General features: G+C 58.1%; 1 protein-coding gene across 1 annotated transcript; it reads left to right on the top strand.

Moving 5' to 3' along the window:
* Positions 1-35600: 35600 nt before the first annotated feature.
* RTN4RL2 (reticulon 4 receptor like 2) lies at positions 35601-42454 on the top strand. The gene is made up of 3 exons (XM_074996061.1): positions 35601-36567; positions 39760-40247; positions 41018-42454. The coding sequence occupies exons 1-3, from the start codon at positions 36537-36539 to the stop codon at positions 41792-41794; spliced, it is 1296 nt and encodes a 431-aa protein (XP_074852162.1). The 5' UTR covers positions 35601-36536; the 3' UTR covers positions 41795-42454.
* Positions 42455-53005: the final 10551 nt, after the last annotated feature.

Raw genomic sequence — 53005 nt, 5'->3', positions numbered from 1 at the left:
AAGGACTTCCTAGCAGATAACGCCACATGGCTTCGACTGCCAGCTTGGCAGCCTCTTTTTTTTGATTATTGAATTTCATTTCTGGGGTGGGGCGGGAAATAACTTCCTGGTTAAGTAACACATGGAGCACACCTCCCCATCCCGCCTCTGGGATAGCGCCGCCTGTGGGACCCACCTCCGAGATGTCGGTCTGGAATATAAATCATCTGGAGGAGTCCAGATGGCACAAGGGTTCCCCGACCCTGTTGAACTTCAGGAGCTCTTCACTCTTGTCCCACCACTGTATTTTCCACAGCCAGGATTTCTTTGGGACATCCGTAAGGGACACAGCCAGGGTGAGGCTAATGTCCCACGAAGCACCTATGGTAGGAACTGCCTCACCTGCTTCTCAGTCATAGGGGCCAGAAGGTGTCTCAGGATTTGGTTCCACTGAGTACTGTAGGTACCTCACGTCCCTTTGCCTTAGATAATATCTAGCCAGGTTCATGGTGAGCCTGGCTTCCCCGAGTGTTTGCAGCACTGTGGTGAGGTAGCACAGATGATCTGCCCAGCTACGACAGCAAATGACAATGCCAACAACATAAACCACCACATACTCATTATGAGGTCACAGCAGCAGGTCCATTAGCTGCTGAAAAGTTGCTGTGGCCCCCTTTAGTTCAAACGGCATGGTACTAGGCATCCTTCGATCCCGAGGGATCATGGGTTTGTGCCCCATATGGACTGATTCGAGCAGCATCTCCTGTGGCTGTGCAATCCAATGCAGGAGTGGCAGTCCCTTCCGCCCTGTGAGCAGCAGGAGGCAGATGTCGCTCTGGTATCATGGGCACGGGTCTTCCTGAGGGCTCTCCTGTCTTCCGCTTCCTTCACCAAGGTAGTTTCATACATAGCAAGAGCTTCCTTCACTCCCTGTTTCCAGGCGTGCCTGTCTAAGGCGAGCGAATGCCAGGTGTTCACACTGATAGAGAGTGTGCTGAGGTTATGCTTGCATGTGTCCTTGTAGCGCAATTTAGGTCGCCTTTTTGGCCTCTTTCCAGACGCCAGTTTGCCGAAGAGGACGTCCTTCGGTATTCAGCCATCCGTCGTGCGTGAGACATGGCCCAGCCAGCGCATACGCCTCTGTTTGGGAATGGTATTAAAAGGAAAAAGGCACGGCACCGGGTCAGGGGAATTTGCCAGTAGTCCTCAGTCCAGTCCAATGTGGATGTAAACCTCCTGGACATCTGGGCAGCTCATCTACTCGGGGCATCAGGTAAGCATGGAAGCATGAGACAGCTCTGACTTTCCAAAAGTCGACGCAGAATCTCCTTGACAGGTTGAGCCTTTGGATAAGGACATTGGGCCCCTCCGCTCCCTCTGAGATGCTTTCAGGCCCAGTATTGCTTTGAGTTCCTCTCAGACAAATCCTCATGTGATCTGGGGTAGTGACAGATGACGGCTTTGGACCCTCCACCCCAGGCTGGTGCCTATGTGATGGTGGGTTAGGTTCATGCAGGGTAGGATGATCACGTGGCTGGAAAGGACTAGACCAGTGATTGCAGCTACTGCTCCGGCTCGTCCCCAGGAGCTCATGTCCGATTGACATGGGAGTTGTATCTGATGGGCTTAACACGAGCAACCCCAGTTCTGATTTGGAGAGAAGAGGGATGAGCAAGAAGGCCTTCAAGAAGTTAGCAGGATACACTTGGGTCTCTGGTCACTGCAACCAGACTTCATAGTTTACCAGCCGCACCCTTCAGGTCACTTCTCATGGTCCTAACGACTTGGACTTGGACAAGGGCTGTAATAATGGGACGCAGCCCCTGGTTTGAAGGCCTGTAGTTTGGTCCCATGGCTGTATCCATGCTCCTGGGTCTGCTGGGCTCAGAATAGTTTCTCCCAGGCAAATCCCCTGAGCTTCTCAAGGAACTTCTCAAAGGTGTAAGATGTACAGAACTGACCTCCTGGCTCGGGCTTCCTGGGTCCTCCCAGGTCATACAGAGGAAGTCCACAGTTCTCCTGGGCTGCGTCCCATAGAATGGTGTGAATGGGGAGAATCCCACAAAGGCCTGGCTCTCCTCTTGTGCAGTGAACAGTAATGCGGTAATAGTTTATCCCAGTGTCACAAATCTTTGCCAACGAACTACCTGAGCCTTAAACTTCAGGGTCCTGTTAAGCCCTTCTTCTAGGCCTTCTTCTTATGGGACGACAGATACATGTCTCAAAGGAATGGGTGTCCAATAGGCTGCTCAATTCTGCCATGAACTGGGAAGAAAAGATAGTCGTCTGCCATTGGTACCTCTGTCCGTGTCCCCACCCAAGTTCTGCCACTACCACAGATGCTGTAGTCATTGGCCACAGGATAGCTTTGGTGTACCAGGCTAAAACCCCAACCTGCTTCTTTCCAGGGGCCCACTAGATGTGCTGATCCTTTCACAGGGCTCTCCAACCACAAGGAAGGGGATGGGAGCCTTGGAGATTCCCTTAGGGACCAGTATGTTCCCATGTTGAGCAAGAGCTGCAAAAATCATTCACCTTCTCATGAGTGCCAGGCCAGAAGAACCTGTTACCCACTGTGAAGTCTTCTGTCACCCACCATATCCAGCTCAGGGCAGAGAGTGAGCGAGATGCAGCAGATTCGGTCTGAATCTCTGGGGCACCGGCAGCTGTTGGTGCATCTTTTGGGTTTGCGGGTTCCTGGTTACATAGTATAATTGGTTGTTGTGGACCTCAAAGTGGAGCTGTGGTATAGCTGACCAGTGGTGTTCCCCTCATCCTGGAGGTCAGTCTCTTGTTCCCAGACACCCCATAATGTCGGGTCTGCCTTCTGCTCCCTCAAAAAGTCCCCATCGGCCACTAGATTATCTCTTTCTTGTTGGGAGGTGGCTCGGGATCTTCCAGCTGGCCGTAGGAGTTCTCCCTCCATTCCTTCATCTCCTGCTTGCCCAAAGCCCTCCTCAGACATGGGCTCAGATTTGTTTCTACCACCAGTCGGCTTCCCCATTCACACAAAGCCTCTTCAAACCATCTCCAGTTGCGTCCCAGGACCATAGGTACCCAAGTGCCACGCCCAAGCCAACCTGGCACATTTCCTTATGATGTCCTTCCTCCAGCTGCACCCTGGTGGCTGAATGGTGTCTGAGGTCCCCACAGAAGTTAGAAATATGAAGTGTGGATCTGTTTATAATTCTAAATGTGCTAATGGGGCCCATTATTGATACTCCAGAAACATAATGGTCAGGTGCTCAAGGTAACAACCTGTGAATGGTTTTGGTTTTCTTGTGATCCTGGTTGGGGTTGGTCCTGCCAGGACATGTGACGAGGCCACCTGATGCTGGAACCCATTTTGGATCTGGTACTTTTCCACTCAAGGTGAGAAGAAATTGAACTGAGCAAAAAGAAATCCCACCTTGGCAAAAAGGATGTTAAAGGGGAAACAAACCCTCCACACTCAGCCTTTGCTGCCCATCTCAGGCCCAGCTTCCCCATCCCCCCTCCTCTGTCAAATCCCCGACCGCATGGCCCCATCCTGCCCTCTCTGCCAGGCTCACCCACCTGCCCTGGCACTGTCCTCCTTGCCTCAGCTAAACCACTACCTGATCCCCTTGCCACCTCCACCCCTGAGAGCCCACCTCTGCAGGTCCCTGTCCTTGGTATCAGCCTGGCCATCACTCCCCGCACACACACCCACATGCACTCCTGTTTGCTCTGCTGTCCCCCGACCTGCCCACGACTGTGGGAATCCACAGTGACGTGCCCCTGCTCAGCATCTCCAAGGGGTAATCCCCCTCTCTCCCCAGTCCCGCTGTCTGGTGGGGCCCTGATCAGCTACCCCAGAAAGGGACCTTCCTCATTCTCATGCCATCAGAGAAGCCATGTAGCCTAGTGGACATAGCACTGGACTGGGACGTGCATGACCTGGGTCTGCTGTGCCAGTGCCTCACTCCTGCCCCATGCCTCAGTTTCCCTGCCTGCAGGGCTAATGGCAGTGCCCATTGCAAGGCATTCAGAGGTATGCGGATGGAAGCACTGCAGAGGAGCTGTGGAGTCTTACAACCTACCTACGTATCTGCCCCCTCCCACACACTCCCCTAGCTCCATTTTCATGCTGTGCCCCTCCCCAGGGCTTCCGGGTACTGCGGCCCCTAGAAGTTGCATCCCTGAAGATTCTCCCAGGCTCAGAACCTCCCCTCCACCACCCATTGCTTGGGGTAGCTGGCACTTCCCAAGGCCAATGTCGGTGGTGCTCCCCATCAGGTCGAGACTAGCTGGCTGCCCCCTTCTCCCAGGTCACCGCTCCCCATCTGTGCCCTGAGAGCAGAGTGCAGCCCTGCTGCCCGCTGTTAGGCAAGAGCTGAAATCCTGGGCAAGCTTCTGGACCTCAGCCCATGTGTATTTCTGCCCATTAACAACCCTCCGTGAGGGCTCCTTTCCTCTGGGGTTGGAATACGGCCAATCATCAGCATCCCCAGGGTGCTGGGAGCTGCCAGATATGTGCTCCTGCCAGAAGCCTGCAAGCTTTTGAGATGGGTAGAGAATAGCACCGTCTACGGCTCATGGGCCTGCAGCAACCCTGGAGAGAAGCGTATCTTTTTATATCAGAGGGGTAGCCAGGTTAGTCTTTACCTTCAAAAACAACTAGAGTCCTGTGGCACTTTATAGCACATTTGGGAGCTTAAGCTTTCATGGGCAAAGACCCGCTTCATCAGATGCATGAGTGGGGAGTGTCAGAGGAAGGTTTAAATTTATAGGCTGATGAAAAAGGAGTCCCAGACAAAAGAAAGGCCAGAGCTGACAAGGTCAATTCAGTGACAGAGGATGTGGCCCATTATCAGCAGCTAATGTGGAGGGGTGAACACCAAGAGAGGAGAAACTGCTATTGTAATTGGCCAGCCATTCCCTGGCTCTGTTCAGTCCTTGGTTGATGGTGTCGAATTTGCGAATGGATTGTGGCTCTGCAGTTTCCCTTGGAAGGTTGTTTTTGAAGGTTTTTTTGTTGTAGGACTGCTACTTTTAAATCTGTTCCTGAGGGTCCAGGGAGACTGAAGTGCTGTCCTACAGCTTTTTGTATGTTATCATTCCTGATGTCTGATTTATGTCCATTTATTCTTTTACATAGAGACTGTCCAGTGTGGCCAATGTAAATTGCAGTGGGGCATTGATGGCACATGATGGCATATATTATTTTCGTAGATGTGCAGGTGAAGAGGCCCTAATGGTATGGTTGGTGTTAGGTCGTGTGAAGATGTCGCTGGTGTAGATATGTGAGCAGAGTTGGCAGCGAGGTTAGTTGCAGGGATTGGTTCCAGGTTTAGAGTGACTGTGGTGTGGTCTGTAGTGGCCGGTGAGGATTTGTTTAAGGTTGGCAGGCTGTCTGTAGGCGAGGACAGACCTGCCTCCCAAGGTCTGTGAGAGTGAAGGATCATTGTCCAGGATGGGTTGTACATCACTGATGATGCGCTGGAGAGGCTTTAGCTGGGGGCTGTGTGTGATGGTCAGTGGTGTTCTCTTGTTTTCCTTGTTGGACCTGTCTTGTAGCAGGTGGCTTCTGAGTACCCGTCTGGCTCTGCCAATCTGTTTCTTCGCTTCCTTAGCTGGGTATTGTAGTTTCAGGAGATCTCGGTAAAGGTCTTGTAGGTGTTTGTCTGAGGGATTGGAGAAAATGTGGTTGTACCTAAGTGCTTGGCTGCATTCAATGGATCATGTGGTGCACCCTGGGTGGAAGCTGGACACATGTGGGTAAGCGTAGAAACTTTGTATTACCCTGTGTCTTTTGATAGGAGCTTCGTACTACTTTTCCCCCTTGCATTCCGCTTTACATTGTTATTTTGTACTACTTCGCACCTTTGTACTATTCTTTATATTTGTTATTTTGGATTCCTAGACACTTTGTATCTGACTCCATATGGCATCTAAGACTCCATCTTGAGGGATATATTCTGCTGTGTCAGCCTGGTGCTGTCTCTGTGTGAGGTTGGGTGTGTGTGAGATCCATCGGGAAGTGTACATGTGGATGTGTACTGCGGTAGCCTCTGGAGCCAGCCTGTCTGGACAACAAAGACTTGATGGCTGAAGGACAAGGGGAACTGGATCCTATAGCAATGACCCACCCAGAGAGGAAGTCCCATCTGTAGGTGAGGAGTCACACAGAATCCTGGAGCAGTGGGGTACGACCAACCCCATCTGCTGTTGACTAGTGACTCAAGGGCTGGGTCTACACAAGCCCCTTCCCTTCAAAAGGGGCGCGTTAATGAGCGGGTTCGAAAGATGCTAATGAGGTGCTGCAATGAATATGCAGCGCCTCATTAGCATAATGGCAGCCGCAGCCATTGGAAAGTGCGGCTTTTCGAATCACACGCCGCCCGTGGAGACGGGACCCTCTGAAAGGACCTCCCAGTTTTCAAAAGCCCGTCTTCTAATCACCAGATAGGAAGAAGGGCTTTCAAAAACTGGGGGGGTCCTTTTGGAAGGTCCCATCTTCACAGGCGGCAGGCGATTCGAAAAGCCGCACTTTCGAATGGCCGGGGCCGCCATTATGCTAATGAGGCGCTGCATGTTCATTGCAGCACCTCATTAGCATCTTTCAAACCCGCTCATTAACACGCCCCTTTCGAACAGAAGGGACTCGTGTAGACCCAGCCATGGTGCCTGCCTGGGGCAGTGGGACAGAACCAGAACTATGGTCTAAACCATGTAAAGGATTACAGAGTTGGGTCCTTTTCACCTTGTCAGCATCAGAGGATTGCTCCAGATCAACAGAACCTGGCTCCACAGTCCGGTCTAATCCCTCTGGCCAGTGGATTAGAGTAAGCAACTTTTGGTAACTATAAGCAACCACAAGATGTGTGTGTGTGTGTGTTTAGTTAGTGTTATTTAGTTTACAGAAGAGAAGACTGAGGGGCGATTTGATAGCATCCTTCAACTTCCTGAAGGGGGGCTTTAAAGAGGATGGAGAGAGGCTGTTCTCAGGGGTGACGCATGGCAGAACAAGGTCTGAAGTTACAGAGGGAGAGGTGTAGGTTGCATATTAGGAAAAACTATTTCCCCAGGAGGGTGGTGAAGCACTGGAATGTGTCACTGAGAGAGGTGGTGGAATCTCCATCCCTAGGGGTTTTTAAGTCCCAGCTTGACAAAGCCCTGGCTGGGATGATTTAGTTGGGGTTGATCCTGCTTTGGGCAGGAGGCTGGACTAGATGACCTCCTGAGATCCCTTCCAGCCCTGGGTTTCTATGATTCTGTGCCTCTGGCTGTGTCTAGACTAGCTCCCAACTTCGAAGGGGGCCTGCTAATTAGGGTGATGGGAGATTACTGATGAAGTGCTGAGGTGCACGTGCAGCTTTAGGCTAAATCTCCCCCACGGCAACTTCAAAGTGTGAAGCTTCAAAGTGCCGGCGTAAAGGGACTTTGGAGTAGCACAGGCACTTTGAAGTACCCGCGGCTACACACAAGCCGGCACTTTGAAGCTTCACACATCAGATTTAGCCGAATGAAATGCTGCATATGCGCTGCAGCACTTCATTAGTAATCTCCCGTCACCCTAATTACCAGGCCCCCTTCGAAGCTGGGGGTTAGTCTAGACACAGCCGAGGATATAATATGACGGTGTCGTAGTCTCAATGAATACAGCGTTCTTGCCTTATCCCTCCAAAAGATCCCACAGTGCTTCTTCTCAGCATAACAGGCCCCAGCCCCTCCTGTTTTCAGGCAGCTCAGCAGGGGACACAGAGACACCAGCCATATGCCAGAGTGAAAGCGGCTGCTGGAAGTAATTGGGACTCAGGCTGTGAGAGAGACAAGAGGCGGTAGCTAAAGAGGAAAGAGGGCCATTTCCGCTCCCAAAGAGAGGCCGTGTGGCCCAGTGAGTAGGGTGGTGGGCTCTGACTCCAAACCTGTGGCCATAATCCTCTTCTCCCAGTGAGCAAGTCGCTACCCCGGCTGTGTGCCTCAGTTTCCCCAGCTGCACTTTGGAAAGTGCAGTGAGATGGAGGTTTGATGCTTGTACAGAGGGTAGCGACTCCAGGCCCTTGCAGGGGCTGAGCTCGGTGAGTAACAGCCTCGGCCTGGCTAGTGTCAGCATGCTGGCATGGGCCTGCCTTACCCCGGCTGGGAGGGGACTTCCCACTGCAGCCCTTGGACGGCGATGCAATGGGTTTGGTTACAGAGAAGGTCCCTATGGAGTCACACTGTGTCCCTTTTCCTCCTCCGGAGGGATAGTCCTGAGCCAAGCTGGTCTCAGAGTAACTCCCCTCTTGCTAACGAGGGCTGGTTTGTCCCTGCAGCCTCTGGGTTGGATCCTGTGTCACACACGTGCTATCCCAGGAGGCATCACTAGAAAGTTCCCATCCCTGCCCCGCCCCCCCCAGACCAGCCCCTTGGGACTCTGCAGAGCCTGGATCCCTGGCCAGGACCCGGCTGCCATCTGCCCTCCCCACCTGCTGCGCCCCCCACCCCGACCCCAGACCGAGGCTTGCAGCCCTCTTCCCTCGCAGCCAAACCCTTCCAGCCTGCCTTGCCTGGGGTGCTTTGTGGAGCCTGCTCTGGAGGGGGCTGAAGCCCGGCAGAGTGGCCGGGGAGATGGGCAGTACACCAGAGCAGGCTGCAGAGTTGCTCCAGCTCCTGTCACTGTGTGGAGTGCAGGAGAACTGCCCCCTGCTGCCACCCGGCTGGGTCCCCCGTTACTTGCTCGTCTTGCTTTGTTCGGGGAGGGGGCCTTGGACAAGGCGCGCAAGGGGGTGGGGCAGAGCGGGGGTGGGGCTGCAGCAGAAGGGGTTGCCCCAGGCCCCCTAGGAATGGCCATGTCTGTATGTGTGCATTTGGGGCTGTAAAGGCACGTCCATTGTATACACCCATCTCCCCCTGGCCCTGACCCACTGAACCCAGGGGAAAGGTTCCTCCTGACATCACCCCGGTCCCTAGCCACCCGCCTCTCCTCCAGCCACCAGCCTGGGACTGACGCCCCTCCAGCACCACAGCGTCCGAGCGCCTCCCTGCTCTCCCGGACTGACCATCCCAAGGCCCTGGGGGGCCGGGCAGGGCTGCAGTCACGGCCATCCTACCGATATGCAGAATATGCCACCACACCGGGTAGCACGCTCCAGCACGCCCCTGCCCTGCTCCTGCCCCCTTCTGAGCAGACCCCCCCACTCACCAGGGCACCAAGAGTGCTGGGGGTGGAGCTGGCCTGATCCCCTTTGCACGGAGGGGGAACTGAGGCCATGCAACTTGCCAGGGTCCCACAGGCCATCTGGGGGACAGCAGGGAATGGAACAGGTCCCAGGCAAGAGCCCACAGGACTATCCTGTGTATCAAAACGTAACACGCACACATCTCACCAAGGTTCCCCTCTAGAGCTTCAGCTCTCATTCTCGGTGGGCCAGACCCCAGCTGGTGTCAATCGGCTGTAGCTCCCTTGCGATCTGTCACTGAGACCAACTGTCACCAGCGGAGATGCTCTTTCAGTGCCGTGCGTGACATCATGAGAACAAGCGGCTGTTGTCTGGGCTGTGAGCCCAGAGAAGCACTGACGCCTGAGATGCCTCGTTTATCAATTAGCCCTTTGATGCCTACGGGACACATGCATGTCTCTCGCTGTAGGATGTCAAGTTTCTGGGTCACCAAGCCACTGCTCTCACACACAAAGCGCTCGCTGTTCTGCAGTGCATCGTCCCCTGAAGCCTCGTCCATCAGCAGGCTCCCCCCCCAGAGATCCCCTCCTCAAGGGGGTTCGGCTCACAGCTCCCCACTCCCACCCCCACCGATCCTGCTCTCTGGAGTAGCGCCGCCCACCTGTCTCAGCTCCAGCCACTTCCATTTAAGCATCTTTGCCCCCAGTTCATGCATTTAGGCTCCTGCAAGTGGAGATCTGTCCGCTCACCCATCCAAGCTGGCCTGGCCCAGCCAAGCTGTGCCTGTGCCACTGAGGCTGGGATTAAAGGAAGACATTGACCAAGCAGGATTCAGCTCCCACTGCGGATGCTCTGTGTTATGCTTATAAGAAGCACAGGGGATCTTTTCAGAGGCACAAAGCAAGAACACCATGTTTATTGAGAACACAGCACCATTATATTATATGCATATAATATACATAGTCTGCTCAGTGGCATAACAACACACACAGACACACACACACAGACACACATGCACACGCAGCCCCCTGCACACACCGTCTTGTGGTTGCTCATAGTTGTCAAAGGTTGCTCACTCTAATCCCTTGGCCAGCTGGATTAGAGGTGAGGGTGGAGCCAGGTTCTGTTGATTCGAATCAAGGCTCCAGTGTTGACAAGATGAGAAGAGGAACCCAATTCTGTAGAGATGCACACATCTTTTAGAGCTCTTAGTCCACAGTCCTGGTTCTGTCCCACTGCCCCAGGCACCACGAGTCACCAGTCAATGGCAGATAGCTTTGACCCTTTCCCACTGCCTCAGGTTTCTGTGCAACTCATCCCCTACAGATGGGACTTAATCTTCCTCCCTGGGTGGGTCACTGCTGTAGACTCCGGTTCTTATTGTTCTTCAGCCTCTAAGTCTTTGTTGTCCACACAGGCTGGCTCCAGAGGGTAACTCTCTAAGCATCCACATTCACACTGCCGGGTGGCTCTCACACACCCCCATTCTCACACAGAGACAGCACAAGGTTTACTGGCTAATGCAGAAGAGCATATCTCTTAAAATGGCATCTTAGGTACAATCTGGAGTTAGATACAAAGTGGTACAAACCTCCTATTAAAAGATACGGGATAATACAGGGAAACACCAAGATACATGGTAACGCAAAGGTCCTATTAAAATCCCCTATTTACTTAGGGTTGCTACGTGTGTCCCAGAATCCATGTTCCAGGTTATTTTCTCCTCTTCCTGAGCAAAGTCTCTTTTCTTCTGGGCTCGGGAGTCCAGACTGGGGCAGGTTCTCCGGCACAGCTCACACTGCTTCACTTCCCCCGGAGAAATGGCTGCAGTGAAGGATGCTATCAAGTCACATTGTTCCATTTTCACTCCTCCAGTGGGAAATTCCTGAGCCAAGCTCATCCCTGGGGCAACACCCCTATTATTAACAAGGGATGGTTTGCCCCTGCGGGCCTGATTCTGTCCCACACACACACATGCTGTTCCATGAGTCATCACTAGAAAGCCCCAGTGCTCCCGAGCCAGGCCCTTGGGACTCTGGAGAGCCCGGACACACAGCTAGGACCCAACCCCCACCCATTGTCCCACCTGCTCCACACCCACCCCTGTCCCAGACCAAGGACTGCAGCCGTCTGCCCTCTTAGCCGAATTCCTCCAGCCCTCCTTGCCCTGGGGTCTTTGTGGAGCCCGCTCTGGAGAAAGGCTCCATCCACCGATAGGCCAGGTGGACATCCAGCCTCATCCAGGGCAGAGCACTGCTTGGCTTCACTCGGCAGCGGATTGATAGGGAATAACCCAGAGCTCCTGGGAGAAGGGACTCGAGCCAGAGGGGATACTGCCCGGGATGGGCTTCTCATTGGCGGAGGAGCTGACTGGAAGTGTGAGGACAGTGGGGAAGGCAGGCGTCTGCCAGGTGCAACAGAGAGCGGTCGACCACCTCTGTGTTAAAACCCAGCAGAGGGGATGGGGCAGGCTGGGGGGACAGAGGTGGTGAGGGGGAGCTCTAGACCCAGGCTCCAGGGATCTTTGAAGCCAGGGTCAGAGCAGGCCCTGGGGGGGAGCTGAGTGGTGGCTGGGGGCCCTGCACAGGGCTGAACTCCAGTGAGATGATCAGGCCTTGTAGCAGGCCTGTAGGGGACTGATAAGGGCAGCAGAGATAAGAGCGGGTGTAAGAACCAAGGTCCACAGGGGGTCAAGGCAAGTGTCACTTCCTCAGCACTCCCAGGGGGGCCAGGCTGGCCGTCCCCCAAGACAAATGGAGAGGCTCAGGCCCACCCCAACAGGCATGAGTGACAGCCCTCTGCAAGTCTCTCATTGGCTGCCACTCCACACTTAAGCCAATCGCAGGAGTCCGGCCTTAGTCCCACACTGGCCTGGAGCCCTGGTGTCCTGCTTTTGGCGGCCCGGCCTGGACGCCCTCACGCCACTTGGCTGTGGCAGATCTCTGACCTTCAGCACCCCCACTGCTGCAGGCTGGCCCCGCCCCAGCACCGCTCGCAGCCATGTTGATTATTTCTAGTAGCATCGGGTCCCAGATCCCCAGCCATGGGCCAAGACCTGGCTGTGCCAGGCGCAGGGGCACCACAATGGAGGGAGTGGGCCTTGGACCCTTCACTTTTTGTCTGCCTTAAGGGGGAGCGATGGGGGAGGGAGCAGAGAGGAGCAAGCAGTGGGCGGGGCCTCAGGGGAGGGGGTGTGGTGAGGGCGGAACCTCAGAGGAAGAGGGGGAGGGGCCTGAGAGGAAGAAGCAGAGTGGGGGTGTGACCTGTGAGGGAAGAGGCAGTGTGGGGGTGGGGCTTCAGAAAGAGGGGGAGGGGCCTGAGAGGAAGAAGCGGAGTGGGGGTGTGACCTGTGAGGGAAGAGGCAGTGTGGGGGTGGGGCTTCAGAAAGAGGGGGAGGGGCCTGAGAGGAAGAAGCGGAGTGGGGGTGTGACCTGTGAGGGAAGAGGCAGTGTGGGGGTGGGGCTTCAGAAAGAGGGGGAGGGGCCTGAGAGGAAGAAGCAGGATTGGGGGTGGGGCCTGAGAGGCAAGAGGCAGTGTGGGGGCAGGGCCTCAGGAAGAGCGGGAGGGGCCGGAGAGGAAGAAGCAGAATTGGGGGCAGGGTTTCAGGCACTAGAGGTGGGCATGGGGTGAAGTGGAGCAAGGTGGGGCCATCGTCTGTCACCCATGCCCCCACCCCCCCCACCGCACTTCTAAGGTGCTTCCGACACTCCTGGTGAGGCACTGGACGGACACAGAACCGCAGGCTGGGCCCTGCCCCAGAAGCTCACGGTCCAGCAGAAGACGAGAGACAACAGTGGGACGCGGACGGACGGACACGGACCGCGGCCAAGGAGAGTTTCCCGGGGAGAGCTGAAGGTGGAGAATGAGAAAACCTGAGGGTGAGTCTTTGCAAATGGAACAAATGGGCAGTGGAGGCTGGCCCCACAGGCCAACCCGAGGTGAGCATCAACAGCTTGCCAGCGAATGAGAGGTGACAGGCTGGGTGGGGACAGATCACAAGGGGCTTAAAACGTCAAGCCAATGCGTTGGCCATGAAAGGGAAGGGGGAACCCGCCGGAGACGTGCAAAGAAAGGGGTAATGTGGTCAGAGCGACGGGCAAGGAAACTGAATGGATATCAGCTGGGCAGGAGTCTTAGTGTCTCTGTCACCGCGAAGGCGGGTGCCACTGGGACACAAGATAATGAGACCGTGGCTGTGAGGTGGAGCATTGTGGATGGCTAGGAAGGCTGGATCTCAGAGTGGTCATATGGAAGGGATCTGCAAGACAGCTCCCAGCCAGGCTGTGGCTGACCAGAAGAGACGTCTGAGTCAAAGACGATAGCCAGGTTCGGTCCGCATGCCAGGCAGCAGATCACCACGAAGCAGGTGGGAGATGGCAAGGAGGGCCGATTAAGAGCTCTGTGTTAGTCAGGTAGAGCTGGAGCAAGCGGCTGGAGATCCAGAAATGACATCAGGCCGGGGCTGAGATTCTAGTATGGCAGAACGCACGAGGTCGGGAGCAGAGAGGTAGCTCTGAGCACCAGCAGGTGGGAGTTCGATTTGTGTGGGCAGGTGAGATTACCACCATGGTGTGGAGGGAGAAGAGAAGAGGACTGTGGACACTGCCTTGTGGACCCCCCCACAGAAGGCAGGAGGGGGACCTCACCAAAGGACATACTGAAGGAATGACTAGCGAGGAAGGAGGAGACCCAGAAGAAGACAAGGCCAAGGAAGCCTGAGGAACAGAAGACCTCAAGGAGGAGAGAGGGGCAGGCCCATGCACCAGAAGCCAGAACTTAATGACACGATCCCCTGCTATTCTTTTTCCCCACGGGATCCCTGGCACTCTAGACCGTAAGAAGGAAATAGCGACTAGAATAGCGAAAGCAAGAGCGAGTTTGAAGGCGATGGGTAAGATCTGGAAAAGCAAAGCAATTAGCTTAGAAACGAAGCTGAGCATCTTGAAAATGTGCATATGGATATGAGACACGGGTGATGATGAAAGATTCAAAGAGAAGAATATTGGCATTCGAGTGGATTTGTTACAGAAAGATCCTGAGAATAGGATGGATGCAGAAGGTCACCAACGAGGAATTCTACAGGAAGACACAGCCGAAAGAGAACCTGCTGCAGAAGGTTTTACAACGCAAATTACAACTATTCAGGCATATCTGCAGAATGAATGACAAGGGAAAAGTCAAGACCCTGGGATCTGGCATAATGGACAGTTGGAAGAGGAGAGGTGGACCCCACAGGGAATGGTTAGATGTTATAGTAGATTGGTGGGGAGCTGGTCTACAGAAACTAAGCCACTCTGCACTGGACAGGGAAAGATAGAAGAAAATAGTGAGGGAGGCATCAGACACTGATGGGCGCTGAGCCCGTGGTTGGTGATGGTGATGATCCCCGGCACTGGCGATGAAGCTGGGCTGGGCCAGGAAGGGGGCGGTTGTCTCTTAGGGCCCCGGCTCATTTGTTGCAGAAGTTGGAAGGTGTGTTGTATACCAGGCTGGGATGGTGGCAGGGGCAAAGTGACGGCCTCATTGTCAGGGCATCTCAGCCCCACCCTGGAGACCTGGATTCCAGCCTCATTTCTGCAGGGCATGTAAATCATGCTGAGCACTCCCAGCTGCACTGGGCGTCAACGGGGGCAGCTCCCTGAACACCCACAGTGATGACCGAAAGCTAGGCATGCAGGGAGGTCAGAGCCAGGCCTCTCAAACTGGCACCTGCCTTTAGTGGCAAGTGGGGACAACTTTGGCTTTGATCTCTGTGCCTTAGTGACTCTCCTGCAAAGTGAGGAAATGCCCCATTGTCTCCTCCCGGATGAGCTGGTCACTCGAGAAGGAGAAAATCTCAGATGCTCTAGCAGGTGCCATAGAAGTGCCCAGGAGGAAATTGAGAAGTGTGTCATAGAATCGTAGAACACTACACTGGAAGGGACCTCAAGAGGTCATCAAGTTCCGTCCCCTGCCCTCATGGCAGGACCAAGCACCTTCTAGAACATCCCTGATAGGTGTCTGTCTAACCTGCTCTTAAATATCTCCAGCGATGGAGATTCTACAACCTCCCCAGGCAATTTATTCCAGTGTTTAATCACCCTGACAGTTCAGGAGTTTTTCCTAATGTCCAACCTAAACCTCCCTTGCGGCAGTTTAAGCCCATTGCTTCTTGTCCTGTCCTAACACACCAAGGAGGACAATTTTTCCCCCTCCTCCTTGTAACCCTCTTTAAGATCCTTGAAAATTGCTCTCATGTTCCCTTTAAGGCTGCGTCTACACTGAGAGCTAAAATTGACGATTAAAATCAATTAATGCTGGGGTTTATTAATTCAATTTGAGCATCCTCGCCTTCCCATGTGCTCACCACAAAATCAACTTACTGCCGCCACACACGAGTCACCAAAATCGACTGTTAGAGCAGGGTTTTGTAGGAGCCTATCCCACAGGTCCCTGAGCACGGTAGCATTCTGGCTGTTTGCACTGGTGCAGCATGGGAAAAAGGTGCCCCACAAGTGGCTGGAGGTATCTGACGGCATCTTCCCGCCTTTCATTTCCTACAAGCTGCTGTGCAAACACCCTTGTGCCTGTTCCTTCCCAGCCAGCGTTCTACATGGCGTACCAGGAGGGAACCCAAGACTACCTGGGCCCTTGCGAAATAATCCAGAGAAATCCCAGGAGCCAGCCGGGGGCACCAAGAGGTAGGTTCCTCCCAGACTGGGCCACAGATGCAGACCGTCCTGAAACTGTCTGGCAAGGAGGGTATACTCCAAGCCCCCAAGGTGAAGTGCCGTAATACCCAAGCCTACACTGGATGGACACCACCCTGGCTGTCAGCAGAGCCCGCTTGGCAGACAGGGCTGTCAATCCGACCCAGGGCCCACGCGCTAACCAATAGGGAAATAAAGAGAGTGAACCGCTGCTCAGTGAACAAGGCCCACCCATCCTGTGTGCTGAATGAGGCAGGGGCCCTGGGAAGGAACCTGAGATCGTGTCATTAAAGACCTGGTGTACTTAGGCTGCTCGTGCATCCTGGACACTGGCAATTCCTGACCTGCTGGTGCCTGACACTAACAGATTTTTGGGGAAGGCTTGTGGGACAGGCAGCCCCAGCTTCAGGATCGCCATCTGTGGGGGTGGGGGGACCCCACCAGCCCCATGCTGGGAGGCTGCTGCCAGTCTGGGGCACGCGCACGCCAGCCAGCTCCCAAACATGGGACTACGAGGGTCCCCCCAACGAATTCCCACAGCTGGGAACCAGCTGGGGCACAGGGTCCCACAGACAGCCCCACCCGGAAGCTGCTGGGGTCTCCTACCCCACAGCTGGCGTTCCCACGGCTGGGAGCTGGCTGTGGCGCTGAGCCCCTCTGGCAGCCCCAGCTGTGGGAACCCCAGGCAGGGCTGAGAATTTCCACTACAAGTCCGGCATTTATGCAAAAACGTCCCTGCATGTCCATCCATGGGGGCTGTGGGACTTTTCATGCAAATTCAGGGCTGTCCCACAGATTGTGGGATGTCTGGCCACCCTACCTGACATCGCCACCTCCGCCTTGTTCTTTTAAAGTAGCTCTTTCAGATTGTGATGGTGGGGGGTGAGAGTCGGGCTGGATGTGTGTGCGTGTGACAGGCACAGCAGCTCACAGGGGCTAAGGACGACCCACTGGGGCTGTAGCCTAAGGTGGCAGGTAACACCCCTGACCTGAACAAAGAGCAGGGAGGAGCCGAGCAGGGTTTGAATGGGAGGCAGCAGTTAGAAGCTGTGGGGGAGAGAGAGAGGAGGCAGCCAGCCTGGCTGAGGGGGAAGCTACACCCCAGATGGGGCAACCCTCAGGCTCCTCTCCCCAGGATGGGTTGGAATGACTGTCTCTGCCGGCTGTACCGACACCTCTGCGCTGAGCTGTGCCTCTGTCAACTAATAATTCTTCCCATTCTACCTGCTGAGTGAGAGTCACCCCTGCCTGCCGATGAGGTGCAGAGCCTGGGGACCCCTGAACCCCATCACACAGATGAAACAGCTAGAGCAGCAGTTCCCAAGCTTTGCCAGCCAGAGACCCATTTTGACAATTGAAGAAGACTTGGTGGCCCAAGGCAATTCAAAACTGGGGGAGCCGGGTAGAGCCAGTGATGTGAGTATCTAAATTTGCACCCGAGGCAGGAATATAAAATTAAATATAAAATTGCGTCCCCTCATGTTAGTTATTTCATGGAAAAAAGGGAAAATACATTAATAATAATACAGTAACACAACATTTATTATAGTTAATTATTATTTTATTAGTGTAGTTGATCTGAGTTGTGATGTGGGGAAGACCTTCATCCCCAGACTGCTCCCTCCACTGCCCCTCCAGCTTAAACCCACACTCAGAGGCTGGGGGGAGTCACACTCAGGAGCTGGGGGGAGTCACTCATGGGCTGGGAGGGTCACATTTGGAAGCCAGAGGGGCTGGGTAAGTCAGTCACACTCAGGCTGGGGGGAGATACAAACCAAAAATGAAAACTGACAAATCAGCTACATAGAACACAAGGGGGTCAAAAAGGGGGAAAGGAGGAGGGGAGTGAAAATTACTTACTGCAAGTGTATATTGAGTGACTTGCCTGGGATGGCTACGAATATCAGGGGTGGAGAGGCTGTCTTTGTAATGTGTAACTGCTGCTCTATTGATAGAGCTGCTGGATGTGGGAGCGTTAAGGAGCCACAAATGGCTTCTTTAAGAGCCACATGCAGCTCTGAGCCCTGACGACCCTTAGCAAATCTAACCCCGACCCACGTTTGGGTCCCAACCCAGAGGCTGAGAATCCCTGAGCTAGGAGGAGACTTTTCCCATTCAAGAGAATGTGGTGATGTAGAAAATAACACCCATCTTGTCCGAGAACCTGAGCAGGACATACACAATTTTGTTTCGTATATGAAATATTAGATTTTCTCTTTGCTCAGGGGGCAGCCGAGTTAGTCTGTATCTTCAAAAACAGCTAGTCCTCTGCCACCTTATAGACTAATAGATATTTTGGAGCATCAGCTTTCATGGGCAAACACCCGCTTCGTCAGCTGCATTGATGAAGCGGGTCTTTGCCCACAAAAGCTGATGCTCCAAAATATCTGTTAGTCTACAAGGTGCCACACGACTTCTTGTTCTTTTTGCTTATGCAAACACAAGCTGTTAGCTGAATCACACGGTGTGCAGATCCGATACCACTAGCATAACCCCCAGCCACCTCACAATTGCTGTTCTCTCTAAGCTGAGCTCTGGGGTGGAGAGAGAATCAAGAGAAACTCAGGTGCTGCCCAGCTGGCTGCATGTGTTTCTATGGGTGGTGCATGTCCACACATGCCTTGGTGCATATAACAAAATTTATTCCACCCAGAGACTGGGGGGGAAAAGATAGCGGGAGCCCTGCTCACCGTTCCCTCTCTGCTTCGAGAAGCTGCATTCATGTGAAGTAACCGCGAGATATACAAATGCCCAAAAAAGACAATATTCGCTCCCGTTCATCAGACTGCACTGAGGCAACCTCGGGTGGAATTTACAGGGGGAAAAACTAGCGCAAAGCAGATGGACCTTTACCCAGGTGAAAACCGGTACTATGAAAGTTCTGGGTAGCAATGAATAACAGAGAAGAAGGCAGCTGTGGTGGCTTGCAATAAAGCGGAATAACAGGAACAACAGGCCAGGAGATCTGAGGCGTGTCTTTGGCTGTTTATACATCTCACCAACAGGCTTTCTTGGCCAAATAAGCAGCCTTCCCCCCATCCCCTCCTGCCCTGCCCCGCCCCGCCCCGCCCCAGAAGGACAAGGATTATTATGGTTCCAACACACAGTCATGGAACATACCGGGCTTATCCAATCAAATTCACGCACAGCGCTGGGGCCACCACGCAAAGTCCCGTTAGAATCTATCTGTTGGCTAAATCTCCACTCTTCAGCCAGCGCAAAGCACAACTGTCATTGACAAGGAAGATCTAGGCCCCTGCCAACTTGGCAGAGTGGGAAACATTCACAGGTTTCTCTTCCAGCAGCAGGAGACACCAGCGTGTTGGGGCCAGCAGATTCAGATCAATGTGCCCATCATTTCCTATTTCAGAGTGCTTTGAGAAATAAACGGCTCGCTCCAGTCTCGGTCCTTTCACCTCATTGGCTCAAAAAGGCAAATATTTGTGCAACTGTTGATAGGTTGCAAGGCCAGAAGGCCCCAGGGAGGGCGACATTGGCTGGTGTGGTTTTATGCCTATCTGCTCCTCGGTGAGTGCCAAAAGGGTTTAACACAGTGGCTCTTAACTTTTACCGCAGCCTGCACCCCGTTGGTTCTCCAAATATGTTCTCGCACCCCTTATCAAAAATCAAAAACAGAGACACAGGGCCCATACGCTTTTAAATGCATATTAAACATATGTAAATTACTTTTATGTTATGACTCACCACAAATCGTAGTACAGCAGGCCTACAAAAATGCACAAGTACAACCCAAAGAGGTTGCGGAGTTTTGCTGCGGAAGTCAACTCTAACCGACGCGCTCATTAGTGGCCAACTGAATTCAAGCAAAACCACTGCACTGCCATAGCATCATCTGCGCGTGCGTCAAGAAATACCCTGCCATGGGGCGGTAGACTGGATTTTGTAGCAAGATAATTTCACTACGATTAGCTTAAAAACTTGAAAATAATGTTTTCGTTTGTATATTTCAGCCATAGTTAAAAATGTAGAATGTTGATAAATACATCGGTTTGACGGAACAAAGTAGTCGTACTTACGGGCCTGTGCTTGGTTTGCGATTTTGATGGTTTATCTTCTAAAAAAATCTGGCATGTCTCACACCCCCAGACAGGGCACCATGCACCCGCAGCGTGCGTGTGCACCCCAAGTTAAGAATCACTAGTTTAACAGCTGCTCCTGGGACAGGAAGTGTGAGTGCCACCAGCCAGGGGCCGCAAATGGGAGCGCTATGAATGGGTCCTTTCAGGGCAGCTGAAACTGAGATGTATCAATGAAACCAAACAGAGCTGACGCATCTCTTCCAGCAACTGGCAGCCAAGAAGAAGCAGATTTCTCCTCACTTCTCTGCACAGGAGCAAAGCAAGAGCCTGGGAATGGAGAGAGAAAGGAAACTCAAATGGATTCACCAGTAGCTCGGCTGGGGTGTTACCCAGGCAAATTTCTTTATCCCTTCCGCACTCAGGGACACACACACCTTTACCCAAGTCCAAGGACTGACCCTGTGAATTTAAACTCCCACCTCCATCCAACTCCTAGGGCGCAGGGCATAGCGTGCTGTGTGACTGTGGATCTGTGCCACTGAAAAAGCTTTACACAGTAATATTCTTATTCTCTATGTAACGCTGCCAGACCTGGGTCACCAGCACCAAGGAGAGAGCCTGCGAGCATAGGGTCTAAAGCCCCACATTTTGGCTCTTAGCTGAGGCTGTAGAACAGAGACTTTGCTCACCCTAGGTGAGGTCTCGGTACCTCTGGGCACTACAGCTATTTATTGACAATTCCCAAGCAAGCAGAATACAAGCCAAGTGCTCAGCGTCATGCTCACCAGACCTGATAGAGGCAGGCAGACTTCAAATTAAGAGGCTCCTCCCTGCAGCCATAGGAACTGGGTAAGGTGCGTGTTCCTGAAGTGCAAAAGAGAAAGAAACTCGTGTGAGTGAGAAAGGAGGAGCCACACACTGTCAGGTTTGAATCCCAGGTTGCCCTTTGTTTCTCTCTGCTTACCCAAGGGCATGCAAAGCTCTGCGCATAGCACAGACCCACGTCTGGCTTGCAAAGGCCTCCCTGCCCAAGGCTCAGCAGTCCAGAGCTTTGGGGAGGACAAGGGGTTGGACAGGCTGAGCAGAGCTCATGGCGTGACGGTGGAGGGCTGTGTACTTACAGACTGGGAGTGGGTCACCTCTGAACCATTGAGATGTCCTATTCATTGGGTCGGTGGCAAAACTAGGAAAGGGAGAGTGTAAAACCAAGAGGATCCTATTATTATTAGTCTGAAAGAACTGGGCTTGTTTAGTTTGGGAAAAAGAAGATTAAGGGGGGACACGATAGCGGTTTTCAGGTCTCTAAAAGGGTGTCATAAGGAGGAGGGAGAAAACTTGTTCCTCTTGGCCTCTGAGGATAGAACAAGAGGCAATGGACTTAAACTGCAGCAAGGGAGGTTTAGGTTGGACCCTAACTGTCAGGGTGGTCAAACAGTGGAATAAATTGCCTGAGGAGGTTGTGGAATCTCCATCGCTGGAGATATTTAAGAACAGGTTAGATAGATGTCTATCAGGGATGGTTTAGACAGTGCTTGGTCCTGCCATTGGGGCAGGGGGCTGGACTCGATGGCCTCTCAAGATCCCCTCCAGTCCTAGCATTCTATGATTCTATTATTATTATTATTATTATTATTATTACTACTGCTGCACTGGAGAACACGGGAATAAATTGCGTAGGAAGGGTGTGGAATCTCCATCACTGGAGACATTGAAGAGCAGGTTCGATAAACACTTATCAGGGATGGTCGAGATTCGGGGGCAGGCCCCCTCAGGTGGGCAGTGAAATTCTGTACGGGGGTGCAGCACAATCAGCTGCTGGGTCTAAGGCTCATCCATCTGATTAAAAATGTTCAACTCAGTTCCTGTTTTTATGTCCATGTATTCACATTTATGTACCGAGTCATGAAGCTTTTACACTCCACAGACTTTTTTCCTTACATGTGCCAAAAGGTTTGTGGGTTTGGGTTTTTTTTCATCTGAACTTGACGGAAATTTCCACCAGTTTGGATTAGACAGGTTGGCGGGGGGCCGAATAATGAGGAAAAGTGGGGCTTGCCCCTGGTCTAGATGGTGGTTGGTCCTCCTGTGCAGGCAGGGGGCTTGACTTGCGGACCTCTCGAGGTCCCTTCCAGTTCTGTAAGTCTATGAGTCCTCATTTCATCTGGACATGCTGCTGTGCTGGGCTGTGTTTGACGTGTCCGTGCAATTCCAAAGGTGGAAACAATGTTTTTTTCCATTTCTTAGAGCCTGAGGATTCTCCCCTGGGAATTTGGCTTGTTGGGCAGCAGTGGGGGCTGCTCAGATGAATGGGGCTTTGAGTGACAACTCCTCCAGGTGGCTGGAGCCTGCGTGGATACTTAGACAGGCAGGAATCCACACCCCAGCAATGTGATTACCAGCAGAGGAGACTCACGGTAGCGCTCAGGGGGTGCACCGCCCCCCAGGCCTCTGCCCACATGTTAATTGCTAAATGGGGTGCCCACGTGCTCCCTTCCCCTGCAGGCACCCCTTGCCCCTGATTCTCAAGAGGGTGGAAATACGTACGTGGTGGAACGAGGACAGAAAGGGCGAGAAACAGACACCAGTGCAAAGGGGATGGCAGTTCACACCTGTGCAAGATGAGTGTGACACCCAGTGTAGGGGCAGCGCAAGCTGCTGCCCATTGGGTTCAGCAGCTTTCCAGCCCATCTCATGCCAGCGTAAGGAGGAGGGGGGAGCAAGCCATGGCAAGCTAGGTGCAGGGAGCCCCTCAGCCAGGGCTCTCCCTGGTCCCTGTGGATTTTGGGGGGCTTCCCTGGGGCCCTTCTAGATTTACACCCCCAGATCCTGGATCAGGATCTCCCTCTGGCAGGTGCAAGTTACTTCTGGGACAGCCCTGGGAGCCAGGCAGCGACCCCAGGCCAGTCGATCTGTAGTTGTTTCGAACTCACCAAATGCATTGCTGCCACCTACCCAGAGGTCACCACTCGGCCAGATCAGAGACAGGAGCAAAGCAGAGAAGAATTCTTCAGATCCAGAAGCAGGCCGGAGGCCGCCTCTGAGAATGCAGCCACACCCTGCCTGGACCCAGCCTCCCCACCCTCTTGCCCAGTCCCCGCCTCCCACCAAAGGTGCTGGGATCCCAGTTAGAGAGACCTCTGGTGTAACCACCTGCAAGCAGGCTCAAACCAGGGCCCTTTGGGGCTCAGTGCAGGTGCCTCTACAAGTTGAGCTAAGATCTCACTGCCTCTCAGCTAAGGCTGTAGAGCAAACTCAGTCTCTCGTTGTAGGTGGTCTAGGTGCCGCGACATGGGACAGTGACCCACCCCTAGGCGTGTGGGTCATACTGGCACCCCCTATTGGCACCAAACCAGGGGGCATATAGCTCCAAGGGCGGGCAGGGACCGGCCTGGCTGGGCGGCTTTCCCCTGTGAGAGCCACATCCCCAGTGTTTCACCCAAAGGGGCTGAGCCGCAAGGAACAGACCGAGTGGGTCAGCGTAACAGGCAACGGAGCGCTGCCCGATGCCAGAGGCGTCTGAGGCCATGCACAGAACAGGGCAGTTATCCGGGATCTCTGCCCTGGCTTCCACCCTCTGCATCTGACAGCCAGACAGTGAGGGACCCCGGAGCCTGGGGTTGTGTCCCGAACCGGAGGGGCTAATAGCTACCGAGGGACTCGTCCTCCAGGACTTTTGGCCTGTGCAGCATCAGCTGGCGTTGGGCTGTGGCACTGCTGCCGGCCGGTTGTTCCAGCCCCGCTGGGGGATTGGCATGGTTATCGTGGGCGGCACAGGCGAGAAACAGGCAAAGGGCTGCCACCAGGGGGCGCCCCTGTGCTGCCATTGGCCAGCACCCCGCAGGGAGACGGGGCTGAGTCTGGCCTACAAGGGCGCAGGGGTCACGGCGAGGGGTGGGTCCCCCACCCCCCTCACCACAGACCTGGGCAGCCCAGAGCATCACCTGCCCCCTGCCTTCTGCTGGCTGCGACCCCAGGCCCCTTGCTAGCCACCCCCTGAGCCTCTCGCTAGCCACCCCGAGCCCCTTGCTAGTCACCCCAGTGCCCCCTCACTGACCATCCAGTGTCTCTTGCTAGTCATCTTGCCTTGTCTCTGTGACTTCCCTGTCTACTAAGGCCCTTATCCCGCCCCCACACCAAACTCTGACCTCAGCCCCCCCACCCGCTGCCCTAACTCCGCTATCTTCCACCCCACCCTGGCCCCCCCCAGGAAAACCCCACTCAGACATCTGCGTCCCTGTGCCCTGACCCCCCCAACACATACCTGCCCTCACCACACCCACCCCACCTTTTCACCAAGCCCCCCACCCTCCACCCCTGGCCACAGCCACCCCCACCCTCCACCCCCGGCAACAGCCACCCCCAGCCTCCATGCTGCTCCTACACACCCCCCACCAAACCCTCCGTCCTCAAGCTCCCACCCCTCCACCCTCACCCTACCATGCTCCCCCCGCCCCAGGCCACCCCCACACCAATACCTGGCTGTGACACCAGCACCCCAGCCCCTGCCCAGCTCCCTGTCTAATATCAAGCACTACGCTCTGAGTCCCCACCACCCTGCCCTTGCTCCAGCACCCCCCCATGCCCAAACCCTCCCTTCACTTCTCCACCCACACCCCTAGCCTCACCCCAGTATACAACCCACTGCCCTTACCCCACACTGTGCCCCCCCGCAGCACCCTCCACCCCCTGACTCTCCCAGCCCCCTGCGCTCACTCCTACACCCCCCACCCCACCACCAGCCCTCCCACACCCCAACACCCTCTATTTATTCTCGCTGAAGACAGAAAGGCTGCAACTGTTGTCTACCAAGAAGCTCTATGTAATCTTTGAATCACGCTCAGACTTTTATTAATACAAATGTCTTTTTTCCTCCTTTTCCAAAAATACAGTCATTTGCATAAACCAGATACATTTTCCTTTTATTTTCCAAACAGCAGGGGGAAGAAAAGTCTTCACTTAAATACCCGAGCAACACCGGATCAGTATTTAATAAATGGGCTCTTTGGGGCAGGAAGAGGCAGGAGTTTAACCACCTTCCTCTGCTGGACACCAGCAGCCCTGCACGCAGTAGAGACATTGGCCTGATGGTTCCTTATAGTGATCTGCAGCCCACTAACCTTCGTCCACTTCACTTCTGCCACTTGTATGAGCTCCTTATTGCCCACTCCTGTCTAGTGCGACACCCTAAGCACCTTTCCCAGCCCTGAAGGTGCAGTTTGATGGCGTTTGAAAGGTTGTCTTTCTCACCACCAGAAGTTGGCCCAATAAAAGATCTCGCCTGCCTTGTCTCTGTGACTTTCCTGTCTCTGAGGCCCATTCTCAACCAGTGCTTAGTTCTGGCCATGCTCAATCTGTCCCAAAAGCAGGGACCTACTTTGCGTGAGCCACCTTTGCTGGCAGAGATGCCTCCAGGAAGAGATCACCACCTGGGCCAACCTTCTGCTTCTGCGCAACTCTTGGATTTGGGTTTGCACCTCTCCCACTTGCAGCTACTCCAGACAGTGAACAGCCGCTGTCTCCAGGGGTGTCCCTTGTTCTCACCGTGGTGGGCTCGACTCTTAAACCTCCTGCCTTCAGGTGCTGGGTGCCCAGATTCGGAACACGAGGCACTACGTGGTCCAGAACGCGACAGCTGTGTTCCCAGACAACTGTCTCACCATCGCCGTGGCAATCAGCTCAACTGTTGCTGCCCACACAACATCTCTGGGGTAATGGGGAAAAAATGGCCCAGGTTAGGTATGATATGTGCCGGCACATGCCTGGCATAACAAGGCAAGCACTGGGAGAAGAAGCTACTGAGATTACCAATTCAGGGATCACATCCACAATGCTTCCTTCCCCGAAAAGGGTGCTTTTGAAACTGGGGTTTCCTTTCGAAGGATCCCCATCGACACGGCCAGTTTTCCATTCGAAAGCAGCACTTTCGGCGCGCCGGATGCTGTTGCTATGCAAATGAGGCGCTGAATATTCATATCGACACCTTATTAGGATTTCCAATCCGTGGTTTTTACATTCCCTTTCCAAAAGGGAGGGGTAGATTAGAGGCGGCCCCGTGAATTGCTTTGGAACAGGACTGCTTACAGCCTGAGACTGGAGGCCTTCTGCTCTAAGGCACCAGACCAGCCAAAAGGAGAATCTGTCTCACCCAACCGGCTAGCAAGAAGTCAAGTCGTACAAGCAATTTGTTCAGGCACTCCAGTTACCCTGTGTCAACTCCAGCAGCATGCATTAGACGGACGAATGGTTGTGAAAACCAACCTCATCCAATAAAAGGTTTTTCTGATCCTAATGGGCTAGTGACATGCTCAGGTCAATTTCTAACTCCGATCTTACCCCAAAATCCTGCGGCTGCCAATGCTTTAGTATCTAAAAGCTAAAGGGAAGGAAGGAACCAAAGAAGGAAGGAAGGGTTAAAATTGTTAAAGGAATCAAAAACATGCTCACAATCGCGCAGTTCTTGATTCAAGCTTATAGCAGAGATGGACTAAATTGATAACTCAAGCCAATTCTCTGGCGTACACCCGCAGCCTGGATGGGCCGTCCAGTCCATTTTTTAAGAGCTTCAGCCTGTAGCCAAGATCCTCCAGAGGTAGGAAGCTGGACTGAACACAAAATGGAGGGTTTCCAGGGCCCTTTATATCTCCTGCCATTACAGCTGCGGAACAGCACAGCAACAAGATGGCAGCCAGTCGTATGGCCAAACCGCCTGCCCATGCATGACTCTCGCGTTCTTTGCAGGTAGCTGCCACTGTCCACGCTCCAGTTCGAATGCTTGCAGGAAAGCCCATTCAGTGTCGCTGGGCACCTCCCAGGCTTCTTTGTCCGGTGAATGTTTCTTGATGAGCCAAGCAACTCGGCTCATCTTTTCCCCAAACATTGGCCAAACCTCCTACGGGAGTCACCCAGGAGCAAACATTTGAAATATGGGTACATAGCCAGTACTCCTAACGTCCAGTACAAAAGTGCCACTTGCCTACGAAGCGCATAGCCATAAACAGCAAACCATAAGCCTTCCGTAGACACTGCGCTTGGCGTACTTTGTACAAGATCTGTGGCATACGAAGAACAGTGGTTGCAATGGTGATCTATGCGGTTGCATTTTAATCAGATAACTTCGCACCTGGGAACCCTTATGTCACAGTCAGTACCTGGGGAGAGCCCAGTCTGCTTCATTTCCCTGTTCAGTTGTATGTGGTGCATCGGGAAAGGAGACAGGGGCTTCTTGACCTGGGAGTGAGGCGGCAGCTGAGGTGGAGTTAGTGAAGGTATGGTGATAGCATGGTGGGCATAGGGCCAGTAAATGGGTTTGAAAGGGTTATGCAGCTATGGAATTCTTTCTGTGGTGTAGGCTCAGGATTTGAGTGTATGAGGCTCCTCTCAGTACACAAGATCAAACCAATGGTCCATCTTACCCAGCCTTCTGTATCCTGACAGGGGCCAGTGCTGGGGGCTTCCGTGGAATGGGCAGAACAGGACAGTTATCTAGGGATCTAGTCCCAGGTCCTGGAAGTTGGAGATTTAGGGACACTCAGGGATATGGGGTAGCATCTCTGTCCATCTTGGCTACCAGCTATTGGTGAACCTATCTTCCATACGCTTATCTAGTTCCTTTTCAAATCTTGTTCTACTTTTGGTTTTCTTACTATCCCCCAGCAGTGAGTTCCACAGGCTGACAGCTTGTTTTGCAGTGTTTCCTTTTTGTTTGTTTTAAACTTGCTGCCTGCTAAGTTCATCAGATAACCCTTGGCTCCTGTGTCAGGAGATACTAGCACCCAACTTTCGAGATAGCTCAGTAGTCAGTACCTTGCTCTTAAAAACTGGAGGTAGGGAGCCCAATTCTTGATGGGGCATGTCAAGACTCCAGATCATATTAGCTTGAGGGAGGAAGGCATAGCTTAGAGCCTGGTCCTTGTAAACCCAGCCTTTAGGAATTTAGGCCTTCACGTAGGGGTCTGGGGCAAATAGACTTCATTAGGGAGGAGGATAGGTCCTGCTGTGAGCACAGGGGAATGGACTTGATGACCTCTCAAGGTCCCTTCCAGCTCTATGAGATATGTAGATCTCCATGTTTCTACCACTTCCCTATTCACTTTGTTCACACCATTTGTGTTTCCACCAATCATCTCTTTTCTGAGCAAAGCAGAGTTAGAATACACATGACGGGTGTTCTGGGGCATCATGCGATACTAGGCTTACGAGGACATGTACCTTAACGCTGGTAGTCCTCTTCTTCAGAGGCTGGAGTTTTGCTAAACTCACAATTCTAGAAGGGCAGAAGACACCCACAGGCAGCGTGAGCCAAGCTTTCTGCCATTCCATTCTCTAGTCTTCTGAGCAGAAGATGGATGTGTTGTCAGAGACCGTGGTTCTGGCAGTGGCTGTAATGATTGTGTTGCTGTGCAATTCAGGCATGCCCATGACCGTGTCGTGACAATAACACAAGACTCTGACACGGCATTTTTCATCAGGAGTCCTCAAGGAGGGGAACATCAATAACTCCATGGAACAGGTGGGGAAACTGAGCCATCAAGAGGCAAAGTGCTTTGGCATGATAGGCAGAGTCCCACTCCTGTCTCTTTTTAATCAACAAGCTGCTCGGAGACCTTCTGGGCAAACACCTCATGTTCTCCTCTCAGTCTTACACAAACTGGTGCAGCAAGGTCTGTATTTACAATCTCATCTGATCCAGAGTTTACTTAGCCAAAGATGGGGGAGACAGCAGATATCTTCCCTGGAACGTCTCTCTGAGCTCTGCAAAACCTGCCAGGCTCTCCCTTCCCAAGCCTTTCCCACCTCTCAGGCAATAGGTTAATTTAGCCTCTCCTCAGCCCAGAAGAGTCCTCTAGTCGGGCACAGTTCCCCCAGAACACGGCTTCTCCAGACCCGAGGTGTTCAATACAGTCACCACTCACCGCATGTGGCGAACAAGACTCCACAGTGTGGTGATGCGGCTTGGAAGCTGCACGTGGCTCATGGAGCCTTTAAATGTGGCTCCTCCTAGAGCCGCACATGAGTGCCGCCTGCCCATGAACGCGCTCACCCCGGTGGGAGAAGCACATGGTGGCCCCAGTTGCTTCTCTGGCTTCAGCCGCTGTGGCAGCTCTGGGAGCTCTTCTGGCCCCTGCAGCAGCTCTGGCTTTGGAGGCTCTGGTGAGTCACCGGCATTTATTGGGGGTGCTGGGGGAGCCTGGCTGGGGGGAACTGTGGCAAGTATAGAAAGACAACAACCACAAATGTGGTGATCTTTCAGTTGCCATTGGACACCACTGACTTAGGGCTGCATTGTCCAGAGTGCAGCATTGCCGTCTGAAGCCCAGTTGTCCATCCCATATGGCCAAAGCCGCCCCCCGGATCAGTGGCAGAGTTGGGAAGGGAGCCCAGCTTTCCTACCGCCCTGGCAGCCCTGGTCCCCACTAGGCCGTGCAGTTGCTATGTGACTGCACTTCTCCACCCACACTCGCATTCCCTCTGTACATGTTTTTGTGGTGGGATGGGAATAGTCGCCGTGCCTGGAAATGTGAGTGAGGAGCATGTAGCTGCTAAAAGGCTAGTGAGAGAAATTTCAAGTCTGGTCCATGACCCAAGATCTTAACGGCCTGAGGACATGGTGGTTACAGGAACTTTAAGCTTGTGAGAGAAAACTGATGCGGCCCTAGTCCATCGCCGCAATCCCTCACAACATGAGCCCCCTCCCTCTCCTTTGCCCATCCAATTAAGCCGCAGACATGTGTGCACCAATGTTGGTAGAACTTTGTGGAAGGCGTTTTTGGGGAGCTTCTTGGGAACGCCTAGGTCAAAAGCCCCCAGATTCCACTCACTAACCCCAGCCCTTTTCCACAGGAGGCCAACCAAAGGTCAAGGCAATCTGAATAGCTGGGCCTGCTTTAGACCACTTTCCAGAGTCGAGTTTTCAACTGAAAGCTGATCGAGAACTTAACAGTAGTAGACCGGGCAAGTCACTCTACCAGCAGGAGCTCCGAGGTAAAGAGCTGCATGCAGCTAGCCACAACACAGCAAACTCAAGGGGTGGGAGGGGACCCATTCCTTGAGCATGAGGCTCTCAGCTGAAGGGGGACACCTCTGGAAATGAAATTCACTCGAAACACTAGCTTGGAGAGGTTCCCGCTGCTGCCTGCATGCTGGGAAGAGTTCCTCTACCCCATCACGCATGTCCGGTCTCAGCTTTTCAGCACTATGACCTTAGGACATGCTGCTGGTTTGCCTGTTCTCAGTTTCACACCAGAGGAGCAGGGCTTCCCCTGAGCCTGGCATGTTCCAGGGAGTAGGGAGACAGGTTCAGATGCCCCTAAAAGGACAAAGGCCCCCAGACCCTAGCTGGCATGGAGGAGTAGGAGAGGGACTTCAACACCCCCACAGGAGCAGATAATGCTAGAAGCCACAGAGAGACAATGGCTCAGACACCCCAAGAGGGTCAAGTTCCCCTTATCCTAACTTATCAGGCAGGCATGGATGGAGGTTCAGACCTTTTCATAGGGGCTGAAATCCTCCGATTCTGGGTTTCACACAAAAATATGGACACCTTCTCAGACCCCCAAATGAGATGTAGCCCCAAGATCCTGGCACCCACCAGAGGTAATTGGAGAGTTGGCAGCTGCCCTATTCTCCTCCACTCCCCTATCCCTCACCCCATGACTCCTCCCTTTTAGCTCCTCTTAACTCCTCTTCTCTCCCCTCCTAGATCCACCAACTCTGTCCTACCCACTAAGCCCGGGTATCCCCCTCCTCAAAGTCACCCTCCTTTCACTGAAGCCCAAACCGTCACCCCTTATTTGCACCTCTTCTTCCACCTCAAATCCCCAAACAAACAATATCTGCATGGGTTTCTGTGGAGGCATATGTCCCACAACACCACCATCACACTAGGAGAAGGTGACCTGGAAGATGTGGAGCAGTTCACCTACCTGGGGAGTATTATGGGCAGAGCTCTTGTATGGATGTGAGACCTGGCGTACTAAAAAGTCTTCAAATCACAAGCCACAGATATTCATAAACAGATACCTGAGGTCCATCCTTCGAATCAAATGGCAAAACCTGGTCACAAAGGAGCTTTGGAACAGAGCAGGACAAGAACCACTTGATGTTCAAACCAAGAGAAGAAGGAGGGGATGGCTGGGCCACACTCTTAGAAAACCAATATCCCACACCGTCCGTCAAGCTCTCCCATGGAACCCACAAGGAAACCACCAAAGAGGAAGCCCTCGGATAACGTGGAGAAGATCTACTGAGGCTGAAGGACAGCAACGGGCGCACTCCTGGAGTCAGCTAGAAGTTTTGTCTCAAGACAGAGTGAAGTGGAGGAGATGTGTAGATGATCCCTGCTCCACTCAGAGTTCAAGGACTTAAGTCAAATATCGAAAGTAGTTCCAAAGCCCCATCTGCCCCCAGATCAAATCCCCTTTGGAGCAAGGGGCCTTTGTTCTCCATTTCCAGTTGCTGCCCTGGGGCAGATTTGAACATTCAACTCCTAGGTGACCCACAGATCTTGACAGTCCCCCTTCAGTCACTCAGAACAACTCAGGCTGCCCCTAGCCTCCCTCTGCACCCTTGCATGACAGTCTCCATTTAGCCCATGCCTACATGAGCATTCGTGTTGGCAAAACTTTTGTCACTCAGGAGTGTGAAAAGAAAACCACACGCCCCGAGTGACTTAAGTGTTGCCAACATATGCACTTTTGTGCACCGCGTGGTGTCAGTGGGAGACACACTTCCAGCCGTGCAGCTACCACCACTCCTTGAGCTGGTTGTATGAGGTGGATGGGAGAGGTCTCCACCATGGGCATAACACAGCTTCCAGTGGCACGATTGCTTTGGCTTACACATTGGTACCTGCACACGTGGCCTGGTGCCTTAGGGGGACACCAAACGCTTTGGCCCATCACCCTGCAATTTGATTTCCCCCAAGGGCTGGGGGGACCGTGGGCTCGGCTACGGTCACTCTAGAAGGTTTCAGATGCACGTGGGAGGATTTCCACCCTTCTTTGACCTCCAGCTATGAGGAATGGGGGGAATTGACCAAACACACCAACTTTAAGACAAGATTTTCCAAGGGGGCTGTATCTCAAGACCCCCCCAGGCTCATTCTGCAGCCATGTGGCCTTGTGCTTTCCTCAGAGCTACAAACTAACCAGGCATGGAGTTGCCCATCCTGGCACGGAAAACCTCCAAGGGTTGCTGGTGGTAGTGAGGTCTGGGAGGTGCATACATGGTCACATGCCCCTCCCTAAACTGCCGCAGGGGGCCCAGGGGCCAGCAGCAGAGCTGGAAGGGCCAGAGCCTTTCCTCTTCTGGTCCCAGCTACACAGTCTACCAGGGACACTGCCCCATGCAGTGCCGTGGCTGCATCAGAGTAAGCACAAGCACAGATCCAGGGAAGTTATTGTCCCCTCTGTTCTGCACTGGAGAGGCCACATCTGGCGTATCGCTCCCACCCCTCACCCTGCTGGAGAAATGAGGTGGAGGCATTGGAGAGAGTCCAGCAAAGGGTGACAAAAAGGATTCGAGGGCTGGAGCACATGACCTATGAGGAGAGGGTGAGGGACTTGGGCTTGTTTAGTTTGCAGAAGAGAAGAGCGAGGGGCAATTTGATAGCAGCCTTCACCTTCTTGCAGGGAGGGGGCTCTAACCAGGCTGGAGAGAGGCTATTCTCAGGGGTGACCGATGGCAGAACAAGGAGCAATGGTCTGAAGTTGCAGTGGGGAAGGTCTAAGTTAGGTAACAGGAAAAATGGCTTCCTCAGGAGGGTGGTGAAGCCCAGGAATGGGTTACCTAGAGAGGTGGTGAAATCTCTATCACTGGAGGTTTTTAGGTCCTGACAAAACCTTGGCTGGGATGATTTACTTGGGGCTGATCCTGCTTGGAGCATGGGATTGGACTGATGACCTCCTGAGGTCTCTTCAAACTTTAATCTTCTGTGATCATCTCTACCCCACACATGGCTACCTGAAAACCAAGGGGATTTTACCCCTCACAGACAGTTAACCCCTTGGAGCAAATATGGAAGGGGAGTACCTCTGAATCGGGTGGGCACAGTGGGGATTGTGTGTGCTGCGGGGGGGGTAGCTCTGGGAGTGGGCACAACGGGGGTTGGGTGTGCTGGGGTGAGTAGCTCTGGGGGTGGGCACAACAGGGGTTGGGTGTGCTGGGGTGGGTAGCTCTGGGGGTGGGCACAGCGGGGCTTGGGTGTGCTGGGGTGGGTAGCTCTGGGGGTGGTAACAACAGGAGTTGGGTGTGCTGGGGTGGGTAACTCTGGGGTTGGGCACAGCGGGGGTTGGGTGTGCTGGGGTGGGTAGCTCTGGGGGTGGGCACAGTGGGCATTGTGTGTGCTGGGGGGTAACTCTGGGGGTGGGCACAGTGGGGGTTGGGCGTACTGGGGTGGGTAGCTCTGGAGGTGGGCACAACGGGGGTTGGGTGTGCTGGGGTGGGTAGCTCTGGGATGGGCACAGCAGGGGGTGGGTGTGCTGGAGGGGTGGGTAGCTCGGGGGTGGGCACAGTGGGGGTTGGGTGTGCTGGGGTGGGTAACTCTGGGGTGGGTAACTCTAGGTTGGGCACAGCGGGGGTTGGGTGTGCTGGGGTGGGTAACTCTGGGGTGGGCACAGCGGGGGTTGGGTGTGCTGGGGTGGGTAACTCTGGGGTGGGCACAGCGGGGGTTGGGTGTGCTGTGGGCGGATAGCTCTGGGGTGGGGGTTGGGTGTGCTGGGAAAATTGGTGGCTCAGTGAAGGAGGCATGGAGGGTGCGGGACAGCAGCCATCTCTGCTTGGCCTGGCCTGGCCTGGGCTAGCCTGGCCCTCCTTGGGCCCCCAGTGCATTGTGGGCCAGCTCAGGCCTGGAGCACATGGGCAGCAGCGGATGACAGCCCCTGAGTCAGCGCCCACCGCCCACCCGCACCCGCAGCGTCTGTCTCTCCATCTTGTGATATTTCACTCCCCGGGAGCCGTGCCGGAGGCAGTGCAGAAAACAAACCCCGCGCCAGCTTGTGCCGCAGCAGCCTGGCACTGCCGCCCAGCCAGCTCCTCTCCCCAGCCCAGCCCTGGGAAACACGGCCACCGGGCGCACATGCCCACTGGCAGGCTACAGGGCTGCTCAGCGCCTGCCCCTCGCCCAGCACAGACCCTGCTGGAGACTGGGCATGCAACTCCTTGCACTAGTGCCCCTGGGCACGGACCCTGCTGGAGACTGGGCGTGTGACTCCTTGCACTAGTGCCCCAGGGCACGGACCCTGCTGGGGACTGGGCATGTGACTCCTGGCACTAGTGCCCCTGGGGACAGACCCTGCTGCAGGCTGGGCGTGTGACTCCTGGCACTAGTGCCCCTGGGCACAGACCCTGCTGGGGGCTGGGCATGTGACTCCTCTCACTAGTACCTCAGGGCACAGACTCTGCTGGGGGCTGGGCATGTGACTCCTGGTGACCCCAGGTGTGGATCCCTCTACGTTCGGCTGGGCACATGGCTCGAGCTGCCCGGGTGGTGGCTAGCTGCATGGAGAAGGGGGCAGGGTGGGCACAAGGCCAGAGTTGCTGGTTGGTTTCCTGGCTGTGTGTTTGCTGGCAGAGGAGCCCCTGGCAATGCCAGCACCAGCTGGTGCCTATTCCCAGCTCTCCCGCACCAGCTCCTCTTCCCCTCCCACCTGGCTCTGCTCCCAGATGTGCCCACAGAGCCCCAGAGCTGGGGAGGGCCGGGATGGGGAGGAGGGAATCCCTCCGTTGGCTCCTCCTATTTCCCACCTTAAGCCCGCCCACAGCCACCCGCTCCCTTACTCCTGCCACACTGTGGGCCAGCCCCAGGATGGCAGGCTGGGAACAGGGCGGGGGAGCAGGGAATGGGGCACGGGGCCTTTCCCCGCTAGGGGGCGCTGGCTCTGATCCAGCCGGGGATGGGGGGGCTGGCTGGGGTGGGGGGCAAGGAATGGGGCACGGGACATTTCCCCCCAGGGGGCTCTGGCTCTGATCCAGCCCTGGGGCGGGGTCCGGCTGGGGTAGGGGGCAGGGAATGGGGCACGGGGCCTTTCCCCGGAAGGGGGCGCTGGCTCTGACCCAGCCGGGCGGGGGGGTCAGGGAATGGGGCTCGGGGCCTTTCCCCGCTAGGGGGCGCTGGCTCTGATCCAGCCTGGGGGCGGGGGCCGGCTGGGGTGGGGGGCGGGGAATGGGGCACGGGACATTTCCCCCCAGGGGGCGCTGGCTCTGATCCAGCCCGGGGGCGGGGGCCGGCTGGGGTGGGGGGCGGGGAATGGGGCACGGGACATTTCCCCCCAGGGGGCGCTGGCTCTGATCCAGCCCGGGGGCGGGGGCCGGCTGGGGTGGGGAGCGGGGAATGGGGCACGGGACATTTCCCCCCAGGGGGCGCTGGCTCTGATCCAGCCCAGGGGCGGGGGCCGGCTGGGGTGGGGGGCGGGGAATGGGGCACGGGACATTTCCCCCCAGGGGGCGCTGGCTCTGATCCAGCCCGGGGGCGGGGGCCGGCTGGGGTGGGGGGCGGGGAATGGGGCACGGGGCCTTTCCTCCCAGGGGGCGCTGGCTCCAACCCGCCTCGCGGTGCTGCCTCCCCGGCAGGCTATTGCGGGGCCGAGGGGGGCTGGGCCTGGGCCCCACCCACCGCGCTCTGCCGCTCCCCGCCCTGTGCTGGCACCCGCGGCCCGGCCCTGCAGGGGTTAAGCGGCGGCTCCGCGGCGAGGGGCGGAGCCGCCCGGCCGGGATAAGGCTCCGCTGCCCGCCCGGCTCATTTCTCCCGGCGAGCGAGCGGGAGGGCAGCGCAGGGATCCCGGAGCGCAGCCGCGCCCGCCCCACCGGCATGAGGCCGCCGTGCGCTCGCTGTCGTCGGCGCAGCGGGGGTTAAGGCGGACGGTGCCGTCCGGGGGCGCAACGAGAACCCCGTGCTGCCGGGCACTGGAAGTGACTTCCTCCCCGGGCACTGGAGAGCACTGGCCGGGCACTGACTTCCTCCCTGGGCACTGGAACTGACTTCCTCGCCGGGCGCTGGAGAGCACTGGCCGGGCACTGGAACTGACTTCCTCGCCGGGCGCTGGAGAGCACTGGCCGGGCACTGGAACTGACTTCCTCGCCGGGCACTGGAACTGACTTCCTGTCTGGACACGGGAAAACACTGGCCGGGCATTGACTTCCTCCCCGGGCACTGGAGAACACTGTCTGGGTACTGACTTCCCCTGGCCACTGGAGACCACTGGACACTGTTGCTGACTTCCTACCTTGGCCCTGGAGATCACTGGCTGGGCTCTGACTTTCTCCCCAGGTACTCAAGAGCACTGGAGCACACTGGGCACTGGCACTGACTTCTTCCCTAGGCACTGGAAAGCCCTGGCACTGCCTTCCTCACTGGGGCTCTGGCCAGGCTCTGACTTCCTCCCCAGACCCTGGAAAGCCTGGGCCACTGGCACTGCTGACTTCCTCCTCCTGCCTGGAAAGTACCGGCCGGGACTCAGTAACCCTTCTGTGGACACAGGCAGTGCCCCGAGCCTCATGATCTTGGCCTTGTGAACTGAGAACCCAACACCCAGGTGCCAGTGAGCCCTGTGGGTGTTGGCACAGGACTGTCCCTGGGGACTCTCCAGTCCAGGGCTTTAGCAACCCCCCTCCTCTGCCTGGATCGCACCCAGTGCTGCTGCCCAGACATCACCAAGGCTTGGCGCTGCCCCAGCCCTGCTCTGTCCTTCTAGGCTCACCTTGGCATCATGCTGCCCCGGCTGGGATGTATCCTGCATGGTAAGAGCCTTTGCCAGCTGTCAGGGTGGCTGGTGGGACCAGATGGGCAGCTTGGGGAGCCATGGGATGGTGCTGAAGGGTAGTGCCAAGTGGGGGGTGTAGCAGGCTGGGGGGCACAGATAGGGTGTTGCTGGGTAAGGGAGGATACAATGCCCGGGGATGGGCGACACAGACAGGGCAGCCCCAGTGGGGAGCGTGGGCCAGTGCTGTGGGGCGGGGGGAAGAGACCCAGCCCCCTGGGGAGGGGGACATGTGAGGGGGCAGTGGGCACAGTGCCAGGGCTACTGGCAGTGCAGCTCCCTGGGGTGAGGGCTATGGGCAGTGCAGAATGGCACAGCACCTGTCAATGTGGAAGGGCGTAGCAGGGTGCTGCGGCAGCTGTGGACAGGAGGGTGCTGGGGGTGGGCAGCAGGACACAGGTTTGGGGGTATGAGTCCCTCAGGGGGTGGGGGACAGGGGGAGTTGGCCCTGCACCTCCCTCAGGCCAGGGCATGGATGTGTGGTGGGGGAGGGGGAGCCCCCCCTTCTCTCTGTGTCCCTCCCCACACACCCAGCTGTTTAGGTACCTGCAGGCCAGGGAATGGGACATGGGCACTTCCCCTCTTGGGAGGTGCCGGCTCTGGGCCTGGCAGGCAGGGCCAGGGCAGGGGAATGGGACACTGCCCCTTTATGGGGTGCTGGCTCTGGACCCAGGGGTGGGGGGTTGGCTGGCTGGGGGCTGTCCTCAGACCCCCCCCCCCCCCCGCCAATGTACGAGTCTGATGGGGGTGAGGGGTGGAATTCCTGCTGTTCCCTGCAAGCCAGGGCTGGGGTGGTGAGGGGACCCACTGGGTACCGAGGGGCTGGTGACTCCAGTGCTGACTCAGCTCACGAGTGGGGGGTGAGCAGATGGGTGAGGGAGGGGGCAGATGGGGAGGAACTGGTGCGGGATGCAAGGGGGTGAAGTGGCCCCCAGAGGAGCTGGGCACCGGAGGGGTGTCCCCAACCCCGGGAGGGGCAGTGCTGCCCCCTGCTGGCTGGAGCCTGGCACCCTGGCGACTGGAGCTGTTTACAGCTGTTAGGCATGTGCCTGGCGCAGTGGTGGCTTATTTCGGGGGCCTTAAATTATGGACGAGCAGGGAGTGGTTCCCAGCAGCACGGGGCCCCCCCTCGCCTGCCTCGCTGGCTGCTGCACCAGCCCAAGGCCTCCCTGCCAGCCTGCGCCCCAAAGCCTTCGTCCTCCCCACCACCCTCTTCCTCAGGGCCCCCCTCCGCAGCGGTGCCTGCCTAGGAGGTGGCGCTGGGCTGGCCAGGGCTCCTCACTCCGTCTGGCTGAGCCGCATGCCAGGGGCAGCAGCCCTGGCCCCCATCAGCAGCCACCTCTGCACTGCTCCTGCCCTCTTCCTCTGGGGGAGGCCCCTGGGCTTTAGAGCTGGAGTTTCTCTCCCCCTCTGATTTCCCCTTCACCCCCCACACCCGCCAGACTCACTGCCTGGCATGGGACTCCCCATGGTGGATTTTGCCACCTCATGCCCACTGGATGCTATACACCTCCTTGCCACCCGCTTTCCACGGCCAAGGGCCGGGTCCTGGCGAGCCCCTTTCCCCAGCGTGCTGCCTGGACCAGTGGTGCCCCTCTTGGCTGGTCAAACGGGCAACCAGGGGTGAGCTGGGGGGACAAAGGCCCCCCAGCTCCGGACGAGGGGCTAGAACAGCCCCAGGGAGCGGCCAATGGCTGGTGCTTAGGAAAAAAAACAAGAGCTCTAGAAAGGGAGGAGCTGCCCTGGTCCCAGGGCCAGGCAAGGGGTATATGCCCAGGTGGGCATCTGGGGTGCTGGCATGGGGCCTACCAGGTAAGCAAGAGGGGAGGGGGTAGCTGGGCAAACCTTCTACCACTAGGGCCAGGTGCTGATGAGGTGGGAGGGCTGGTGAGGGGTGTGTTTTCCTGCTCCTCCCCCAGCCTCCCTTTGAGTGGTGCTTGGCCCCAGCCGGGGACCCTGGGCAGTGGCTGGGAGTGGGGACCCACTGCCTGGGGCTTGCCGGGGGTGGGGAGAGAGAAAAGGGGACAGGCCTGGAGGGAGGGGAGCCTGGGGTGGGAGGGGGCACAGCCCGAGCTGGTGGCTTTGGAAGGGGGAGGCTGAACCCGTCCCAGCCCTCCCCCTCCCTCCCGCCAGCTGCACTTAGAGAGCCACAGGCCTGAATTATGGATGAGGCTCCTTGGGTTACAGCCGTCCGGGCGGGGGCCGGAGCAGCCCCACAGGCATTAGGCCCTTCTGGACGCCTGCCCGGGCCTGGCGAGGGGGGCGGGGCGAAGGGGGCCCTGCTGGACCCATGCTAAGGGGACACCTGCCGAGCCCTCTAAGCAGGTTAGGGCTCCTCTCATAGCCCCTGAGCTGGGGAGCGCCCTGTCTGGGGCTGGGGGACTTCCCCCACCCCATGGGGAGAGGCAGGGTGTGGAGCTGGCTGGGAGGCTCCTAGGGGTGTCTGGCCCCATAGCCTGCCTGCCTGCAGGGGTCGAGGCCCACCGCTTCCCAGGGCGTGACCAGGCCCAATAGAGATGTGCGTCCCCTGCCCTACCTCCAGCTGGGGCTGCTTGAGGGCTGCCTGTGGAGCTGGGAGCCTGTCCAGTACCTGGCTGGGGGGCGCTGCCCATGTGAGTGGGGATCTCCCTAAGTCAAGCCTCAGCCTGGCAAGGTGGCCCCCATCCCAGGCTGCCCTCCCAGCCGGTCAGCCCGGTGGGCGTGCGGCCGGAGCCGCGTCGGGAGAGGGGCACGTGCGGCCAAAGTGGGGAAGGAGAGAGGAGGCGGCGGAGGTGGTGTGAACAGGAACGGCAGCAGCTTGTCACTCGCTCTGGCGTCAGCCGCCCACCCACACACGCTCTGGGCACATGGGCCGCACGCTCGCTCACTCACGGGGAGCCCACGCCGCACGAGAGCGTGCGCTGCCCTGCGCACGAGGGCGCCACCCGGAGGCTGGGGGGGCCTGCTCGGCATCCAGAGAAGGGTGCCTTGGGGGGCCCCTCCCCACACACACTTGGGGAAGGGAGCCTGTGGGTGGCGGAGGTGTGACCCGCCCCCCACCCCCAGGGCTGGCCTGGGCTGTGGTGGGAGGGGCTCCCTACCTGCCGGAATCCAGGGGGCGGGGCTGTGGGATCCCAGCTGGGCACATGGCATTGGTGCCCCGCCCCCCTCACCTCCCACCTCTCTCTTGCAGGCTCAGGCACCCGCCTCTTCTGCGTCCTGGCGCTGCTGGTGGCTCTGCCCCCCGGGGAGCCCACCTGCCCCATGCTGTGCACCTGCTACCTCTCCCCGCCCACGGTCAGCTGCCAGGCCAACAACTTCTCCTCTGTGCCCCGCGCGCTGCCCCCCAACGCCCAGCGCCTCTTCCTGCAGAACAACCTGATCGGGGCGCTGCGGGCGGGCACCTTCGGGCCCAGCACCGTCACCCTCTGGCTGTACTCCAACAACATTTCCTCCATCCAGCCTGGCACCTTCCACCACCTGCCCGCCCTGGAGGAGCTGGACCTGGGCGACAACCGCCACCTGCGCAGCCTGGACCCCGACACGTTCTGGGGGCTGGAGCGCCTGCAGGCCCTGCACCTCTACCGCTGCCAGCTCAGCAGCCTGCCCAGTGCTCTCTTCCGCTCCCTCTTCAGCCTGCAGTACCTGTACCTACAGGAGAACAGCCTGCTCTACCTCCAGGTGGGGGGCCGGGCGTGGCACCCACCCGCCGCTGCAGCTGGGGGGCTGGGATGGAATACGGGGCCTTCCCCTTTGGCAGGTCCCAGCCCTGGTGAGACCCTCCCCTGCTGGGAGCCTGGCGGCCCTGGGCAGGGCCGAGGCAGCTCCCCTCCCCTCCTCGGTTCCTGCGGGCAGGCCGGGAAGCCGAGGGGCTCTTTGGTGCCTTGCCAGGCAGCTACTCTCAAACCACACGGCCATCCGGCCCAGGCACTGCGGCTCCCCCATGCAGGGAGTAGCTCGGCCGGCAGCCTGCCCTGGGAGTGGGGGAGGGGCCTCCTGCGGAGCCAGCCCCCCTTGCAGGGGCACACACGGGGGGGGGGGGGGTCAGGGGTCACACTTGTCATGTCGGCTGACATCTTCCCCCTGCCCCCGCCATGTCCTCTCTCCTCCCCCCCCCCCCCCCCCCGCATCACCGCCCCTCTGCCGGGCTTCTCTACCCCTCCTGTCCTTCCTCCTCCCATTCCTGCCCCTGCTCCCGCCTTCCTGTCCGTCTGTCTGTCCTTCCCTCCTCCCTGGCTTCTTTCTACCCCTTCCATCTGTCCTCCCTTCTCCCATCCCACCCCCTGCATCCCTCCCCCCATTCCTGCCCCTTCTCCCCTCTTCGTGTCGATTCTGTCCTCCCTTCTCCCTGCTTTGTCTTTCTCCCTCCTCCCTGGCCTCTTTCTCTGTCCGTCCCTTCTCCCTGCATCTTCCTACCCCACCCCCCCGACTCTCCCTCCTTGCTGCCTCAGGACGACCTGTTTGTGGACCTGGCCAACCTGAGCCACCTCTTCCTGCACGGGAACAAGCTGCGGACACTGTCGGAGCACGTCTTCCGGGGGCTGCGTGGGCTGGACCGGCTGCTGCTTCACGCCAACCGCCTGCACGTGGTGCACCCCTGGGCCTTCCACGACCTGGCCAAGCTCACCATCCTCTACCTGTTCAACAACAGCCTGGCCTCGCTGCCGGGTGAGACGCTGGCCTCGCTGCCGGCGCTAGAGTTCCTGCGCCTCAACAACAACCCCTGGGCCTGCGACTGCCGTGCCCGCTCCCTGTGGGCCTGGTTCCAGCGCGCCCGGGTCTCCAGCTCGGCCGTGGCCTGTGCCAGCCCGCCCGAGCGCCAGGGCCGTGACCTGCGCCACCTCGGCCAGGCCGACTTCCAGGACTGCCCGCCGGCCAACCATGCCCCGGCCCGGCCCGCTGGGGGCGCCAAGCCAAGGGGGGGCGAGGCCGGGACAGGCCAGCCCCGCAGCAACGACTCCTCCAAACACCTGTACGAGCTGGGGGAGGCCGGGGCGCCCCCCGCCCTCCCCTCCTCCTACCGGGACCTGCCGGCCAGCGACATCGGCAGCCCCAAGGCCGACGCGCCCACCGAGGTGGACTACTGGGCCGGCTACGGCAGCGAGGACGGCCGGCTCAAGGAGGGCTGTGCCGGGCCTGGCTGCTCCCCGCTGGACTCTGGGGCCCGCCCCCCGGGCATACTGCCCACCCCCCTGCTGCTGCTGCTTCTGGGGGTCCCCTGCCTCTGACCAGACCCCCAGACTGGCATGGACTGAGCAAGGACAGCGAGGAGGGGGGACAGGCCCCACTGCCCTGAGAGGGGTGGGGCAGAGGCCCTGAGCCAGCCTGGGGGCCCTGAGGGGGCAGCTGCTTGTGGGGCTGGAGCTCAAGTGCTTTCCCAGGGCCCAAGAGGTTTCTGCTGCTTGTGTGCTGGTGGGGGGGGGGGGCGCCAGGGTGAACAGGACCAGCAGGCCTTCAGGGACTTCTCTTCCACCCCAGCCCTCGCCCCCTGGATGTTGCTCACGGCCCCTCCCCTGGTCCATCTCTCCCACCCAGGGTGGGTGTTGGCAGTCTGAGCTGGGGTACAGCCCCCTCTGCCTGTGTGACAAGCTGGGGGATGGGGACAGGTTGCCTGTCTGATTTCCCCCCCACCCCCCGGAGTAAGGGCCTCACCTCCTGCTGGAGAGAAAAGGGATCAGTCTCTTTACACCCCCACACTTGCCCCACTACCTGCACCCCTCTACACCCCCCACCCCAGCTACTGCCTCCCTGTCCAGCCTTCCTCCCCCATGCTCCTGGCCTGCCCCCAGGGCTGAAAATGTACCCTACACCCTGGGCCAAGTCTGGGGGGGTCCCTCCACCCCCCCCAGGCTCTAACGTTGTTGCTGACCCCTCTGATGCTGGATGTTTTTCTGCTGCTCCCTCTGCCCCCCACAAGCAAAAAAAAAAAGTTGGAAAATTATTTATTAAAAATTCTATTATTTTAGGCCTGTGTGGTGGAGATGAGGCCAGGGGGAGGGGGCAGCCAGCCTGGCACAGGGCAGCTCTTGCTCTGCTTTGCTTGTCAGACCCACTTTACCCGGGCAGGTGGCCCAGCCACGCTCCCTGGAAGCTGAGCGCTGGCCTGGCCCCCCGGCAGGCATTCAGCTGCTGCCCAGCCCATTAGCAGAGCACCCCACCCAGCAACCTGTGTGCCTGGGGTGCACATCCATGATGCACTTAGTGCATGGAGTAAAATTTATTCCACCCCAGGTGGAAGAAAGGAGAGGGAGCGCTGAGGCTGAGCCCTGCTCGGGAGGTGCCCTTTTTACCAGCTCCTCATACAAGCTGGCACATGAGGCCCCCGCCACAGCAGGTACAGAGTTGCCTGTATGGCAGCTGTGGGCCTCTTGCCCTGAAATCCCTGCTCTCATCTCAACAGCAACTGCTGTCTCCTGCAGCGGGCTTTAGGAAGGTCTCTCAGGAAGGTGCAGAGAGAACCCTAGATTAGACTTAGGACACACACAGCCAGAGTCTCTGGCCAACCTCAGCCTGTTGCCTGCAGCAGGGTTCCCCTTTCAGTCAAGCCGGCTGTTAACTCTGGAACCTAATGGGGGTGAGCACCATGAAAGTGATGTGAAACTGGGGACTGCTGCCCAAAGCCTCCTGCCCAGCATCTACCTGCAGGGCCCTGGGACTCTTAGATGCCTTGTTTGCTGGTGCCCTCTTGCCCCCCCTCCACATCTGTCTCCCCATTAGTGGGGGTTAGGTATGGCAGGGTTGGGGTCACAGTGGGGTCTGTCTGCAGCCCCATGCAACGGAGGGGGCCAGAGCCGGGTGCTGTACCAGAGCTGGTGGGGGGTGCAGGGGGTGACTCTGCCTTTCCAGCTCATATCCTTCTCCCAGAAGGTTCAGGGCCCCTCTGCCCAGTTGCTCTTTGCAGAGCGGGAGCCAGGGCGCGGAGACCCCAGCTGCATGCGTGTTGCCAAGGCAGCAACCCCGTCCCACTGGCCAGGGCCTGGAGGCCACATGCCCCTGGGGGGGGCACTGCCCATCTACCCCAGTTGCCACTAGGGTCTGTGCCAGCTCTGGGGGTGGGGGAGCAGAGCCCAGCCCAGAGCAGACACACGTGCAGCCAGGCAGAGGCCATGGGGGCGTTGGCCATGACAGCAAGCCAAGGGGCACAGCTTTTGTGCTGACCAGAGGGGCTCAGGCACCCCCAGGGCTGGGCCGGGCTCATTCGGGAGTGGCATGAGCTGCCACACGCAGGGATCCAGCTCCGATCTAGCCCTCCACCCAAGAAAAAGCCCCTTGCCTGAGGGCAGAGACGATGGCTCAGTGCGTCGCCGCCTCTCAGCACTTCTCTGGCCCCCTGCCCCTGCGGCAGGGCCGTCCTCCCCTTTCTATGAGGGAAACTGAGGCACCGACCAGCTCTGGGTTGGCACCGCCCTCTTCCTGTTCCGGTTTGGGGAGAGGCACTGCGGGAAGGGAGCCTAACCGCTTGGAGCGCTTCGTGCCAGAGCCCACCGGCAGCCGCAAACAGCAGCTCTGGGCCGGGTGCTACCCGCGTTCATCACATGGCCGCTGTCGACTCTGGAGCCTAATGATGGCCCTCGTGGCGCCAGCCCAGTGAGCTGCGGCTCGGCTGCTGCTCAGGGTGCGGGAGGATACAGAGGAAGGTTGTGGGGTCTCCTGGGGGTGGGATTTTGTGGTTGGCTGCTCAACCATGGCGTGGGGGTGGGGCGCAAGGGACGCCAGCTCAGCCCCCCCCACTCCCCTGGCAGCCAACAGCCCCAAACCTCCCTCTCCATCCCGCCCCACCCCACCGTGTTGGACTGTCCTGCACATCCAAGGTCCCATGCGCAGCTGGGGAAGGTGGGAGGCAGCAGAGGACGCAGGACTGGCCCTTTAAATCAGGTGGATGCAGGAAGGCACCTGAGGGCAATGGGTGAGTGGTAAGGCATGACCCATGGAGCTGGCCCTTTAAATCAGTGGGTCAGAGTGGAGCTTGCAACTCAGGTCAAGGCCTGGCTGATTGCCTGCCAGCACGGCCAGCTGCTGGGGGGTTCCCGGGTCCCCTGAGCCCCCCAGAGCTGCCCCCCACCAGAGCATCCTCTCCAGCCCTGGCCGTAGAACCCCTGCTCGGCTCCAGAGGGCACCTGCCCAGCCACTGGCCTGGCCCCTCCACCAGGCTGCTGCCTCGTTCTGAGCCCGCCACGCTGGGCACTGGCTTCATGGCAACCGTACAGGGGCCATGGAGCCACGTGCCCCAAGGGCCCACAGCAGCTCTAGGTGGCCATGTGCTCCAGCAGGCCAAGGTGGGGGATTAACCACCCTGCAGAGCCACGGTGGCTGTGACAGAGCAGGAGGCCCTCGGGATCAGCTGGACAGGCAGCATGGCCCAGTGGCTAGAGCCCTGGGGCCTCCTGGGTGCTGTTCCTGCCTCTCTTCCATGGCTTCGGCCAAGTCACCATCCCTTCTGTGCCTCAGTTTCCCCTCCCACTCCTTATCATAAGCAGCTTGGAACAGGGGTTGGCTCCCACTGTGTGTCTGGGCAGTGCTAGGGACGAAGGGGTGGGACATCTTGGCTCATTGCTCTGCAGAGTTCGGCTCAAGAGAGACCCCCCCATATGCTAGGGGTCAGTGAGTGGCACAACTGGGGAGGGAGGGTGGTATGGTCATGGTGGGGCTCTGCCCAGTGCCTGGTGCCTGGCACAATAGGGGGGCAAAGTCTGGCAGCTGCCTCTAGGTGATAAAAATTAGACTGGTCTCCCCCAGTCCCTGTGCCGGGGTTGGGGGCAGAAATTTGGCCTCCTGGTCACAACCCCTTGGGCAGCCCCTCGGTGAGTAACAGTCCAGTGGACCGGCTCAAGCAGCTGTTCCTGCGGCAGGGAGCACGGGGATTAAGCACCAGGAAAGCAAAAGATCAACATCTTAAATGGTTTTAGCCCTTAAAGCCAGAAGGCTGTTTGTGACTGGAGCAGGGCAGGGTGGGTGGGGGCGGATTCAGGGAGCCAGCGCACAGCAGGGGTCCCTCAGCCCAGGAGCTGGCGGGGCCGGCCCAGGGGCTGATTAAAGCTGTGGGCTGGCTGGGACCCAAGCAGGGTTCTTGCTCTTTTTTTCCATCCATGGGTGGAATGAATTTTGTTCTGTGCAGCACCCACAGGAACATGCGCTGCTGATCGGCTGGGCGGCATCTGAATCTCTCCTGGGCAGCCGCCCCTGCACTGAGCTTGCAGGGAATGCTGGACCGGATCTACCCCATGGTATTGCTGGAGGGAGATACACCCCGAGCTTCAGGAAGGGGCCCCCTCCCTGCCCCCCAGCGAGGGACGGGTGCCCCTTGTGGGGTATGGCAGGGGGCAGAACACCCCTCACTCCCCACCCCCAGAGCATCTCTTGCGGTGGCTGCAGCCTGGCCCCCCCGCCCCATGCACACTGTGGTGGGGTGTGTCTCCCTGTCCTAAAGAGGCCGGGGCAGAGGGATGATTCAGAGGAGGCAGCAAAGGGGAGCAGGGCCCTGCTGGCAGGTGGGGGAATGGCCCATGCTGGAGAACAAGTCCATGGGGCCGGCCCTAGAGCTGCGGAGACGGGCAGCGAGTTAGCAACAGAGAGCAGTGATGGGGTGATGCTCAACACCTGCCAGTAGCCACCCCGGGACTGGGGCTGGGCCTGTGCCCAGATGGTGGTGGTTACGGCAGCCAGGAGGCACTCAGGCATCTGGGCAGGAGCCGAAGCCATCGGCAACCGGACAGAGAGCTGTGAGCGCCCCTGCCCGGCGTGCCCATGCCTGGGGGGTACCCTGGTGCCAGGCTGAAGAGACAGGCCCCCCAAGAGACAGCTCTGCTCCCAGTGGCCATCCGTCACGCCTGCCCCGATCCTCTGTGGCCTGCATGGGCCTGCGGCCCCCTCCTTGCCACTGGAGAGGATCCACTGTGCTGGGTGGAGCCGTTGGTTACTGTCCCTTTCCTGCTGGAGGGGAGAATAGCTGTGTGTCATGGGCCCTGTACTGTCTGCAGCAAACGGGGAGTCTCAGGTGGTCTCAGTGCTGGGGGCTGGAGAGGTGCTGTCTGGGCAGGGGGTCTCTGGTGAGGCAAAGGGTTTGCAGCCCAGCAGGGCATGTGCTCCGGGCAGAGGGCGCTGGCAGGGCAGGTTACAGCAGCACTCGCCTTGTGTCTGGCCCAGATTCCCAGGCCCCCTGTGCCCAGCACCACGTGTGACACCACAGCAGCGCCCTGACCCACTTTCCAGCCACTCAGCGAGCCCCAGACGCGCCGCTCCCTGGGACGCAGGGAACTTCCCCATGCACCGATGCACACGCCCAGCAGTACACACTGACACGCACACCACGCCAGTGGTACACACTGACACGCACAACCAGCTGCACGCACACGCCCAGCGGTACACACTGACACGCACACCCCGCCAGTGATACACACTGACATGCGCACCCAGCCACATGCACACACCCAGCGGTACACACTGACACGCACACCCAGCCACACGCACACACCCAGCGGTACACACTGACACGCACACCCAGCCAGTGATACACACTGACACACACACCCCACCACACACACACACACACACACACACAGAGCAATACACACCAACCCCCACACACAGCGACATGCACATGCACATACATACACCCAGCAATACACACAGACAACAACATGCACACACCCAGGGATACACACTGACACACACACAGCAACACGCACCCACACAGCGATGCACACATCCAGTGGTACACACTCACACACAGCGACACGAACACACCCAGTGATAGACACCAACACACACACAGTTGCATGCACACACCCAGCGATACACACTGACGCGCGCGCACACACACACACCCCGAGGCACACACCCAGCAATACACATTGACACACACATGCAGCGATGCGCACACCCAGCAATACACATTGACATGCACACACACACACACACACACGCAGCAATGCGCACACACCCCCAGTGATACACACTGACATGCGCACCCAGCCACATGCACACACCCAGCGGTACACACTGACATGCACACCCAGCCACACGCACACACCCAGCAGTACACACTGACACCCACACCCAGCCAGTGATACACACTGACACGCCCAGCCCCACGCCCAGCGATACACACTGACACACACACCCCACCACACACACACACACACACACAGAGCGATACACACCAACCCCCACACACAGCGACATGCACATGCACATACATACACCCAGCAATACACACAGACACACACACAACAACATGCACACACCCACGGATACACACTGACACACACACAGCAACACGCACCCACACAGCGATGCACACATCCAGTGGTACACACTCACACACAGCGACACGAACACACCCAGTGATAGACACCAACACACACACAGTTGCATGCACACACCCAGCGATACACACTGACGCGTGCACACACACACCCCGAGGCACACACCCAGCAATACACACTGACACACACACGCAGCGATGCACACACCCAGCAATACACATTGATACGCGCACACACACACACACGCAGCAATGCGCACACACCCCCAGTGATACACACTGACCCCCACACAGTGACGTGCTTACACACACACACACACACACACTCTAATGCACACATCCAGCGATACACACTGACCCCCACACAGACTGACACACACTGATGCACAAAGTGAGACCCACTGACATACACACAGAGTAACATTCACACACGCACCAATGCACAAGCACCCATGTTGTGCACCAACACATCAGAGTCACACACAGAGACACACATGCAATGGGCACTGCTGCAGGGAAGCTCACAGCACTGGGGCAGGGTGGCACTGCTGTAGGGAAGCTCACAGCACTGGGGAAGGCTGGCACTGCTGCGGGGAAGCTCACAGCACTGGGGCAGGCTGGCACTGCTGCAGGGAAGCTCACAGCACTGGGGCAGGCTGGCACTGCTGTGGGGAAGCTCACAGCACTGGGGAAGGCTGGCACTGCTGCAGGGAAGCTCACAGCACTGGGGCAGGGTGGCACTGCTGCAGGGAAGCTCACAGCACTGGGCAGGCTGGCACTGCTGCAGGGAAGCTCACAGCACTGGGGCAGGGTGGCACTGCTGCGGGGAAGCTCACAGCACTGGGGCAGGCTGGCACTGCTGCGGGGAAGCTCACAGCACTGGGGAAGGCTGGCACTGCTGCGGGGAAGCTCACAGCACTGGGCAGGCTGGCACTGCTGCAGGGAAGCTCACAGCACTGGGGCAGGGTGGCACCGCTGCGGGGAAGCTCACAGCACTGGGGAAGGCTGGCACTGCTGCGGGGAAGCTCACAGCACTGGGGAAGGCTGGCACTGCTGTGGGGAAGCTCACAGCACTGGGGAAGGCTGGCACCGCTGCGGGGAAGCTCAGAGCACTGGGGCAGGGTGGCACTGCTGCGGGGAAGCTCACAGCACTGGGGCAGGCTGGCACTGCTGCGGGGAAGCTCACAGCACTGGGCAGGCTGGCAGCGCTGGAGCCTGTAAGGGGACCCATGGCACCGGCTGCACACACAATGCAGGGGCTCAGGTTACCAGCATGAATGTTTCATGTTCCAGGTCCCGTCAGAGCTTCCGAAACCCAAGAGGTGCCACTCACCTTGCGCCCACCCCCACTCCCGCTGGGTCCCTCCCCCCAGCCAGGCAGCTGAATCCCCCGCCCAGGTTCCTTCTTCATTCAGTGCTTCTCCCCTACACCTGCCCCCCGTCTCTGAGCCCCCCCGATCCTGGTTCTGTCTCCCCACTGCCCCAGGGCCCCCAGATGTCTCTGCCCCCACCCACGACTGCCTCTGGCCCCCTGATCCTCTCTGCGTCACCTCCTGAAACCTCCCCACACAGGGACACAGGAATAATTTGGTGCACGCCTGTCCCTGTCCCCATCCCCGTCCCCGTCCGCGTCCCTGTCCCCGTCCCCAGGGGGAAGGAGGGTCCAAGCTACCCAGAACTTGGCCATGGGGCGAGGGGGGCGTCTCTCTGTCCCTCCCTTTCGCCCTCTCTCTGGCCCCGTCTCTCTCCTTCTGACACTTGCGGGGTGACCCCTGATCTCGCTGGCTCAGCTCTTTCCCATCCCCAGGGACAGGCCCTTTATCATCCTGCCCAGATCTGCACACCCAGCCTGGCCTGTCCTCCACCGTCCTGGACACCCCTCATCTGCTCCCCCACGGAGCACAGGGTGCCCCACACGGCCCACCCCACAGAGGGGTGTAACCGTGCTGATGGTGACCTGGCCAAGGACAACCAGCACCTCCCAGGGCTGGCGGCAGGAGAAGGGATCCTGGCGGGGGAGAGGCCCAGACTCAGCCACTGATGCTGTTCAATGCCTCACCCCCACCGCCCCATGACCTTCAGGGCCCACCAATGGCGCCCAGCATAGCTGTGGCCTGTGTACACCCACCTGCTCGGAGGCACAGCCTGGGCACGGGGCAGGCGCCTGGGGGAGGAGCAGTGGTCCTCAGACGTTGGCATTGAGACCCCACAGGAGGCAGTTCACACACCCCTTGGTGAGCTCAGCTTACACTCGCTGCAGACCCGGCCAGGCTCACAGTGTCACTCCCACTGGGGTCACCATTTGGTACCTTTTCTCACGGGCGGTGGGGGGGGGAGCCGAGTGGCCCAGGTGCAAACCCAGGAGCCCCGGGGCTGAGGCTGCCGCTGGGCTCAGCAGCTCCTGGGCCTGGCTCCAGAGGCCCTCACCTTGGGAAGCAGAACGGGGCATCCACACCCTCTCCCTCCCCACCAGTCCGCCAGGGCCCAGGCCTTGCCGGCGCTGTGCAGGGCCATGCTGGGAACCCGCACAAAGGGGGCCGTGCATGCCCAGGGGCCCAGCTGGCAATGGGCAGGTTACAGTGAGCCCTCCCCTCCCTTGGCCCTGTGTTGGGGGGGGGGAGCTCCTGTTGTGCCCCCCCTGCCACTCCCAGGCCCTTCCCGTCCTGGGGTGCTGTAGCCGGGCCCCCTTGTCTCCCCTCCCTGGCATCATCCTGCCCCCCCCACCTGTCTGTGCCCCCCTCCCTGTGGGGCAAGCCCGGCACCTCCCAAGGCCTCTGCAGGGGTTGCCAATTCGCAGCACTTAGCCTGTGCTACCCCCATCCAGCTGTGTGGCCCCAGTGAAGCCGAGGACTCGGGGGGCACTGCCCTGCTCCCCACCAGGGCTGGGCACATGGGGCCAAGGGGAAAACCGCACTGTTAGGCCTTGGCCTGGGGGAGCTACAGTGGGTGGGGGGGAGAGGGAGCCCTGTGTATGTGGGGCAGGAGTGCCCCCCCCAGCAGAGCCACTCCAGGGCCCCTCAGAGACAGGACACTGCCCAGGGGGCTCCGATCCCCTGCTCATGGGTCCCCATGGCGATGGCCCTGGGGGTGCTAGGCAGGCTGGCCTGGCCCCCTGGAGTCTTGGGGGCAGTGGGGTGCACCCTGCTGTGGTCCTGTGCCATAACCGCGCCCCCCCCCGGCACACAGCCCTTTGCACCATCTGTTAGTGGTCCCCGCCGGTTGCTTTCCCTTTTCCAGCCCTTCCTGGCACCTTCACCGGCTCCTCATGGCTTCTGTGCCAGCTGGGGGGGGCACACCTCCCACCCCACCTGCTACACTTGGGCCCTTCCCCCCGACCCCCCCCACCCCACCGCTCCCCGCCCCCCCCCCCAGCCCTGCAATCAGCCAGCGGCAGTTCCACAGGAGTGGGGGGCCTGTTCGGCACCCCAGGGGGATGTGCTGCTGGGGGGAGGCTGATCTGATCCCCCCCAAGGGGCCTGGCCTGGTGCCCGAGGAGATGCTGCTCTGCCCAGTGCCATCTTGCCCTGCCTCCACCGCAACAGGGAGATGCCAGGCCTGGCCCTGCCAGGGTTAACACAGCTGGCTAGCTGCCTCCGAGGGAGTCCACACCAGGGCCCCTTCCCCAGGCCTGGCGCCCTCAGCCCAGCCACTCCCCTCCCCGGGGGGGCTTTTGAACCCCTCCTTGGAGAGAGTCCTCCCCAGGCACCTGGCTGTGCCCCACACCGACCCCCAGCCCCAGCCCACGAGGTCCAGATCCACCCACTGGGGGGGGGGGCCAGGATTAGAAGGGGGCGCGGTCCGGATTCTTCGCCTAATCTCCCAGCCAGGGGACTTGCTTCCTTCCACAGGGATTAGCCCCGGCAGGCCAGGGGGAGGGAAGGCCGCTGGCTGGGTGGGGCGGGGCCCTGCCCCAATCACCTGGCTGTCACCCCATGGCACTATGGCAGATCATGGAGGTGTGGCGGGTACCATGCCCCAGGGCAGTCGGGCCCAGACAAGGTGCACACACCCCACCTTGGGTGGTGCCCACATGGCTGTGGTAGAGCTGCCCTTGTGCTCATGGGGCGGTGGCCAGGACGGGCAGCAGGCTCTGGCTGGGCACAGTGCCCCCCACCCACTTCACCTGCTTGGCATAGGCCAGTGCCCCCTCCCCTCCTCCCCAGGGTGGGCTCCTCTGTCCCAGGCACCTGGATCTCTGCCCCACCCCCAATGGGCTCTCGGAGCAGCTACCCCGAGGAGAACTGGGCCAGGATCCCTACCCCAGCAGGCTCTGGGAGCAGCTGGCCTCTTGGTGCACAAAAATACCTCCTAGGGACTATGGCCAGGGGTCACCATGGGCGCAGCTAGCTGGGGAGCAGGGCACAGGGTCTGGTGAAACACAGCCAGAGGGAGAGGAGTGAGGTATAGTGGTCACAGCAGGGTGAGGCTGGCTGGGCAGCCAGGACGCCTGGGTCCTCGCTCCAGCAGGGAACTGGTCTCTGATGGGTTCCCACGGGGCGAGGCTGGGAACTAGGATGCCCAGGTTCTAGCCCCAGGGGTGGGAGGGGAGGGAAGCCTAGTGGTCAGAGCAGAAGTGGGGGGCTGGGAAGCAAGAAGGGCTCCTGAGTCCTGCCCTGGCACTGATGCACCACCTGGCCTCGGGTGAGTCACTGCCCCTTTCTCAGGCCTGTTTCCCCAGCTGGCACCCAGACAGGAGGATGGAGAAGGAGTTTCATGGGTATTTGCCAAGGGCTTGGAAGTCCTACCAAGGATTCACCCCAGGCAGAGAGCCAGTTTTCTGAGCACAGCCTGGGGCAGAGCACACCCCTCCTGCCCCTGTGGCTGCAGAAGCAGCCAAGCCCTTAGTGGGGCCCGTCCAGGTCCTTCCCCAGCAAAAGGCAACACCCATCCCCATCTGATGGGCTTCCACCTGCCGTCCCTTGGCACGGACATAGACGGCCATTTCCCCCTGCACCATGCTGAGCTAGAGAAAGGGCAGGAGGCCAGAGCCAAATGATGCCTCTAGGAACGTCAACAGCCCTTCAACTCAGCCCTGGCCACTGAATCAGCCCTCCCAGCCCTAAACTGGTGCGCTTTGCCACCTTTCACAAGCAGCCATGCGGCCCTCCCATTGCTCCCCTGTGACAGAGGGGAAAACTGAGGCACGGGCACCCCCAAAGGTCAGAGCCAGGAGCAG

This window comes from Carettochelys insculpta, chromosome 6 (assembly GCF_033958435.1).
Source record: "Carettochelys insculpta isolate YL-2023 chromosome 6, ASM3395843v1, whole genome shotgun sequence".
Taxonomy (NCBI): domain Eukaryota; kingdom Metazoa; phylum Chordata; order Testudines; family Carettochelyidae; genus Carettochelys; species Carettochelys insculpta.
This window is presented reverse-complemented; position numbering and strand designations above follow the sequence as displayed.

Coding starts and splice junctions, on each gene's coding strand:
- RTN4RL2 (XM_074996061.1), top strand. CDS start 36,537: ATGCTGCCCCGGCTGGGATGTATCCTGCATG. Junction 36,568..39,759: donor GCTGGGATGTATCCTGCATG/GTAAGAGCCTTT, acceptor TCTCTCTTGCAG/GCTCAGGCACCCGCCTCTTC. Junction 40,248..41,017: donor ACAGCCTGCTCTACCTCCAG/GTGGGGGGCCGG, acceptor TTGCTGCCTCAG/GACGACCTGTTTGTGGACCT.